This window comes from Bufo bufo, chromosome 1 (genome assembly GCF_905171765.1).
Source record: "Bufo bufo chromosome 1, aBufBuf1.1, whole genome shotgun sequence".
NCBI lineage: Eukaryota > Metazoa > Chordata > Amphibia > Anura > Bufonidae > Bufo > Bufo bufo.
In genome coordinates this window covers 679,892,436-679,964,524 of record NC_053389.1, presented here as the reverse complement: position 1 = coordinate 679,964,524, position 72,089 = coordinate 679,892,436, and the positions used below count along the sequence as shown (strand labels likewise).

At 44.2% G+C, this 72,089-nt stretch overlaps 2 protein-coding genes across 2 annotated transcripts; both read left to right on the top strand.

The window, feature by feature from the left end:
- The first annotated feature begins 22,577 nt into the window (after window positions 1-22,577).
- Window positions 22,578-50,989, top strand: TTLL6 (tubulin tyrosine ligase like 6). Its single transcript, XM_040414127.1, has 16 exons — window positions 22,578-22,656; window positions 26,006-26,285; window positions 30,603-30,643; window positions 31,879-31,997; window positions 32,094-32,224; window positions 33,963-34,119; window positions 34,203-34,346; window positions 34,442-34,527; window positions 36,165-36,390; window positions 36,969-37,150; window positions 42,494-42,682; window positions 44,192-44,375; window positions 46,496-46,708; window positions 47,404-47,758; window positions 49,468-49,681; window positions 50,699-50,989. The coding sequence occupies exons 2-16, from the start codon at window positions 26,026-26,028 to the stop codon at window positions 50,709-50,711; spliced, it is 2,514 nt and encodes an 837-aa protein (XP_040270061.1). The 5' UTR covers window positions 22,578-22,656; window positions 26,006-26,025; the 3' UTR covers window positions 50,712-50,989.
- Window positions 50,990-65,068: 14,079 nt separating this feature from the next.
- On the top strand, window positions 65,069-71,745 carry NGRN (neugrin, neurite outgrowth associated). The gene is made up of 3 exons (XM_040414126.1): window positions 65,069-65,246; window positions 68,745-68,855; window positions 71,000-71,745. Exons 1-3 carry the CDS (start codon window positions 65,074-65,076, stop codon window positions 71,628-71,630), a joined length of 915 nt encoding a protein of 304 aa, XP_040270060.1. The 5' UTR covers window positions 65,069-65,073; the 3' UTR covers window positions 71,631-71,745.
- The last annotated feature ends 344 nt before the right edge of the window (window positions 71,746-72,089 follow it).

Sequence of the window (72,089 nt, the reverse complement as noted above, 5' to 3'; positions counted from 1 at the left end):
TTTCCATCAACCAGAACAGGGGGAGGAGGCAATGGCGATGGTTCCACCGGTTTCACATATTTCTTCAGTAAAGACTTGTGGAACACATCATGGATCCTCCAAGTCTGCGGAAGATCCAGACGAAACGCTACTGGATTGACCACCGCAGATATTTTGTAAGGTCCAATAAATCTTGGACCCAGTTTCCAAGATGGTACTCTCAGTTTAATATTTTTAGTAGATAACCACACCAGATCACCCATCTTCTCCAAAATCACTTGGATCCTCCGCCAGATAGAAGACAAGGCAGAAGAAAATATCTCGTCCTCTGGCATCCCAAAGGAACTAGTCCCAGAAAAGGTACCAAATTGAGGATGAAAGCCGTATGCGCCAAAAAAAGGCGACTTACCCGTGGACTCCTGCCTACTGTTATTCAAAGCAAACTCTGCTAGGGACAAGAATGAGGACCAGTCCTCCTGATTCTCAGCCACAAAGCACCTCAAGTAGGTCTCCAGGTTTTGATTAGTACGCTCTGTCTGCCCATTCGACTGCGGATGAAAAGCCGAAGAGAACGAAAATTGAATGCCAAGCCGAGAGCAGAACGCCCTCCAAAACCTGGAGACAAACTGCGTGCCCCTATCATAAACCACATCCGAAGAAATGCCATGCAATTTCACGATATTATCAACAAAAATCTGAGCAAGAGTCTTGGCATTGGGCAGACTGGCTAACGATACAAAGTGAGCCATTTTACTAAAACGGTCAACAACCACCAAAATTACTGTTTTCCCAGAGGAACTCAGCAGATCAGTAATAAAGTCCATAGACAAGTGCGTCCAAGGACGAGACGGAATAGACAAAGAAAGAAGTGAACCAGCAGGTTGAGTATGAGCAACCTTTGACCGTGCACAGGTTTCACAAGCTGCTACGTAATCCTCAACACTCTTACGTAACCCGGGCCACCAGGACCTCCGGGACACAAGATCAAAGGTGGACTTACCACCAGGATGTCCAGCAAAGACAGTATCGTGATGTTCCTTGAATACCTTGTATCGCAGTCCATCAGGAACAAACAACCTCCCTGGGGGACAAGAACCAGGAGCCCCCTCCTGGGCTCCCAACACCTCCATCTCCAATTCGGGGTACAGAGCGGAGACCACCACCCCATCAGCCAAAATCGGAGCAGGATCCTCTGAATCACATCCCCCAGGAAAACTGAGAGACAACGCATCTGCCTTGACGTTTTTAACCCCCGGGCGAAAAGTAACCACAAAATTGAACCTGGTAAAGAACAGTGACCATCTGGCCTGTCTAGGATTCAGACGCTTTGCAGATTGCAGGTATGCCAAATTCTTATGATCCGTATATACTGTAACGGGATGAGACGCCCCCTCCAACCAGTGACGCCATTCCTCAAAGGCCAATTTGATGGTCAGCAATTCCTTATCTCCTACATCATAATTCCTCTAGGCGACCGAGAGCTTCTTGGGAAAAAAAGCACACGGAACCCATTTGCCAGGAGATGAACCCTGCGACAGCACTGCTCCAACCCCCACTTCTGATGCATCAACCTCCACCACGAATGGCTGAGACACATCGGGCTGCACCAGAATGGGAGCAGACGCAAAACATTCCTTAATAGTCAAAAAGGCCTGCAATGCCTCATCTGACCAGACAGAGACGTCGGTGCCCTTCTTACTCATATCGGTCAGAGGTTTTACAATGGTAGAATAGTTCAAGATAAATTTTCTATAATAATTAGTAAACCCCAAAAACCGCATCAAAGCTTTCTGATTCTCCGGTCAGTCCCATTCCAGAACCGCCCGGACCTTTTCGGGGTCCATACGAAAACCAGAGTCAGAAAGCAGATATCCCAGAAACGGAAGCTCCTGCACAGAAAACACACATTTCTCCAATTTGGCATATAATTTATTCTCCCGAAGGATCATCAAGACCTGTCTCACGTGATCCCGATGGGTCTTCAGATCAGGAGAGTAAATTAGAATGTCATCCAAGTAAACTACCACGAACCTCCCCACAAAATGATGGAAAATGTCATTGACGAATCGCTGAAATACCGCTGGCACCTCCCTCCTCCTGTGTAAACCCCACTCCTTTGGCACAGTGTAGCGGTATACTGTATATTGTGTGACAGTGTAGAGGTATACTGTATATTGTGTGGCACAGTGGATGCTATATGTGTATAACATAAACATATTTCATATGAAAACTTACAGTTACTTGACCCTTGGGGATCTCGGACACCACTTCAACACTTGGCCGGGGGCTCGGCGGAGCTGATGTTGTGCTTTATCCTAATGAGAAAGATTTCATAATAAGGATTTGGAGAAGGGGCAGAGGAATAGCAGAGCAGGGAGAGGCTGGTGCTGCTACTAGGGGGGTCATACCATGGGGGAGTAATAAAGCCCACTATAATGCCCCCCCCCAGTAGTAATAATTCTCCTTATAATGTGACAGTGCAAAAATACCCTCTTGTAATGCCCCCAGTTGAGCTAATGTCCCCATAGTGCCCCATAATGTCCCAGTATAAAATACCCCTATATAGTGCCCCCAGTAAATTCCCCCATAGTGCTCCTCTCCCCCTTCCTGCTAGTGTCCCCCATAATGTACCAGTATAAAATGCCCCATATATAGTGCCCCAGTAGATGCCCCTCAGTGTCCGGCCTCTGATAGGCTGCCGGCCTAGTGTCCCCATAATGCCCCCCAATAATGTGCCAGTAAGTGTCCCCATAGATACCCCCCCATCATGTGCCAGTATCAAGTGCCTCTCTCCCCCCCCACATGTCCCAGTGCCACCCCCCCAATGTGCCAGTATCAAGTGCCTCTCTCCTTCCCACCCCCCATGTGCCAGTATCATAGTGCCAAACCCCCCCATGTGCCAGTATCAAGTGCCTCTCTCTTCCCCCCATGTCCCAGTATCATAGTGCCATCTCCCCCCCCACAAAAAAAAGTGGCAGTATCAAGTGCCTCTCCCCCCATGTGCCAGTATCATAGTGCCAAACCCACCCATGTGCCAGTATCAAGTGCCAAACCCCCCCCCCCACATGCCAGTATCAAGTGCCTCTCTCCTCCCCCTCATGTCCCAGTATCATAGTGCCATCTCCCCCCCCATGTGCCAGTATCAGGTGCCAACCCCCCTCCCCCCCTGGTGCCAGTATCAGGTGCCTCTCTACCCCCCCATGTGCCAGTATCAGGTGCCAACCCCCCTTCTCCCAGGAGTCAGTATCAAGTGCCTCTCTCCTCCCCCCCATGTCCCAGTATCATAGTGCCATCTCCCCCCCACAAAAAAAAGTGCCAGTATCAAGTGCCTCTCTCCCTCCCCCCCCATGTGCCAGTATCAGGTGCCTCTCTCCCCCCCATGTGCCAGTATCAGGTGCCAACCCCCCCTCCCCCCCAGGTGCCAGTATCAGATGCCAACCCCTCTCCCCCCCATGTGCCAGTATCAGGTGCCTCTCCCCCCCCCCCATGTGCCAGTATCAGGTGCCAACCCCCCTCCCCCCCCAGGTGCCAGTATCAGGTGCCAACCCCCCTCCCCCCATGTGCCAGTATCAAGTGCCTCCCGCTCCCCCCATGGCAGTAACAGTCGGGTATTAAAATAATAAAATAAACACTTCTACTTACCTCCATGTCAGCGATGCGATGCAGCCTCTTCCTGTGTCCCGCCCTGTATGTCCATATATGAAGTCAGTGCTTGTATTTCAGAAAAGTTTCTGCTGGGATTCGAACCCATGACCTTCTGTATCAGAGGCAAAGCACCTAACCACAAGACCATAAGAGCTGCCTTGCTGCTGACTGAAAAAATATGAGACTTCTACTGTTATAGCTACATCTATACACATGCTCATATATAGAGATATAGCAGAGCTGAGTGTGCTGGGACAGCTGTCATATAGAGATATAGCAGTGCTGGGTGTGTTGGGGCAGCTGTCATGTGTATAGATGTACACTTAGCCAGCTATAACAGTAGAAGTCTCATATTTTTTCAATCAGTTGCAATGCAGCCTTTATGGCTGTGAGGGTAAATGCGAGACTTTAGGAGACAAGATTAGATCACATTAGCGAGGGGGCCTGGTCAGCCGCTGACAAGAATTGATATTTAACTAACTTGAAAATAAACTGTCACACACGCTGCCGGGCCCCGAAGCAGCTGCTTCCCCGGTAGTTACGCCACTGGTAATACGGTTCAATTCCCGGAAATCCAAACAAGGTCTCAGCGACCCATCCTTTTTCTTTACAAAGAATAAACCCACTGCCACCGGAGACTTAGATGGCCTAATATGACCTTTTGCCAAACTCTCGGCAATATACTTCCGCATGACCTCTCTTTCAAGCTGGCGAAAGATTGTAAAGCCGAGACTTTGGCAACTTAGCCCCTGGGATGAGATTAACTGGACAATCATAGTCACGATGAGGGAGCAATTCCTGTGCCCCACCCTCCGAAAAGACATCAGCAAAATCTCAGAGATACTGAGGTAAAGGCGTAGTAGACACACTAGAGATAGATGTGCCAAGACAATTGTCCGAACAAAATTCACTCCAACCACCTGTCTTGCTTACCAATCTATAATTGGGTTATGTTTTGTCAACCATGGTAACCCTAAGACTATAGGAGCGGGAAAGTCCTTCATGACAAAACAAGACATGATCTCAACATGTGAATCACCTACCCTTAACAGAATACCATGAGCAATATGAGTGAGACTCCTTTGAGAAAGAGGGGAAAAATCAATTGCAAAAACCGGAATCTCTCTTTCTAAAGTGCAAGTACTTAGACCCAGATTTTGAAGAAAAAGAAAATCAATAAGGTTTACCCCAGCACCACAGTCAATGAGTCTAGCGCCACCATAGCTGGAAGGAGAAAACGAGTATTACAGGGAGCTTGCATACCTGCTGGCTCCACCACCCCATTCACACTACCAAGAGTCAGGGATGTTTTTTTTTTTTTCTTTAAGTAAACCTCTTTGTGATTCTTTCTCATCAACATGCGGTTTAACAAAAGGACAAGCAAAAATAAAATGACCACTTTTTCCACAGTAATAACATAGTTTATGCAACCTCCTAAAGTTCCTACTACCAGAACGGAAAGATACCTGACCCAGCTGCATGGGTTCCTCCCCTACCCCAGAGTTACATGTCATATCACCCTGGGGAGCAGGTGAGACGAAACCACTCACAGAAGGGATCCCTTGCGCGGAGGGAACCTTACACCTCTCTCTAATACGTCTATCTAACCGTACTGCCAAAGACATAGCATTCTCCAATGTATCCGGGTACTCATGAAAAGCAAGGGCATCTTTCAATCTCTCAGATAACCCCTGACAAAACTGACTACGTAACGCGGGGTCATTCCACTCTGACTCGGTAGTCCATCTCCTAAACTCAACACAGTAAGCCTCTGCAGTATCTTCACCTTGTAATAAATTATGCAATTTAGATTCCACCATTGAGACCCGATCTGGATCATCATAAATTAATCCCAAGGCTTTAAAAAATTCTTCCACCGACCGGAGGGCCAGAGAACCGGACGGCAGAGAAAAGGCCCAGGATTGCGCGTCCCCTTTAAGCAGGGAAATGATTATCCCTACCCTCTGACTCTCATCACCAGACGAAGATGGACGCAGCCGAAAATACAACTTGCATGACTCTTTAAAGCGGATAAAGTCATCCACACCCCCTGCAAATCTATCAGGGAGAGAGACTTTAGGCTCCCCATAAATTTGACTTCCTCCTATTGCACCTGATGCCAGAGCATTCTGACACCGTGTGACCGAATTACGCAGATCCGCAACCTCTAGGGATAATCCCTGCATGCGATCAACTAGCGCGTCAATTGACTCCATCTCAAAACAGCTGAGAAATGGCAGTCAAAGTATTGGCGGGTTATAATGTCACGGCGGACAGGATACAAGATACACAGAATATAGACAAACAAGTGTCTAGGCAAGAAGCTGGGGATAAAGGTCACCTCCTGACAATCCCTACCAGCTCTCCCTAGACATCTATGCCCACGTTCAGACCCTGAAGGTGGGAATAAACGTGTCCCCGTGCCTAGGCTGAAGATTCCCTAAAATCTCTAAGATGGTGAAAGGGGGAAAGAGGCAGCCTGCTCCCTCAGGACCTGGAGGGGGCAGGCGTCTCTCTAACAGCCAAGACAGACAACCACAAGAAAACAAAACCAACTTATCTTTTACTGAGCAGGAACAGCAAATCCTTCCTTCCTTCCTCTGAGCCAGACAAAAGCTATAACCCAAACAGGACACTGGAAGTGGGAGTAATTTAAACTCAAACCAACGACCCCACCCAGTGCACCTGAAGGGAGGCGGATATAGCTCAACTCCAAAACAAAAGGCTACACATGTGCTGCTAACCTGGCAGACCTCCGCACATAGCCTGAGCAGGGCATGACAAAGTGTAATATAGAGCAACCAAAAATTATCTTTACCCTACATAGTACCAAAAAACTGCCACCTTATCCCGTAGTTTCCAAAATGGGGTCACTTTTTTGTAGTTTCTACTCTAGGGGTGCATCAGGGGTTCTTTAAATGTGACATGGCAAGTTAAAATTATCCCAGTGAAATCTGCCCTTCAAAAACTATATGGCATTCCTTTCCTTCTGCACCTTGCCGTGTGCCCGTACAACAGTTTATGACCACATATGGGGTGTTTCTGTAAACGACAGAATCAGGGCAATAAATATTGCGTTTAGTCTGGCTGTTAATCCTGGCTTTGTTAGCGGAAAAAAATGATTAAAATGAAAAATCTGCCCAAAAAAGTGAAATTCTGAAATTTCATCTCCATTTTCAATTAATTCTTGTGGAACACCTAAAGGGTTAACAAAGTTTGTAAAATCAGTTTTGAATACCTTGAGGGGTGTAGTTTCTAAAATGGGGTCACTTTTGTAGAGTTTCTACTCTAGGGGTGCATCAGGGTGGCTTCAAATGGGACATGGTGTCAAAAAACCAGTCCATCAAAATCTGCCTTCCAAAAACCATATGGCATTCCTTTTCTTCTGCACCCTGCCATGTGGCCATACAGCAGTTTACGACCACATATGGGGTGTTTCTGTAAACTACAGAATCAGGGCAATAAATATTGAGTTTTGATTGGCTGTTAACCTTTGCTTTGTTAGCGGAAAAAAAAATATTAAAATGGAAAATCTGCCAAAAAAATGAAATTCTGAAATTTCATCTCCATTTTCCATTAATTCTTGTGGAACACCTAAAGGGTTAACAACGTTTGTAAAATCAGTTTTTAATACCTTGAGGGGTGTAGTTTCTAAAATGGGGTTATTTTTGGGTGGTTTCTATTATGTAAGCCTCACAAAGTGACTTCAGACCTGAACTGGTCCTTAAAAAGTGGGTTTTGGAAATTTTCTGAAAAATTTAAAGATTTGCTTCTAAACTTATAAGCCTTCTAACGTCCCCAAAAAATAAAATGGCATTCACAAAATGATCCAAACATGAAGTAGACATATGGGAAATGTAAAATAATAACTATTATATGAGGTATTACTATCTGTTTTAAAAGCAGAGAAATTGAAATTTTTCTAAATTTTTGGTAAATTTGGTATTTTTTATAAATAAAAATGAAATATTTTGATTCAAATTTACCACTGTCATGAACTAAAATATGTGACGAGAAAACAATCTCAGATGCAATTGTAAAAAACCGCAGCACTCTCCAGTCTTGATTTCCTCAAAGGTTTATTCACCAACACTTTGCAACGTTTCACCCTGTGTGGTCTTGATAAAGACCACACAGGTCGAAACGTCGCAAAGTGTTGGTGAATAAACCTTTGAGGAAATCAAGACTGGAGAGTGCTGCGGTTTTTTACAATTGCATCTAAAGTTAGGGGAGTACGAGACTGACTTCCGACACGGCAGGCACCACCACAATAAGGAACGGTATTTACCCCTGTTTTCCGTTGTGCTGCTACATCTTGTTTTTTTTTCGAGAAAACAATCTCAGAATGGCTTGGATAAGTAAAAGCGTTTTAAAGTTATCACCACATGCACTAAAATAATTTTGCCCTGGAATAAATAGACTTTACTGTATCAGCAATTAAAACACGCATTTGAAGCTACACAAAATAGGGAACATTTTACTACAATAAATCATGAATTCATTGATTTCTGTCACAAACACACGTCAACAAGGGTGACCATCTCTCAGGTGTATAGGATAATAAGGAAGGGATTGGGAAAAACACTAAAGTTTAATAGTGAGGAAAATTGGGGTAACATATATAAAAATATAAAAAAGACAACGATATCTAGCAATTTCAGGATCATTTATTTTATCCATAGAATATACCTGACTCCAATGTTGCTTAGTAAGATCTACAAAGAATGAGAATCAAAATGTTGGAAATGTCATAAGGACTCCGCCGACTATATTCATATGATATGGACTTGCCCAAGTATGCAAATCTACTGGCGAGAGGTCTTTGATTTTTTAAGTGCAGAGTCCTTAATATCCCTTCCATATAAACCGGAAGTGGCCGTCCTGGAGTGTTTTCTGCCATCAATTAGGGAAAAAGAGAAAAAAAAGATCTGGATAAGAGGCCTTATGGCGGCAAGAATGGAAAAGTCTTCTGGCAAAGATTGAGAGATACGAGGCATATACGGCGGGCGCGATCATTGGCGACGTCCACCGAGAGGACCTCATGTGGAGAGGGGGGGGGGGGTGGTACAGTTGATAAGTCCGGACAGACAGTGTGAGATCCGAGTCCAATGCAATACGGAAATGAACAGGGAGTGAGTTCACCTTTTTATAATAGTACAGACTATGTATTATGTATTGGATTTGTCTTTCTCTTTCTGTTCAAAGTGATATATAATTTATTATATCTGCTATGTTAGCAGAATATGTATGGATGGTTGCATTCGGATCTGGTATTGTATTTGATATCAACTTGGGGTTGCAAAGGATAAAATTGAATAAATAAACTTAACCACTTCCCATCTGGGCCCTTTGCCCCCTTCCTGACCAGGCCAAATTTTGCAAAACTGACATATCTCACTTTATGTGGTAATAACTTTGGAACGCCTTTATTTATCCTAATCATTCAGAGATTGTTTTCTCGTGACACATTGTACTTCATGATAGTCATAAATTTGAGTCAAAATATTTCACCTTTATTTATGAAAAAATCCCAAATTTACCCAAAAATTTGAAAAATTCGCAATTTTCTAAATTTCAATTTCTCTGCTTTTAAAACAGAAAGTGATACCTCATAAAATATTTATTACTTAACATTCCCCATATGTCTACTTTATGTTGGCATCATTTTGGAAATGTCATTTTATTTTTTTAGGACGTTAGAAGGCTTAGAAGTTTAGAAGCAATTCTTCAAATTTTTAAGAAAATTGCCAAAACCCACTTTTTAAGGACCAGTTCAGGTATGAAGTCACTTTGTGGGGCCTACATAGTGGATACCCCCATAAATGACCCCATTGTAGAAACTACACCCCTCAAGGTATTCAAAACCGATTTTACAAACTTTGTTAACCCTTTAGGCGTTCCACAAGAATTAAAGGAAAATGGAGATCAAATTTTAAAATTTCACTTTTTTGGCAGATTTTCCATTTTAATAAATTTTTTTCTTTAACACATCGATGGTTAACAGCCAAACAAAACTCAATATTTATTACCCAGATTCTTCGGTTTACAGAAACACCCCACATGTGGTCATAAACTGCTGTATGGGCACACGGCAGGGCGCAGAAGAAAACTCCACATGGTTTTTAGATGCCATGTCCCATTTGAAGCCCCCTGATGCACCCTTACAGTAGAAACTCCCAAGAAGTGACCCTATTTTGGAAACTAGGGGATAAGGTGCCAGTTTTATTAGTACTATTTTTGGGTACATATGATTTTTTGATCATTCATTATAACACTTTATGGGGCAAGGTGACCAAAAAATTGGTTGTTTTTGCACAGTTTCTATTTATTTATTTTTACAGCGTTCACCTGAGGGGTTCAGTCAAGTGACATTTTTATAGAGCAGATTGTTACGGACGTGGCGATACCTAATATGTATACTTTTTCTCATTTATTAAAGTTTTACACAATAATAGCATTTTTGAAACCAAAAAATTATGTTTTAATGTGTCCATGTTCTGAGAGCTATAGTTTTTTTATTTTTTGAGAGATTTTCTTATGTAGGGGCTCATTTTTTGCGGGATGAGGTGACGGTTTTATTGGTACCATTTTGTGGGACATACGCGTTTTTGATCACTTGGTGTTGCACCTTTTGTGATGCAAGGTGACAAAAATTGCTTGTTTTGACACAGTTTTTTTTTTTTTTTTTTACGGTGTTCACCCGAGGGGTTAGGTCATGTGATATTTTTATAGAGCTGGTTTTTACAGACGCGGCAATACCTAATATGTATACTTTTTTTTATTTGTTTCACTTTAACACAATAATAGCATTTTTGAAACCAAAAAAATGATGTTTTAGTGTCTCCATGTTCTAAGAGCTATAGTTTTTTTATTTTTTGAGAGATTTTCTTATGTAGGGGCTCATTTTTTGCGGGATGAGGTGACGGTTTTATTGGTACTATTTTGTGGGACATACGCGTTTTTGATCACTTGGTGTTGCACCTTTTGTGATGCAAGGTGACAAAAATTGCTTGTTTTGACACTGTTTTTTTTTTTTTTTTTTTTACGGTGTTCACCCGAGGGGTTAGGTCATGTGATATTTTTATAGAGCTGGTTTTTACAGACGCGGCAATACAAAATATGTCTATTTTATTTTATTTTTTTCTATTTTTAATTTTTTTTTTTATTCCTTACTTGCGATTTTTTTTTTTTTTTACATGTGAAACTTTTTTTATTTTATTTTTTCAACCCTTTATTTTATTTTTATTTTATTTTACACTTTTCGTCCCCCATAAGGTCATACAAGACCTCTGGGGGACATTTGCTTCACTTTTTCATTTTTTTTTCACTGTTGATTTCTCCTGTAACTGGGGCTGACATAGTAGCCCCAGTTACAGGACAAATGCACCCCTATAGAGGCTGTACAGCAGCAATCCTGCGCTGTACAGCCTCACAGCAGGGCTGATCGAGGTCTCTGAGAGACCTCACACAGCCCCTGCACTCTCCGGTCCCGGCGGTCACGTGACCGCCGGGCCGGAACAGGAAGCGCACAGCGCTTCCTGCTCTGCAGACACAGCGCTCGGTGAGCGCTGTGTCTGCAGCGATCGTGAAGGCAGGGACACCTGGGAACTGTCCCTGCCTTGTGTTAGGGTTGCCCTGCTGTCACTGACAGCGGGCAACCCGATCAGCAGCTGCACGATTAGCGTGCAGCTGCTGTTTTTGAAAAGACGTTTTAAAACGTGCATTAGGAGATAGACGTCCACCCATAGGACGTTTATATCCTATGGGCGGACGTGAAGTGGTTAATAAAAAAAATAAATCACCACATAAAGTGACACATGTCAGATTTGCAAAAAATGGCCTGGTCCTTAAGGTGAAAAATGGCCCGGTCCTTAAAGGGTTAAAGGCTATGTACACCTTCCGGGACATTTTTTTTTATGAGTGCATTTTACTCATTTTGGGCTAAAAATAATTTTTTTCAATTGGTTTTTATTAAAAATATTAAGCTATTCTGTCACAAAGGGTTAACAATTTATCTAGCTGTGTGCATCCTACTTTTTACTTTCACTTTGTTCCGGTCACCTAATAGGCCTTATCTGTAAATCACTCAAATTTCATAAACACCTATTTAACAGAAAATGACCTTTTGTTTTAATCACATTTTTATGTTTTTGACATATTTTTCAAGAATTTTTGATGTTATTTTTAACTTTCATTGTCAATAACTATATTTAAACAAAAACAATAAAATCCTGCAGTTTTCGCACTGGTGATAAAGAAGTTTTCAGCTTTCCTCTGGCAGCCATTTTAGGCTACTTTCACACTAGCGTTCAGAACGGATCCGTCTGCATTATATTGTAGAAAAAATTCTAAGTCTGGAAGTAGCTTCAGACGGATCCGTCCAGACTTTACATTGAAAGTCAATGGGGGACGGATCCGTTTGAAAATTGCACCATATTGTGTCAACTTCAAACGGATCCGTCCCCATTGACTTACATTGTAAGTCTGGACGGATCCGTTTGCCTCCGCACGGCCAGGCGGACACCCGAACGCTGCAAGCAGTGTTCAGGTGTCCGCTTGCTGAGCGGAGCGGAGGCTGAACGCTGGCAGACTGATGCATTCTGAGCGGATCCGCATCTACTCAGACTGCATTAGGGCAGTACGGATGCGTTCGGGGCCGCTTGTGAGACCCTTCAAACGGAGCTCACAAGCGGAGCCCCGAACGCTAGTGTGAAAGTAGCCTTAGAGACTCTGGTTCAGTTTTGTGTTCTATACCTGCCTGCTGAACTCCCTTATTCCTACACTTGGCTCGATCCCCTATGTGACTGACCGCTGTGTTAGCCATGACACTGGGCACTAAGAGTAATAATAGGTGCCTCTTCTTGGTCCGTATAGATCACTTTATGAAGTTATATATTGTTATAATCCTGCCTGTAATGATATCACCTCTGTGTACAGATAAGACAGGATCCACCACTCACAATAAGTCATTGTCACAGCTTATCTATTCTTTCCTAGTACAATGACCACTGCACAGGTCACACTGCATGTCCAGAGAACTCTCCCATAGATGTCAATGCGCTCCCCTCCTGACCATTGTGTTTATGGCCAATGGGGCTGCCGTAAAGCAATTTTTTTTAATGCTTTCTAAATGCTGTTTAGGCACGATGGCCGCCCCACATAATCATGTTTAGAAAATAGAATAAAAAAAATCTGTAATCAGAAAATAAAAACAGATTAGATGAAAAGGATATGCGTCACTATCTGGTTTTAATTGGCAGATACAATTTTTGGGGACACATTTCCTTAAGCCACATCCTGATCAGTAAGATAAGAACTGAGCTATAAAGAACTGAGCTTGGTCTTTCCAAATGCAACATCTTTCAAGTGCAACTCTTTAAGTGCACTGACTGAATTATACCAGAATGTAATATTATGGATATGGAATCCACTTTGTCATCACTGCCTACTGACCATCACCCAATTCTCTCCTCTCCAGGTATGTCTACATTGAAGCTAACTACTGCACCCAGCTTTTCCACAGTCTGATATTGTCCACACCCCTCATCTTTCCTTCTCATTCACTGGTATGTCTACATTGAACTTTAATATTTCACCCTGCATCTGGTCCTCCCTTGATTAGGCCATATGTAGCCCCCTCCCCCCGTGGTCACACCTGATTGAACACTGAGTGGTATAAATCAAAACTCCTAGGTCTTCCAGACCTTGGTCTTCCAGATGCTACATGTTTTAAGTGTAACTCTTTAAGTGTGCAGACTGAATTATACCAGAATTGGGACAACAGGTAATTACAGAAATAGTTAATGCAAACAATGTTTCACTTTTTCATCTTACTCTTCCCACTTTTCCAAAACCTCCTGAAATACCCCCACATCCATTCACCCAGCAAGGAACTATTCATCTCTCCCTCCATCTTACCTTCTCATCTGACCGCTTGCAGAAACCTGTTTGACAACGTAAAACACATCCTATCCAAACACACAGAGACACCTCCTGCCCTCTCTTATTCTAACCTACTAACAATTTCTCTGCTTCTCCTTATTGCTGGTGATATCTCTCCAAATCCAGGCCCCCCTCAGAAAATCCCCACTATCACCTCTGCGTCCCAGTACAAATCTCCTTCTACAAATTTCTGCAACCCCTTAAACCTAATTACCATTCCTCTGACCCCTGCTCCTTTGGTTCCTCTTGCAGGAGCATTATGGAATGCACGCTCTGTCTGAAACAAACTGTCCTACATTCTTGATCTTTCTCACAGAAACATGGCTGACACCTCCTCCCCTGCTGCACTCTCATATAGTGGATTTCATTTCACTCACCCCCCCTGCCCCGGCAGCAAACATGGTGGAGGAGTTGGTCTTCTCCTATCAGACACCTGCTCCTACAGCCCAACTCCACTGCCACCCTCCATTACGCTCGCTTCATTTGAAGTACACTCTGTTCGCATCTACTGTCCCTCCAACCTTCAAGTAGCCGTCATTTACCGCCCCCCAGGCCCAGCCACCATCTTTCTTGACCACTTTAACCCCTGGCTACTACACTTTCTTTCTGCCGACATCCCCACTATCATCATGGGTGACTTCAACATCCCTATTGACACCTGCCACTCGGCCGCCTCTAAACTCCTATCACTCTCTTCCTCCTTCGGCCTATCACAGTGGTCTTCCGTTCCCACCCACAGAGATGGTCACACTCTGGATCTTATCTTTACCCGCCTCTGCTCCCTATCTAACCTTTCTAATACGCTCTCCCCCTATCCGACCACAACCTATCCTCTGGATAGATCATCAGCTTCTGATCGGCGGGGGTCCGACACCCGGGACGCCCGCCGATCAGCTGTTTGAGAAGGCAGCGGCACTCCAGCAACGCCGCAGCCTTCTCACTGTTTACCGCAGGCCCAGTGATGTCACGACTAGTATCACTGGCCTGGGCGCGGCTAAGCTCCGTTCCCTTAAATGGAGCTTAGCCCCGCCCAGGCCAGTTGATACAAGTCGTGACGTCACTCGGCCAGCGGTAAACAGTGAGAAGGCCGCGGCGTTGCTGGAGCGCCGCTGCATTCTCAAACAGCTGATCGGCGGGCATCCCGGGTGTCGGACCCCCGCCGATCAGAAGCTGATGATCTATCCAGAGGATAGATCATCAGTTTAAACAAAGTGCAGAACCCCTTTAACATGGATAAAACAGAATTCATCATCTTTCCCCCATCTTGCTCAACCTCCCCAACAAACCTATCTGTCACGATCAAAGGCTGCATTCTCTCCCCGCTGCCTTGAAGTGACCTTGGATTCTGCCCTCTCATTCCGACCGCACATCCAAGCCTTTTCCACCACCTGCCGCCTCCAACTCAAAAACATCTCCCGCATCCGCGCTTTCCTCAACTTTGAATCAGTGAAAATGCTTGTACATGCCCTCATCATCTCCCGCCTAGACTACTGCAACATTCTCCTCTGTGGCCTTCCATCTAGCACTCTCGCACCCCTCTAATCTATCCTCAACTCTGCTGCCCGACTAATCCACCTCCCACCCTGTTACTCCTCTGCCAATCCCTTCAATGGCTCCCCATTGCCAAGCGAATTTAGTTCAAAATACTAACAAATACTTACAAGGCCGTCCACAATCTGTCCCCTCCCTACATCTCTGAGCTACTTTCCTGATACACCCCCACACGCACTCTCCGATCCTCACAAGACCTCCTTCTCTCCTCTCCTCTTATCACCTCTTCCCACAATCGCCTCCAAGATTTCTCCCGTGCATCCCCCACACTCTGGAACTCGCTACCCCAACATATCAGACTTTCACCAGTGGAATCCTTCAAAAGAAACCTAAAAACCCACCTCTTTATACAAGCCTACAACCAGTGACCCTGCTGCCTCTATACCGTCATGACCAACTTCACCCTCACCTACTGTGTCCTTCTCCCATACCATGTAGATTGTAAGCCCTCACGGGCAGGGCCCTCTCTCCTTCTGTACCAGTCTGTAACTCGTCTTGTTTATGCTTAGTGCAATTGTCTGTATTATGTATGTGCACCGCTTATCATATGTACAGCGCTATGCAATGTCGTACACACAATCCATGGGGCCCCGGTGCAAAACTGATCCATGGGGCCCCCTCCCCTTGGCCCCCCAACCTAATGGTAATGCCAGATTATGTGCCCCCTCACAGTAGTAATGCCAGATTATGTGCCCCTCACAGTAGTAATGCCAGATTATGTGCCCCTTCACAGTAGTTATGGCAGATTATGTGCCCCTTCACAGTATTTATGCCCAGTTATGTGCCCCCTCACTCTAGTTGTGCCCATCAACCCCCCTTCCCCGCCCCCTGCCCCCAGTCTGCAGCGTTAGGGAAAAAAACAACAACACATACTTACCTTCTTCCCTGATGACAGGAGGCAGATTCCCGGGCTTTCAGCTCTCCTCCCACAGCCAGCAGCGTGATGTGGGGCCAGCAGGGGGAGCTCCTGAGCTCTGAAGATCAGTGAAGCAGGGAGCAGAGAAGTTTCCCTGCTTCACTATGGAAACGGAACTGCCTGGCCGTGTGAGTGAGTGCGCGCTTCCCCCCCTCCCTATATTATACATGTAATGGAGGCATGGAGCGCTCTGATTGGGCCCGAAATTGCCACTGTACTTCATGCTGGGCCCCAACAGAGTGCTCCATTACATGCGAGTACAGCGGGGCCCCTGCCAGCGGCCTGGGGGGGGGGGGGGTGTACACAGGCGGCCGGGCCCCCTGGAGTGCCGGGCCTGGTCGCAACTGGAAAAGCGGTCCTTGACACCAGCCTATATTAGTTACCACTTGTCAGATAATAAGCCAGTGTGCTTGTATCCTTAGAGCTGATATTCATGTCATGCTCCAAACACAGTGATCCACATATTGCCCAGTCAGCAGCGTAGCGCCTACTTTCTGTATGTAGTGTAGTAAGTAGCGGCCTCTGCTGTAGGGTATTTAATTACTCACCACTAGCGTTGAGCGAACTTGTGTTTTCAAGTTTGGCGTACAGGTTCGGGTTATCTAAGAATTCTGTTATGGATTCCACTACCACGGAATTATTTTTTTTACCCAATTAAGTAATTTAAAAAAAATGTTAAAAAAAGAAAAAAGTAAAATAAAATAGACATATTTGGTATTTCTGCATCCGTGACAGTCAGCTCTATCAATATATCACATGATCCACCCTGTCTGATAAACACCATAAAAAAAAAACTGTTTAAAAACAAAAGCCATTTTTGTCACGTTAAATCACAAAAAGTGCAACACCAAGTGATTAAAAAGGTGTATGTCCCACAAAATGGTACCAATAAAACCGTCACCTCATCCTGCAAAAAATGAACCCCTACATAAGAAAATTGCTTAAAAAATAAAAAGAACTATAGCTCTCAGAACATGGAGACATTAAAACATAAGTTTTTTGTTTCAAAAATGCTATTATTGTGTTAAAGTGAAATAAATAAAAAAGTAGACATATTGGGTATTTCCGCATCCATAACAACCTGCTCTATAAAAATATCACATGACCTAAACCCTCAGGTGAACACCGTAAAAAATAAAAGCAGTGCCAAAAAAGCAATTTTTTGTCACCTAACATCACATAAAGTGCAACACCAAGCGATCAAAAAGGCAAATGCCACCCAAAATAGTACCAATCAAACCGTGACATCATCCCGCAAATAATGAGATCCTAACTAAAACAATTGGTCAAAAAGTAAAAAAGCTATGGCTCTCAGACTATGGAGACACTAAAACATCATTTTTTGGGTTTAAAAAATGCTATAATTGTGTAAAACTTAAATAAATGAGAAAAAGTATACATATTAGGTATTGCCACGTCCGTAACGATCTGCTCTATGAAAATGTCACATGACCTAACCCCTCAGGTGAACGCTCTAAAAATAAATAAAAACTGTGCTAACACAACCAATTTTGGTCACCTTGCTCCATAAAGTGTTATAATGAATGTGAATGATCAAAAAATCATATGTACCCAAAAATGGTACCAATAAAAACGTCAACTCTTCCTGCAAAAAACAAGCCCCTGCACAAGACGATCAGCAGAAAAATAAAAAAATATCCCCTAGTTTCCAAAATGGGGTCACTTTTTGGCGGGAGTTTCTACTGTGAGGGTGCATCAGGGGGTCTTCAAATGGGACATGGCATCTAAAAACCAGTTCAGCAAAATCTGCCTTCCATAAACCATTTGGCGCTACTTTTCTTCTGTGCCCTGCCGTGTGCCCTTACATCAGTTTATGACCACATGTTGGGTGTTTATGTAAACCACAGAACCAGGGTAATAAATATTACGTTTTGTTTGGCTGTGAACCCTCGATGTGTTAAAGAACAAAATGGATTAAAATGGAAATTATGCCAAAAAAGAGAAATTTAGAAATGTAATCTCCATTTTCCTTTAATTCTTGTGGAACACCTAAAGGGTTAACAAAGTTAGTAAAATCAGTTTTGAGTAACTTGAGGGGTGTAGTTTCTACAATGGGGTCATTTATGGGGGGTTTCCACTATGTAAGCCCCACAAAGTGACTTCAGACCTGAACTGGGTTTTGGAAATTTTCTTAAAATATTTAAGAATTGCTTCTAAAATAAAAGTCTTGTGACGTCCTAAAAAAATAAAATGATGTTACATAAAGTAGACATATAGGTAATGTTAAGTAATAAATATTTTATGAGGTATCACTTTCTGTTTTAAAAGCAGTGAAATAGAAATTTCTACAATTGCAAATTTTTCAAATTTTGGTAATTTGGGGATTTTTTCATAAATAAAGGTGAAATATAGTGAAGTACAATGTGTCACGAGAAAACAATCTCAGAATGGCTTGGATAAGTAAGAGCGTTCCAAAGTTATTACCACATAAAGTGACAAATGGCTCGATCAGGAAGGGGGTAAATGGCCCGGATGGGAAGTGGTTAAAAAAAGTGCACGAAAAATGGGCACCAAAATTCCATCCACAGCGGTGTGGTGTCTGCCTTCCATTGATTCCTGCTGGAGGCAGCGCAGCAGTTTTTGTGGTGGTGGTTTAATGCTGTGACAGCGCCATAAACAGTGGCGGATTATAAGTGGGGCGTTTGGGTCTGTAGCCCCGGGCCCGGCATCATTGTGGGGCCCAACACCAAACCAAACGCCCACATACTACGGCAGGGCACGGGAGGGCATAGTTCCCTGCCCTGCTGCCTGTCACTGCCATAGGCTTCAAGCCTAGTAGGCCTGAGCCCTATGTGGTGGTAAAAGCCCGGTGCGGCGTGCGTGGTGACGTCATTGTGTGCCTATATTGGGGGGAGGGGGGGCGCGCACAGGGCTTTGACCTACGCACGCCTGCCTCACCATTCCGGGCACAGGTAAGTATTAGCCTTTTATTTTTTATTTTTTTATGTGTGTGTGCCAACTTCGGGGGGCAGAGGAGGACATATTACTACAGGGACAGTGGGGGCAAATGTTTCCATGGGGGAAAATTACTTAATTAGGGGCAGTGTGTAGGGGCAAATTACTTAATGAAGGGCAGTGTGGGAGCAAATTACTTCATTTGGAGCAGTGTGGGGGCAAATTACTTAATGGGGGCAGTGTGGGGGGTTATTCCTTGTGGAGGGAAGCGTGGGGGGGCAAATTACTTTGTGGGGGTAGTGTGGAAAAAATTACAAAAATAACTGTATGGAGCAGTGGGGGGGGGGGAATTACTATATGGGGGTATTGTGGAAGAAATTATTATATAGGGCAGTGTGGGGGAAATTACTATATGGGGGCAGTGTGGGGGAAATTAATATATGGGGGCAGTGTGGGGGAAATTAATATATAGGGGCAGTGTGGGGGAAATTACTATATGGAGCAGTGTGGGGGGAAATTACTATATGGAGCAGTGTGGGGGGAAATTACTATATGGAGCAGTGTGGGGGAAATTACTATATGGGGCAGTGTGGAGGAAATTACTATATGGGGGCAGTGTGGGGGAAATTACTATATGGAGCAGTGTGGGGGAAATTACTATATGGAGCAGTGTGGGGGAAATTACTATATGGGGCAGGGTGTGGGAAATTACTATATGGGGGCAGTGTGGGGAAATTACTATATGGGGCAGTGTGGGGGAAGTTACTATATGGGGGCAGTGTGGGGGAAATTACTATATGGGGCAGTGTGGGGGAAATTACTATATGGGGGCAGTGTGGGGAAAATTACTGTATGGGGCAGTGTGGGGGGAATTACTGTATGGGGCAGTGTGGGGGGAATTACTGTATGGAGCAGTGTGGGGTAAATTACTGTATGGAGCAGTGTGGGGGAAATTACTGTATGGAGCAGTGTGGGGGAAATTACTGTATGGAGCAGTGTGGGGGAAATTACTATATGGGGCAGTGTGGAGGAAATTACTATATGGGGGCAGTGTGGGGGAAATTACTATATGGAGCAGTGTGGGGGAAATTACTATATGGGGCAGGGTGTGGGAAATTACTATATGGTGCAGTGTGGGGGAAATTACTATATGGGGCAGTGTGGGGAAAATTACTGTATGGGGCAGTGTGGGGGGAATTACTGTATGGAGCAGTGTGGGGGAAATTACTGTATGGAGCAGTGTGGGGGAAATTACTGTATGGAGCAGTGTGAGGGAAATTACTGTATGGAGCAGTGTGGGGTAAATTACTGTATGGAGCAGTGTGGGGGAAATTACTGTATGGAGCAGTGTGGGGGAAATTACTATATGGAGAAGTGTGGGGGAAATTACTATATGGAGAAGTGTGGGGGAAATTACTATATGGAGAACTGTGGGGGAAATTACTATATGGAGCAGTGTGGGGGAAATTACTATATGGAGCAGTGTAGGGGAAACTACTATATGGAGCAGTGTGGGGGAAATTACTATATGGAGCAGTGGGAGAAATTACTATTTGGGGGCAGTATGGGGGAAATTACTATATGGGGGTAGTGTGGGGGCGTTGCTATCAGGGGACATTATTTTTGGGGACACTATACAGGCATTATTACCTGGCGCACAATATTACTACTGGGGGTACTCTAGGGGACATTATAATTGCTGTAGACACTATAGGGACCTTTGGGGTAATTTATCAAACTGGTGTAAAGTAGAACTGGGTTAGTTACCAATAGCAACAGATTCCACCTTTCATTTTTGACAGCTCTTTTGGAAAATGAAAGGTGGAATCTGATTGATTGCTATGGGCACTGTAGGAAGGAACAAGGGGCCATCATTGATGGTCGGTACGTGTCGCCGAGGTTCCTGGCCTCGGTGAGGTAAGAGCTGTTTTTTTCCCCCTGAAGTGTCAGTATTGCAGATTGCAGTCTGACACTTCAGCTGGTTAGTATGGCTGTAAAGCTGATCCGGGACGGCTCTTACTGGGAGTAGCCAAAGTGCTGGGCGGGTGGCTACTCCCCACGTTTTTTAGGCCGGGTCTTGGGAGGCTTAGAAAAAGCAGTCAGCACTGTCAGGTGTGTGGATTATCCTCCATCTCATAGTGAAGCTGTGGAGTCTCTGTGGTTTGGGATCTGAAGATGTGTGCCGTGCAAAAGGGCTGAAAGCCACATGCTGGAAATCAGGCCCCTAAAACCTGCTTGGTCCCGCTGATGAAAAACTGCTAACAAGGTGAATGTTTGTGTTCTGTGGACTTTCCATGGTGTGAACAAACACCAAGACTGTGAATGGTCATTTAGTGTTTCCTTATGTGTGAATAAACACTGAACTATTAAAGTTAAAGACTTTGTGATTGCCTCTATACTGCGTCCGCTAACATGCCTACCAGAACGAATCCCCACAGCACCTAAGGAGAAGAGGAAAGAGAAGGTCTACATGACAGGAGAAGTCACTGGATGTAACAGGTATGTGGTGCTGTATTCTCCTATATGTAGAGCTGGCTCACTACTGTGACCTGCGTCTCATCTTCTCCTCTTTTTTTTTTTAATCATAATCGTATGTATTTTAAATTTAGCAACTAACATTTTAATTTGTCACCTGCAGTCCTATGTAACAGCCCAGATAACAGTGATAACTTTCTGTGTACAGATAATGTAGTAGATGTTCTATGCAGTCCTATGTAACACCCCACATAACACAATAGTTCACTGTGTTATGTGGGGTGTTACATAGGACTGCAAGTATATCTATGACATCTGTACTCAGAGTTATGAGATGGTGGGGGTCCGACTCCTGGCACCCCCGCCAATCAGCTGTTTGAGACTGCGATGTTCCAGAGAGCGCCGCAGCCTCTTTGCTCCTTACCAAGCACAGCTCTGTCCAGATGGGACAGAGCTGCACCTAGACCATGTGAACAATGTCATATGGCCTAGGAAGAGACTTTGGCGCTTACGAAGCACCGCAGCCTCTTCATACAGAAAAATAAATAAAACTAAAATGGAGGGGGGGGGGGGGGGGGGGTTGGGTAGACAGCCCCGGGCCTATCATGCACTTAATCCGCCCATGGCCATGAAGCTGCGGTGGGTGTCCACTTGCGGTTTAGATCTATTCAATGCCAGGTCCGTGGCTTTCAAGAGTGAACAACCGCAGAAGAAACCGCGCACACAGCGATTTACACAGCATTAAAAACCGCCGCCTGACTGGTCCCTATGGGGAATACAATGTGATCCCAGCAACAAAGAGTAGGACAAGAAGGGGGGGGGGGGGGGCTGCCCAAATATGTGACAAACCAACTGTCAGCAACATCAACACCCCGGAAATGTCCGACAGGACGCCCCAAAACATTCATGATGGCAGAGGACCCCAGCCCCTCATGATATCAATATATGTCTATGTAAGTATTTCGAAAATATGGATACAAGCAGATGTAAGTGTGGTCTTTAGTTCTGCAATCAGTGTGCATTAAATGTAAATGGGAAAACGCAAGTGTAAACCGTGCCTGTATACTCCGTGACCAGGAGGCGTGCTGTCAGTCAGCGTTCACACCGGCCCGCCCCCAGCGGTTTCCATGGTTACCGGTAAGTTGTAGTCCCTGGGAGGCCCGGGAGGCCGGTCTGCGGTACATAACAGAATGAAGAGGTAGTCACCGCGGGAGATCGCGGCCATTTGCACGGTAGGAACCGTCTGTGAGGAGAGAAGCAAAGCGTCCATAGCAACGGCGCCTGGTTACCGCAGCCCTGTGTGTATGTGGATGAAAGTTTTATAAGTGATCTGCGGTTACAGCAGCGCTGAGTAACGCTGCTTCATGCTGTAGTGCTATTAGCCCTGCAAGTAAGTGTATTGTGATGTATTCTCTCTCCACTGGGAAAGCAATTTTTGCTTGTATGGATTAGGAAAATATTGCAGCTTTCGTCCAAGTACATGGTCACAACTGACCACAGGTTGTGTGCTGGGTGCAGGTCTCCCCCATTCAATTCAATGGAGCCTAGCTGCAATACCAGACACAACCTATAGATAGCAGGGGCGCTCTTTCTGCTACTAGGGGATTTCCCTATGCCTCCGATTTATTAAGGATTAAAAAGTCCTGCATAGATTGTCGGCCTGTATGTGTGGAGAAACTTTATCCATCAATTGCACCAAACAGAGCCTGTATCACCCGGCTCCATACTAAGGAACTGTCCTACAGGCCCGTGACCACATGGATGAGCCTTAATATAAAATATTGTTACATTTCAGATGATTTCCTATGCAGAAACATAATGATGGTAATCTTGACGTGAGATATTCTGCCTTATGGTCATGAGATGCTATAAAATAGGAATATTTCACATCATTTACTGGACATCGGCTGGGTCACATCTGCAAGACAAATGACAGCAATGCCCGCTCTGTCACATGATGGGCAGAGATGGCGCCAGATGAACCCCGCTGACTCTAATCGGTTAGTGGGATTTCCGTAATGGTGTCCGTTTGGGCAATTTTGCCCAAAAAAAATAATAATTCTCAATTATTTTCAATTTAAGGACGATTGTGTTTTTTTTTTTCTGGCAATAACTTTTTTTTTTGTCTAATTGTAGTTTTTAAGGACATCATTTTGGTGTACATATAAGGGCTCATGCACACGACCATATTATTACCGATCGTATTATTTGCAGGTCAGATGTGGACCCATTCTTTTCAATGGATCCGTATGTCCATTTCACAGCCCTACAAAAAAGTTAGAACATGTCCTATTCTTGTCCGTTTTGCTGCCTTGTATAGGACATTTCTACAGAAGTCCAAAAATACATGATGACATGTACTCGGCCGGATTCCATGTTTTTGGTGTGCAGTAATGGAAAAAAAAAGCTATTCCACTATAGTTTTTTGCACTTAAAAATTACGACGTTCACCATGTGACATAATTAGCCTGTTACTGTTATTCTATTGGTCAGTACGGTTATGGTGATACCAAATACAGTATGTGGTATGTGCAGTTTTATTTGTTTTTTAGTCTACTTTTGCACATCTCAAGCAAAGAAATAGTTTATGTCGTCGCATTCCAAGGGTCAGAATTTATTCATTTTGCCGCCCATGTAGCCGTATAAAGGCTTATTTTCTGCAGGATGAGATTGGGGTTTTATTGGTACCATTTTGGGGTACATAGGACTTACTGATTAACATTTTTTTGGGTGGGGGGATAGGAACAATTCCATTATTTTTTGTGGTTTTTAATATTGTTCACAGAGCAGTGTAAATAACATAACTCTTTATTATACGGGTTGTGGTGAACACAGCACGATACCACAGGTGTGTGCCAGAGGTTTTTTGTTTACCACTTTTATAATCTAAAACCATTTTTTTATTCAATTTATTTTTTCTTTTTGATAATATAATTTTATTTTTATTTATTTTTTACTCTCACTAGCAAATATGTCTTTTATAATACAGCGGTATACAGTACCTTGTATACCACTACATTAAAGCCTGTGTGACAGAGTCTAATCCCCAAACAGCATTGGCAGGCCTATTGCCATGTCAATGCACAAGCGCCCGTTTGCAGGGGCTGATGGTGATGGAGAGCCTCTGTTTAACTGCCTAGATGCCAAGGTCGCTATTGACTGCAGCATCTAGGGAGTTAAGCAGCTGGCATTGGGGTTAATTGCAATGCTGGCAGTCACAGCGGGATGCCTGCTACAGTCATTGCTGGACTCCCGCTGTGATCTGGAGCACTGTATCAGCGCAGCATGTGCGGGTCTCTTCATTCCCTGCAACCCACACCAGGATTAATGGCGTGAGCATACCCGCACATGCTGCCCTGATACAGCGCTCCACAGGAGAATAAAATCGATATGACAATTTAAAAAAACAATCAATATCGTCTGGCTGTAAAAGGGCAAATTAATCCAGTTAGTTCAATGGATCACACAGCCCTAGAGTCCATTATTTTACTATCCTATAACGTAACTTATTCTGCACTTACTAGAGTGCTTACATGGAGCTGTAGAGAGGAAGCCACCATGCTGCGAGAACTGTACATGCAAGCTGCGGCGGTATTAAATTAAAGGGGTTTTCCAGCAGTACAATATTGACGACCTATTCTCAGGATAGGTCATATCTCATCAGTGGGGGTCTGACACCCAGCACCACTGCCGATGTGACGTCATGTTTACCAGTCATGGCCTATGTGCAGCTTAAGTGAATGACCCTGAACTGCAATACCAAACACAGACACTATCCAATGTATGGCGCTGTGCTTAGTAAGCTGCAAGGAGGCCACAGCACTCACTGCAGCTTCGCAGCCTTCTGAAGTAGCTGATCGGCGGGGATATCGGGAATCAGACCCCTACCAATGAGATATTGATGAGCAATACTGAGGATAGCTCATCGGTATTCAAACCCCAGGAGAACCCTTTGACTTATTAGAAACGGATTGTCTGTTCAGCATTCATTGTTAATGGCAGTACAGTGTTGTAGGTTACCGTGCAACCATTAACAATGAATGCTGAAGAAACAATCAACTTCTAACAAGTTAATTGAATACTGCCATGTGGTTTTCGAGTCAGTCATGCCGTGTGGCCCTTAATCATCCAGGACAGGCAGATATACGGTTTACCTGAATTACCACAATTGGCATGGGGTATGTATTACAAAGCTGTCCTCCAGACTTACCAGCCTTCACCAGGGTTGTGGGGGAAACAATAACATCACGTGTCCACCCGCCACTTTTCAGACCCTGGAACTTTTTAATTTGGACCCCATGTACACTGCATTTTATTTTCTTCTCCACAGTGCTCGCGAGGTGTCCTTCAGAATCATTTTTTAAGCTGTTTTATAAGGCAGTGGTACAGGATGACTATAGTAGGCGACCCCAAGAAGACAATTGTAGCCACACACTATCTTCTGGAACAGTGGCACCTATGGATGTCCACTACATCTAGTTTTTTTTTCTGGAAATTTGGTTGTCCTTATAGTTTTGGTATTGATTGCAGGAAGAATTGTGGGAAGTTTCACTCTTTCTTTATAATATCTCTTCTTTTCAGCCTAAGTGTTGCCTGACAAAATGAAACTTCAGACCATGGCATGCAGTGAATCAGAGGAGGATTCTGGGGATGATGAAGAAGACGAGGAAGAGTCAGAAGCAGAGAGTTTAAGCAGAACGTCCCCAGTAGATGAGGAAATCACCATCGAAAATGTAGACCCCAAGCCAAGAGAGGAAAGCCAAAGTCAAGACAAACGGGACCTTGAACTTGAAAAGCCAAAGACAGACATAACCCTGGACACAACGGACCAGTCTAAAAAGAAAAAGAAGAAGAAACGCAGGTGATTAGCTTATGCTGTATAGAAATGGGGCCTACTCTTGACTAGGATCAAATAAAGGAGTCTGGCTATAGACATTAGTGCTCATTCAGCCATCTCATAGAGGTCCGGCTGTTAGGACAACTGCTTATTGAGCCGTCACCATCAACAACATACCAGACAGGAAGATAAAGTATTAGCTGATATAGATTTTCTTTCTGCAGCATTAGGATAGGATTGGGTAAAATCTCTTCCACTTTGCTGGTACTGTAATACAGTTCATTTGGAAAGTGTTCATACCTTTTCACTTTTCACATTTTGTTACATTGCAGCCTTGTGCTCAAAATCTAAAAAAGTTTATGGCCATCAATCTGCACTCAATACCCCATAATGAGAAAGTGATAGAATTTAAAAATTTGTTGCAAATTTATTAAAAAGAAAAAAATTCAATTTAGAATGGACATAAGTATTCCGACCCCTTATTATGACACTTGAATTTTAGCTCTGGGGGCCTCCCATTTCTTTTGATAATCTTTGAGGTGTTTCTACACCTTGATTGGCGTCCACCAGTGGTAAATTCAGTTGATTGGACATGATTTGGAAAGACACAGCCCTGTCTATATAAGGTCTCGCAGCTGATAATTTATATCAGAGCAAAAACCAAGCAATGAGGAGGAAAGAACTGCCTGTAGAGCTCAGAGATAGGATTATGTGGAGGCTAAGATCTGGAGAAGGGTACAAAAAGTGTCTGCTGAACTGAAAGTTCCCAGGAGCAGTGGCGGACATAGAGAGGTAAGGGCCCCATAGCAAGGATCAAACCAGGCCCCCCACACAGTACAGAAGGGTTTCCGCCTAAACCCCTTTCAATGACCCTTGGGCCATTTTTTCCGCTGCCTCATTTGCTATACCTTTAGAGGGTAGAGTCCTGATCAAGTTTTCACTTCCAGTAGAAGAGGAGATAATCCCAACTAGGCCCCTTCTTGCCCTGGGCCCCATAGCAGTCGCATGGTCTGCCTCTATGGTAGTTACGCCCCTGCCCAGGAGCAAAGTGGCCTTCACAATTCTTAAATGAAAGAAGTTTGGAACAACCATGTCTTTTCCTAGAGCTGGCTGACCCACCAAACTAAGTAATTAGGGGATAAGAATCTTGGTAAGAGAAGCGACCAATGGTCACTCTGGCTCAGAATCAAAGATCCTGTGTGCAGATAGGAGAAACTTCCAGAAGGTAAACAATTACTGCAGCACTCCACCAATCTGGGCTTTATGGCAGAGTGGCCAGAAAGAAGCCTCTCCTCAGTGAAAGACACATGAAAATCCACCTGGATTTTGCAAAAATAAAACACATAAAGGATTCTCAGATTGTGAGAAACAAGACTTTCTGGTCTAATGAAACCAAGACACATGAAAATCCACCCGGATTTTGCAACAAAAAAAAAACACCTAAAGGATTCTCAGATTGTGAGAAACAAGACTTTCTGGTCTAATGAAACCAAGATTAAACTTTCTACCCTCAATTCTAAGTGTCATGTCTGGAGGAAACCAGGCACTGCTCAGCATTTGCCCAATACCATCCCTACAGTGAAGCTTTGTGGTGGCAGCATCATGCTGTGGGGAGGTTTTTTAGCGGTTAGGAGAGGGAGAAGGGTCAGAGTTGAAGGAAGGCTGAGTGGAGCAAAAAACTGATATATTCTTGATGAAAACTTGGTTCAGAGAACTCTGGACCTCTGACTGGGCTGAAAGTTCGCCTTCCAACAAGACAATAGCCCTAGACACACAGTCAAGACAATAAAGTAGTGGCTTAGGGACAACTCTGTGAATGTCCTTGAGTGGCCCAGCCAGAGCCCAGACTTGAACCTAATCGATCATCTCTGGAAATGGCTGTCCACCAACAGTCTTCATCAAACCTGACAGAGCTTCAGAGAATCTGCAGAGAAGAATGGCAGAAAATCTCCAAATCCAAGTGAGCAAAGTGAACCTTTTGTCATCATACACAAGAAGACTGGAGGCTGTAATCGCTGCCAAAGGTGCTTCAAATAAGTCTTGAGTTAAGGGTCTGAATAATTATGTCAATGCAATATTTCAGTTTTCCCTTTTCAATAATTTAGCAAAAATGTAATACATTCTAGGGGGGATTTATCAAACTGATGTAAAGTAGATCTGGCCTAGTTGCCCACAGCAACCAATCAGATTCCCCCTTTTATTTTTCACAGCTTCTTTGGAAAATGAAAGGTAGAATCTGATTGGTTGCTATGGCCAGTTACTAGGCCAGTTCTACTTTACACAGTTTGATAAATACTGTATCCCCCTGTTTTAACTTTGTCATTATGGGGTATTGAGTGCAGAATGATGGGGAAAAACTTGATTTATTTTTATTTTAGCACAAAGCCGCAATATAACAAAATGTGAAAAAAGTGAAACGACTTTCTGAATGCATTGTTTGCTGTAAATTTTCCACCCATAATTGCACAATAGAAAATCTGAGGCATATGTTCCACCACATGTTAACATACCCTTAAAGGGAACCTGTCATCAACTTTATGCTGCCCATACTAACAGCAGTATAAGGTAGAGACAGGTGAGTTAATTTCAGAGGTCTGTCATTTAAAAGTTAAAAGTAAGTGGTTGCCGAGAACCAACCTCACAATCATTGCAGACTGGGCCTGGAAAAGAGTCCCGGCCACCTGAGAAGAGTCCTGGTTATCCATGAATTCCTGCTCTCCTGCCCACCTGCTGATGACTGACCGTCGCCTACCTAGTTTTCCCCCTTTCTCTCTAGGAGAGAACTGCCAATCATCAGCAGACGGGTGAGAGAGCAGGAGATTAGGAATAACCAGGACTCTTCTCAGGGAGATCTGACTCTTTTCAAGGCCTGGGCTGCAATGATTATGACGCTGGTTCTCAGCAACCACTGACCACCTCATCCACTTAAAGGGAACCTGTCATGTGGATATTTGATTATAATCTAACTAATTATATACAATCATTAACTACTAAAAAGTGCCTTAGATGTATTCACTTACTAGTGTGACAGATGGTTACCTCCTAATATACACACAAAGATGCCACATGCCGCATGCTAATGAGCTGATTGGAGTCCAGCGTGATGTCATTGAGTCCAGCGTTTTTTTTTATTCAGAGCTATAGCCACCCCCCTGCCCACCTGCTGCTGGTTCATATGGAAAAGAACTGTCAATCAGCAGCAAGTAGGCGGGGAGAGTCAGGAGTTCATGAATATTCAGGACTCATCATTATGAGCTGGAGCTTTTCAATGCAAGATGTTGGCAGATTGACTGGGTCAATTAAAGAAAGTGACCCAGCATTGTGCTAAGAGAATCAGTCACTTATTTATGTTGCCCTTAGTTAGGACACCATTAATTGGTTAGGTTCCCTTTAACACTGGCTCGTCTTCTTTCTTCTTCTTTGAGGACCTGGGAGGAAAAGGACCTTTGGTGACGTCACTGCGCTCATCACATGGTCCATCACCATGGTGATGGACCATGTGATGAGCGCATGTAAAGATCTGGTCCGCATCCCGATCGTCACCTAGCAACCATGCATGAAAATCGCACCGCATCCACACTTGCTTGCGATTTTCATGCGGCCCCATTCACTTCTATGGGGCCTACGTTGCGTGAAAAACGCACAACATAGAGCATGCTGCGATTTTCACGCAACGCACAAGTGATGCGTGAAAATCACCGCTTATGTACACAGCCCCATTGATGTGAACTCTCGCCCGTGTGAAAGGGGCCTTAAAGTAGAGCAGTCTGCTCTTCTTACATGTCTGAGATAACAAGTGTGGAGCATCTTTTGTTAGGACTCTACATTGAGCTGTTATTTCTCCCAGAAATGTATGACTATATTGAAAACTGGGTGTTACCATTCTTCTCTTCAAAGGCACATGTCCTTACACACAACACTGATTGGACATTGTCACAGTGTGTAGAAGTACAGCCCTTTGGGGGCTAATGGAACACCCAGGTGGCAGTGACACCTAGTTGCCAATTTAACCATAAAGCCTTGTGTCATTTCAGGGAAAACTATAAAATATCACACTACAATTCTATCCTCATTGTTACGTAGTTATCCCACTTCCCGCTACATTACTGATTATCATGGTAGATCACTGCCGTATGGGTGTATGGGATGCACTCCTGTGATGGAGGCCAATCCTGAAGTTCCATTGCTTCTATCACAGAAGTCATTTATAAAAAAAAATTTTTTACTACATCTGCCTTCAAATCAGTTAAAAAATATACCATTTTGCTATGTTCATTCTCAATATATGACGGGATCTACTACATAAAAGTTTTTTTTTTATTCATTTTTATTTTATTTTAGGGTAATTGGTATCAATTTAACAAACTGCAAGTATGAGAGTGGTAAGTCGATCACATCCGGTTCATAAAACATTATAATGCTAATTTTCTGAGTTGTTAGACCTAAAATCAGTCATTCAAAAGTGATTTATACTGAATAGACCTGCTTAAGGGCTATGGACACCTTTTGGGGTATTTTGTATTATTACATTTTACTCGTTTTGGGCTACAATTAATTTTTCTATTGGTATTTATTAAAAAATTTCAATACTCTTCCTTTACAGCTTTCACTTTAACTGCATTTGCGGGCCTTCTGTTCTGCACTGAATCCGTCAGGGGACTGCTTTGATGACTCAATCTGTAGCCCCTATCCCTGAAGTCATTTAGTCCATATTCTTATCAGTTTGCTAAGAACTTGTAAGGGCCACACATCCAGCCATCAGGACAGCTCCCTGACAGATTCAGGGTGACACAGAAAAGATGCTAGTGTGCAAGTCCACTTAGAGTGAAAGCTGTAGAAGAAAAACTGTTCAAACTATTAAAGGGGTTCTCTCACTTCAGAAAATGGCATTTATCATGTAGAGAAAGTTAATACAAGCCACTTACTTTTTCCATTACATTATACACTGCTCATTTCCATGGTTACGACCACAGTGCAATCCATTAGCGGTGGCCGTGCTTGTACACTATAGAAAAAAGCACCAGCCTATGTGCACTTGATAAATGTCACTTGCTGAAGTGTCACAACCCTTTTAATAAAGTTCAACCAAAAAAATAAATTTTAGCCCAAAATGAGTAAAACGCAATAATAAAAAAATGTTCCCAAAAAGTGTGCATCGCCTTTACAGTGAATTTGTCACCTAAATATGCTGCCCATGTAAGCATTTTACTAGTAGTAGTCCATACATAACCATTTGGCTAATCGAGTCTAATGAAGAATACAGCAGACTCAGAGTTTTATATTCGAGGGGAATGCTAACTGCCCCCTAAACAATTTGCTCCCGATCCAGTCAGTGTCTAGATACAGTATTTTCCACCATATGCATGCAGGTCCACAGTGGCCTACAATGCAAAGCAATGAGAACTGCAAAATTTTAAAAAGTTAAAAAAATTCCCTCTATTTCAAATATCATCTTATATGTTTTCCCATATACTGTAATAGCTGAGGCTCTGGTAATACTGGCTTCTGTTTTTGCGCGAGTCATGACATCAATATGGTGGATCCCTTACGATTCCCACTGACTTTGTGTAAAGTGAAGAAGATGTTTCTACAGTTACCGCGTCTGCTTGGGTTTCAGTGCGTCGTGCTGCCTCCGCGAGTGGATTGAAGGAGGTTGGAGATGAAGAGGAGTGGACAGTCTACTGGACGGACTGCTCTGTCTCACTGGAGCGTGTAATGGACATGAAAAGATTCCAGGCAGGTTCTCAGGCAAAGAATAGGTTCCGAAATAAAAATATTCAAATTGTATTTCTTTCTTATCAATATATATCTGTTGTTATGTTTTCCTAATAGAAAATCAACCACTTCCCAGGAATGAGCGAGATATGTAGAAAGGACTTGTTGGCAAGAAATATGAATCGTTTGCTAAAACTTTTTCCTAAAGACTACAACATCTTTCCAAGAACATGGTGCCTGCCTGCTGAGTGAGTCATTTTTAGGCTTTACTCACACTTATAAGGCATCAGTTGCCAGCACCTTTGAAAGGGTTTCCTGGGATTATAACATTGATGGCTTATCTTTAGGCCATCAATGTTTGATGTGTGGGGGAGACCTCCAGAACCCCCACCAATCAGTAGAATGAAGGGACTCTAGCACTTTGGCACGCACTTTATCCCCTTTGTTGTTTAAAGTGGTTGGCCCATCTTGCACTTTGGTGGCACATTCCTCGGATATGCCACCATTGTCCCCCTCTGGGACCCACATAACTCTAGAACAGGGCCCCCTAAGTGAACAAGGGTGCCCCGTTCAAGTGCAGCCACCAGTCATTCACTTCTATTGGAGTGCCAAAGATTGCCAGGCACTGGCTCTGCTATTTCAAGACCTCCCATAGAGGTGAATGGAGAGGTGGCAGTGCTTGAATGGAGGGGTTCTGCACTTCGTGATCTATCCTCTGGATAGATCATCAGCTTCTGATCGGCGGGGGTCCGACACCCGGGTCCCCTGCCGATTAGCTGTTTGAGAAGGCAGCGGCGCTATAGCAGCGTCGTGGCCTTTTCACTGTTTACCGCTGGCCCAGTGACGTCACGACTAGTATGGCCTGGGCGCGGCTAAGCTCTGTTCACTTGAATGGAGCTTAGCCGCTCCCAGGCCAGTTGATACTAGTCGTGACATCACTGGGCCTGCGGTAAACAGTGAGAAGGCTGCGGCGCTGCTGGAGCGCCGATGCCTTCTCAAACAGCTGATCGGCGGGGGTCCTGGGTGTCGGACCCCCGCCGATCAGAAGCTGATGATCTATCCAGAGGATAGATCATCAGTTTAAACAAACTGCAGAACCCCTTTGAGCACGGTGAGCCCCTATGATAAATCTGGTGCAGGTCTAGACAACCTGTCTAACCTTATGCCATCCTTTGGATTAGTAAATCTGGACCTTTGTCTCCATACTACCAAGCCATTGGCACACTATGTACTGCTACACCGTGCCTATGTATGGTAATGTATTATGAAGGCATTCTTCCAGCCAAAAAATAACCCAGAAATACAGGGTGTGCTGGAGCATGACACTGCACTTTGATTCATAGGGTATTTCACAATGAAAAAAATATATTCATACTACGTAGTCGAATATATGGCCAAATGTTTTTTTTGGGTGCAGTGTCATGCACTGTGTTTTAGTGCACTTGTGCGCATGCACTGAAAAAAGCAATACGTTTACCTGCACTCCGTTGGGAAAACAAATCATAAAAGTCTCCTGTTACATCTGGACTGTCCCTAAAACAATCTTTCTGTTGGAGGATTGGTGTGGAGTTGGAGTGAGGCTCTGAATCAGTTTGTAGGTGGAGCACCATTGTTGATTGAGTTGGCTTAAGTCCCATCGCAGGGAATGGAGAGGTAGTCGCGTATGCATGGCATCCTCTGCATTTACTGCTATGAGCGTGGCAAGCAGGCTGGAAAAATTATATATGGTCAACTTGAATAATCCGAATGTAGACAGACGAGTCAGGAGCACTCTAAGTATGATACATACGTATTGGTTGCATAGTAGACAGTTATATGGTGCATAACCATGGGCTCATTTATGTCTGCCGAAGATAATATTCCATCATCCTGTCGCTTTATGTCTTTATTCCATGAGTTGAGTGCGGTTTATTCCTGTACTGCTGTTATGAATGTTATTATTGCTTATTAATAGCACTTTTAAACTTTTCTGTACTTCTACTACAGTTATGGTGATTTACAGGCCTACTGCCGCACAAAGAAGAACAAGACTTACATCTGCAAGCCTGATAGTGGCTGCCAAGGCAGGGGCATTTTTCTTTCCAAAAACATGAGGGACATCAAACATGGCGAGCACATGATCTGTCAGCAGTATATCTCCAAGGTAGCATTTACTGTGTTATGTGCCGGTAATACACCTCCAAGAAAACAAAATATGATGGCATTAATATCAGTATATTTCCACAGCCATTCCTGATTGATGGGTATAAATTTGATCTACGTATATACGTCCTTGTGACATCTTGTGAACCTCTGCGCATTTTTATCTACAAGGAAGGCCTTGCGCGTTTTGCAACCATGAGTTACACAGAACCTAGTCACAGCAATCTGGTAAGTAGAGGAGCCTTTGGAAATGGATTTTAGATGAGTGGTTATTGACATGGACCACCAAGACCCATATAGTAACGTAAAATTCCTTGTGACAGGACGATGTCTGTATGCATCTGACAAACTACGCTATCAACAAACACAGCGAAAACTTTATCAGAGATGACATGACAGGAAGTAAGAGGTGAGTTGTGTGTTGCATCATGAATTAGTGAAGATTATATTGTTAGAAAAGGGTTTTCCGAGATTTTAATACTGATGACCTAACCTCAAGATAGGTCATCAGTATCTGATTAGTGGGGGTCCGACACCTGGGACCCCCGCCGATCAGCTGTTTGAGAAGGCCGCTGCCTTCTGGCAGCTTACCAAGCACAGCACCGTACATGGTATAATGGCTATGCTTGGTATCGCGCTCAGCCCCATTCAATTAAATGGGGTGGAACTACTTCTAGGCCACGTGACACATGAACTTGTCATCACTCAGCTTAGTGAAAGCTGCAAGAAGGCCTCGGCGCTCACAGGAGTGCCGGTGCCTTCTCAAACAGCTGATCAGCGAGGGTCCTGGGTGCTGATCAGATACTGAGGACCTATTCAGAGGATAGGTCATCAGTAGAAAAATATATCGGAAAACCCCTTTAATGGCATATATTGTGAATGGGAAAGGGGGAAAAGCTGCTATCAGATACCTCTGAGAGAGGCTTTTCCCCTCAAAAACAAAAGGATCAGGCATGTTGAAACCTAACTGCCCAATCCTTATCTTCCCTGATTTGTGTCATCAAAGGAGATTTGGGAGCCCCCATACACATTAGTTTGATAGTCGTGCCAAAATCCACTGGTTCAGTCAATATTAGTCTAATTCAGCACAGATATATTCATATGATAGAGCATGCTCAACATAGACAGCAAACTGTGCGCTATATCTAAAAGTGGCTGGCTATTGGACAGCTATTCCGATCCCCTTCCATACACCCAAGGTGGTCACTTTCCGATTTGTTCTCCCATTTAAATGGGGCAGTGGTCATGCATGTGCACTGCTACTCTATTCAACTCTATGGGACTGCTGGAGATGGCTGAGCAGGGGAACACAGGTTCCCCGATCTCATGATCCATTGGAGTTCCAGAGGTCGGACATTCAACGATCAGTTATTCCCTACCCTGGACAGATGTTAAGTCTTTGTTATGGGACAGCCCCTTTAAATGAGTATTCTCATCTCAGACATTGATGACATTTCACTAAGATATGCCATCAGTGTCCAATGTCTGGGACTATCTCCACAACGGGACCGCTGAAGTGAATGGACAGAAGCTTCGCATGCGTAACCACCCTCCATTTACCACTCTGGGAGTCCCAAAAATAGCCAAGCACTGGTTCAGCTGTTTCCGGCAGTCCTATGGCAGTGAATAGAGAGGTGGCCATGCATGCATGGTGTGTTCTTCATTCTCCGCTATGGGACTTCTGAAAATAGTCAAGCACCACTCATTCAGCTACTTTCAGAACTCTCATAGCAGTGAATAGAGAGCACGCCGCTCATGTGTTGCTTCTCTCTTTTCACTTTGGGGGCCTCATTCTGGAGAGAGGAGTGGGACCAGCACCTATATGACATTGGTATATCTTAGCGATAGGCCATCAGTGTCTGAGATGGGACTACACCCTTACCTCTCTAGCAGACAGTTTTTAGCTCTGTCACCTATAACTACAAATTATTAAATGATTCTCGCAGAAATTGAAGCCGCCTTAGACTTTTCACTCTAATTACGTTTTGTGTTTCAGCTTTAGATTCTCCTTTGGCCTCTTGTGACGTTTTTTTCTTCCAATTATAGAAAATTATCAACTCTGTGGACCTGGCTGGAGAACAATCACTACAACAAAGCGCAGCTCTGGGAGGATATTGAAGATGTAATTATCAAGACTCTGATCTCTGCACACCCGATCCTCAAACACAACTATCGAACTTGTTTCCCAAATCACATCGCAGGCAGCGCTTGTTTTGAGATTCTAGGATTTGACATCCTAGTGGACAAAAAATTAAAACCTTGGCTGCTGGAGGTAAAATCTCATCTGAAAAAAAAAAATGGCGAGGAAAAATGATTACTGACCTGTTCTAGTTTCTGGGGGGTTATCTAGGCTTTTACGGCATGCAGACGAGGATCCATGGGCAAAAACCACCCATGGTGATCTAAGCTAGATAAACTACGCCAATAATCCAAAAGAATAAAGAAAAATCAGCAAGTGATTAACAATATATAAATGTTTATTGAAATCCACATCACATAGATATTAAAATACATAGCACAGCCAAAAACCCTAGGGCAAGATGGAGAATGCCCAACATTACTGCTAAAGACATAGAACCGCTACTGTGTGGGAACAACATATAGTATTATTGGTCTGTGCCGCTGCAATCATGCCCTATAATTCAATTGAAAAAATAATAATAAAGATACAAATGTGTACAGTCACAAAAGACGGTTTCACCCCTTTTGAATTAAATCCATATTTATAGGTTGTAAATGAAATGAATAGAATTCTTCTGTGGTGACCTGTACTGATAGGTTTATATATCATATGGGGTTTTCTGTTGTTTTCTGTATATCCCGGATGATAGATTTATCTTGTATAAATAGGTGAATCATTCCCCAAGCTTTACCACAGACTCCCGCTTGGACAGGGAAGTGAAGGATTCTCTACTCTGTGATACCCTTCACTTGATCAATCTCCGGGCTTGTGACAAAAGAAAAGTTCTTGAGGAAGATAAACGCAGAGTTAAGGAGCGATTACTGCAAAGGAATGTTCCTAAGGAAAACAGGTGACAACACATTCCTCTTTGGAAACCATTTAGTCCACAGGATACAACTATTGTGAATATTACTGTTCCGCATTCTACATTTTTACATCATGTCATATAAATGACATCATATCATCATTTTGATTGGGTTCATTACTTGACAATGTATACTGCACAGTAAGCAGGGTCAGACTGGCCCACCAGAGTACCAGAGGACCCTCCGGTGGGCACAAGCTCTGATAATAATGGACCCCCTAATAAAACAGGGCCCTTAAGATCCTATATACACAGATGGTGGGCCCTCAGAATAATTTCCTCTGACACTGACAGTAAGGCCTCATGCACACGACAGTTGTTTTTTGCGTCCGCCAAAAAAAACAGATGCGGCATCCATTTTTTGGGAGGATCCGTTTTTTCCAACGGATCCCTTGTAATAAATACCTATCCTTGTCCGCAAATGTGAAAAAAGTAGGACATGCACTATTTTTTTTGCTGAAGGGAAACACGGACAACGGACGCGGAACACAAAAGGATGAACTGTCAGCATTTTTTTGCTGACCCATTGAAATGAATGGGTACCCATGCTACCCGCAAAAAAAACAGTATGGAGGCCGAGAAAAACAACTGTCGTGTGCATGAGGCCTAAACCTCCACTAAACAGATCTTTACATGACTGGGGCTACATGGCGACATGAACGTAGTGCGACATTGGTCATTGATGTTGCTGCGATGCTACAGTCACAGACAATCCAGACCTGATGGATTTTTTGTTGCAGATCGCCAATTGCATGTCTCAATGCGAATTGCGCCCTGCGAAACAAAACCTATCAGGTCTGGATGTTCCGTGAATGTTGCGTGGCAGTCTCGGCATGTCGTGTGTCACTCAGCAACATCACTGACAATCATTAGATCCATTGTTGCACTGTGCTTAAGTCACCTGCAACTGATTTGTGCCTTGGCTGTGTTTTTACAGTCAAATCGCAGCTTTGAAAAAGCTGTGTTACCTATACAGAGGTGATATCTATCATTGTAATCCTGCCTGTGACGATAATGTGATGGCTACTGAAAAGTTAACTGTACAGAAAAAGTCTCAACATATTATAAGGTCTAGTGGCCAGTGTGTAAACTTCACGATTTTAGGTACCGTACTTTTTGCTTTATAAGACACTTTTTTCCCCCCTAAAAGTGGGGGGGAAATGGCCGTGCATCTTATAAAGCGAATACTAGTGAGCGCTTCCATTACGGAAGCACTCACTAGTATGAATTAGGTGCCTGGGAGTTGGGAGCAAAGCGCCGCAAGCGCTTGTAGTACTCACCCTCCCCTGTCTTCCTTGCTGGGGCCGGCGCACTATGACCTGACACTGCACGCAGTCAGGTGACAGAGCAGCGCAGGCCGGGAAGACAGGGGAGTGCAACTTCTGCCAGAGGTGAAGAGGAGCTGCGGCGCAGGACAGGAAAGAGGAGGTTTTTATTTTAATGTGATCTGAAGTCTGATGGGGTCTGACAATGTGGGCTTATCTGACGTCTGATAGGGGTCTAACATTGAAGTCTGATCTGAGGTCTAACGGGGGTCTGAAATTGGGGGCTGATCTGAGGTCTGACATTGTGGGCTGATCTGAGGTCTGATGGGGTTCTGACATGGAGCGCTGATGTGATGTCATGATAAGGGGGTCAGATGTGATGTCCTGATATTTATGGGGGCCTGATCTGATGTCCTGATATGTATGGGGGTCTGATCTAAGGATCTGAAATGAGGTCTGATGAACAATATTTATTTCTTATTTTCCTCCTCTTAAACCGGGAGTGCGTCTTAGGGCTCTTTCACACTTGCGTTCTTGTCTTCCGGCATAGAGTTCCGTCGTCGGGGCTCTATGCCGGAAGAATCCTGATCAGGATTATCCCAATGCATTCTGAATGGAGTGAAATCCGTTCAGGATGCATCAGGATGTCTTCAGTTCCGGAACGGAACGTTTTTTGGCCGGAGAAAATACCGCAGCATGCTGCGCTTTTTGCTCCGGCCAAAAATCCGGAACACTTGCCGCAAGGCCGGATCCGGAATTAATGCCCATTGAAAGGCATTGATCCGGATCCGGCCTTAAGCTAAACGTCGTTTCGGCGCATTGCCGGAGCCGACATTTAGCTTTTTCAGAGTGGTTACCATGGCTGCCGGGACGCTAAAGTCCTGGCAGCCATGGTAAAGTGTAGTGGGGAGCGGGGGAGCAGTATACTTACCGTCTGTGCGGCTCCCGGGGCGCTTCAGAGTGACGTCAGGGCGCCCCAAGCGCATGGATCATGTGATCACATGGACACGTCATCCATGCGCATGGGGCGCTCTGACGTCATTCTGGAGCGCCCCGGGAGCCGCACGGACTGTAAGTATACCGCTCCCCCGCTCCCCGCTCCTACTATGGCAACCAGGACTTTAATAGCGTCCTGGGTGCCATAGTAACACTGAAAGCATTTGGAAGACGGTTCCGTCTTCAAATGCTTTCAGTACACTTGCGTTTTTCCGGATCCGGCGTGTAATTCCGGCAAGTGGAGTACACGCCGGATCCGGACAACGCAAGTGTGAAAGAGGCCTTATCAAGTGAAAAATACGGTACTTTTTAAAAATAGATGGTGACATGGCATTCTAAAGAAAAAAATAAAATAAATAAATGTTGAACATAAAAACGTGATTTAAACAATATGTCCTATTTTGATGACACACTCCCTTTAGTAACATAGTTTATAAGGCTGAAAAAAGACATCTGTCCATCCAGTCCAGCCTGTTATCCTGCAAGTTGATCCAGAGGAAACATAAAAAACCCTGTGAGGTAGAAGTCAATTTTCCCCGACTCCAATCAGACAGTCAGAATAACTTCCTGGATCAACGACCCCTCTCTAGTAGCTAAAGCCTGTAATATTATTACACTCCAGAAATACATCCAGGCCCCTCTTGAATTCCTTTATTGTACTCACCATCACCACCTCCTCAGGCAGAGAGTTCCATAGTCTCACTGCTCTTACCGTAAAGAATCCTCTTCTATGTTTGTGTACAAACCTTCTTTTCTCCAGACGCAGAGGGTGTCCCCTCGTCACAGTCACGGGGATCAATAGGTGATGGGATAGATCTCTGTACTGACCCCTGATATACACTCACCTAAAGAATTATTAGGAACACCTGTTCTATTTCTCATTAATGCAATTATCTAGTCAACCAATCACATGGCAGTTGCTTCAATGCATTTAGTGGTGTGGTCCTGGTCAAGACAATCTCCTGAACTCCAAACTGAATGTCAGAATGGGAAAGAAAGGTGATTTAAGCAATTTTGAGTGTGGCATGGTTGTTGGTGCCAGACGGGCCGGTCTGAGTATTTCACAATCTGCTCAGTTACTGGGATTTTGACGCACAACCATTTCTAGGGTTTACAAAGAATGGTGTGAAAAGGGAAAAACATCCAGTATGCGGCAGTCCTGTGGGCAAAAATGCCTTGTGGATGCTAGAGGTCAGAGGAGAATGGGCCGACTGATTCAAGCTGATAGAAGAGCAACGTTGACTGAAATAACCACTCGTTACAACCGAGGTATGCAGCAAAGCATTTGTGAAGCCACAACACACACAACCTTGAGGCGGATGGGCTACAACAGCAGAAGACCCCACCGGGTACCACTCATCTCCACTACAAATAGGAAAAAGAGGTTACAATTTGCACGAGCTCACCAAAATTGGATTGTTGAAGACTGGAAAAATGTTGCCTGGTCTGATGAGTCTCAATTTCTGTTGAGACATTCAAAGTCCGAATTTGGCGTAAACAGAATGAGAACATGTATCCATCCTCTGATGGCTACTTCCAGCAGGATAATGCACCATGTCACAAAGCTCGAATCATTTCAAATTGGTTTCTTGAACATGACAATGAGTTCACTGTACTAAAATGGCCCCCACAGTCACCAGATCTCAACCCAATAGAGCATCTTTGGGATGTGGTGGAACGGAAGCTTCGTGCCCTGGATGTGCATCCCTCAAATCTCCATCAACTGCAAGATGCTATCCTATCAATATGGGCCAACATTTCTAAAGAATGCTATCAGCAACTTGTTGAATCAATGCCACGTAGAATTAAGGAAGTTCTGAAGGCAAAAGGGGGTCCAACACCGTATTAGTATGGTGTTACTTATAATTCTTTAGGTGAGTGTATTTATACATAGTTATTAGATCTCCCCTGAGTTGCCTTTTTTCTAAAGTGAATAATCCTAATTTTGATAACCTTTCAGGGCACTGTAGTCCCCGCATTCCAGTTATTACTGTAGTTGCCCTCCTCTGAACCCTCTCCAGCTATGTCTGCCTTGTTCACAGGAGCCCAGAACTATACACAGTACTCCATGTGTGGTCTGACTAGAGATTTGTAAAGTGATAGGACTATGTTCTCATCACGGGCATCTATGCCCCTTTTGATGCAACCCATTATCTTATTGGCCTTGGCAGCAGCTGCCTGACACTGGTTTTTACTGCTTAGTTTGCTGTTTATTAAAATTCCTAGGTCCTTTTCCATGTCAGTGTTACCCAGTGTTTTACCATTTAGTATGTACTGGTGACTTGCATTATTCCTTCCCATGTGCATAACCTTACATTTGTCAGTGTTGAACCTCATCTGCCACTTCTCTGCCCAGGCCTCCAATATATCCAGACCCATCTGTGATATATATTTTTTTATAGTGGTTGGGGCTTGTTTTTACTGTTACAAAATCCAAATCTTTCCTTCACACTGTCAAATGATTCTGCTTGGCTCCACAATTAAAGCTTAGGAGCTTATTTAAAGGGGTTATTTATCATGTGAACAGGGGTCCTGTAGCCCGGGGGAACCCCTGAAATGAATGGAGTGGCAGCAGTGGCGCTCCACTCTTCTCTATGGGGCTGCAGGAGATAAATGAGGACATGCAGGAAAAAACAGGAATATCCAATAAAGACAGATTTATCATTATGAATCTGCAGAGAGCCGGAATTGTATACTCTAATTCTGTGGTGTTGTGTAGGGGATTTGGAGCACAAGAAGGATTTGAGACTTATTTAGATAAAAATAAAATAAAAATACATAATTATAGGTAGTTTAATAGTAAAGGAAAAGCACATCATTTTCATCAGTTGCACAAGTAACGGAACTAAACTGATAAGGATGCTAGCTATAGAGAAGCCTATGAAATGCCAGAGTATTTAGTAATTTTCACGTGTACTTTAAAGCGCTGTTATGTTTTAATATACATTTGTGGCTATGGAGTATACAAGTAAAACATTGCAAGTATTTGATCCACCCCACTGACTTTGTTGAGTGCCTCCATGTTTGCTTGTCTGCTCTTACATTTACTTAATATTTCTGACCACAGACGGGAACAATTGGAAAGCACTCAGGCGGCTTGGCTGGAACAAGTCGAAAAATATGAAGACAGCCACCTGGGAGGGTATCAGCGTATTTACCCACAAGCCACAGCAGACAAATACGAGAAGTTCTTCAAACACAGCGGCTCATTGTTCCAGGAGACTGCCGCTTCAAGGGCCAGAGAGGAGTGTGCAAGGTAACGGCTTACTTTAGGTGTCGACTTTGATACCTGATCCTAGCTAGTAAACTCTAGTAAGATTAAACTCTTGATTGACCTGGAAATTGGCACCTTATTGGTTGATTTTAGTGCTGGATGTTAGGATTGACAGCTAATTGGATTATAGGACTATAGATTACCCAGTTATAGCTTTGTCTCATATACCTGTGTCTTAGATGAAGGGATAGCAATCACAACCTGGGGGGCATAAACCCAACTGGCACTTTGGGCCCTGTGTATACTGAATGAAATAAATTTAGGGGTCACTTATTAACCTTAAATCCGCCTATATTAGGCGTATTTCAGGCGCAGATTGCAGCACAACGCTTAGTTGTAGTTGACTTTTCCCTGCTCACACCAGGTCTAAAAAAGTGAGTGTGGCGTGAGCGGGGAAGGACTCATTCATCATTTTCTACGCCTGGTTTAGAAAATTGTCTAAATGTAAGCCAGCTAGGAAGCTGTCTTACATTTAGAATCGTTGGTGGATGCGCCAAAGTTATGTAGAGGCTACCACCTCTTCATAACTTCGGCGATCCACCGCCAGAGCATGGGGCTTTATTAAGACCAGCGTCTAAAATGCCGGTCTTAATAAATGACCCCTCCTTAGTGCATACACGGCTTGTAGTGAAATAAATTATATAACATAGTGCCACAGTGATGGTCATGATTGTGATACCAATCCTTGAGGTCAACTGTTGAGCAAGGTATAGTCATGGAATTATAAAGTATAGGTGATCACAGTACATAATGCACAAGCCAGAATCACCCTTTATGATATCTGTCAAAGTAAATCTGGTTTAAAGGGAACTTGTCACCTCTACTATGCAGCCCTCGAGAACTGAGAAAAAAGTCGTCCCAAAATGATGTCTGTAACAATATTGCATCTGGAAAGTACTGTACAAAACCTGTGGTCATAAGTGAACAATGCACTCTACAGTAACGGTTGTCTATATGAAGTCAAGTCCTAGCAGATTTAAAGACAACCTGCAAGCAGATTTGACCATGATTAACTGCTGACAGCACTAGGTAGGGACTGGGGAGAGGAAGACAAACATACTTTTTTAGAAGGTCCTATTATCAGAAGTAGTGTGAAAATGAAGTTTTATTCTGCTACTACAAGTACTCAGGAGGCAGAACTTCACCATGAAATATTCTCTGTTCTCTGAATTGAGCTCCTTCACCGGCCCTTCCCTCTGATTTGAATGACAGATGCCGCATCCAACCAGCAGACTACTACAGCTGTCACTCAGAACAAAGAGTAGGGACTATAAAGCAGCTCAATGCAGAGAGCAATTCACAGTAATGCTCCACCTCCTGTATGTTTGTTCTGCTCGCCCCAGCGCCTACCTACTGCTGGCATTAGTTTAGCATGGTCAGAACTGCTGACAGGCTCCCTTTGACCACATAGCGTGTTGTACCATACGGTCTATCACCCTTTATTGCATGCACTGATACATTGTTTAATACCAGTAAAATTATTCCTGACAGACAGCAGCTGGAAGAACTGCGGCTGAAACAAGAGCAAAAGGAAATACCTACTGCAAAGAAGAAGAAAGAACAAAAAGATGCCTTGCAAGGAGAGTCAGCAGGTGAAAAGGCAGTAAAATACAAGGTGACAAGAAGACCATCTACCCGCACTCTGACCAGTGGCTGTAGAACCGCGGAGAGAAAGGTAAAGTAGACATGAAATTCTAACATGATTATCGGAGACTCTAAACATAAAGTCTGTTATATCTACACTACCTGAAAATAAATAAAGAACACCCAGAAAACTTCAGCAGAGATTGACAAAGTATAAATTGCTAGTGGTGCTTGGTCAATGCCACACAACCAAGATGGTGAACCCTTTATTTTGGGTTCTGCAGTAGAGTATATTTTGAGGCAGGATCACACTAATACTGGTTGGCAACTTCCCTAGCTCTAATACAGGCTGCTTTCTGGCATGGCAGCGGTCATACAGATGCTAGATATCCTCCTGTGGTCATTCTAAGCTCTTTCAACTTGGAGCTGTAGTTCAGCCAAGATGGTTGTTGGCTGCATGGGAAATCCGTTGCTCCATCTCGTCCCAGACATTCTCGATGGGGGAGAAATCTGGTGATCGATCTGCCCAGGGAAGATGCCAGATACCCTGAAGAGCATGTTGTGTAGCACTGGTAGTGTGTGGACGGCTGTTATCCTGTTGGAATGCCATGTCTCTAAACTGAGTCAAAAACGTCAGTAGGCAGGTTCCACAATGTTGTAGAGATACTGAAGACAGGTCGGTATTCCCTCCACTAATACTAGATGGGAACGGGCATAGTAGCTAATGGCAATCCACACCATGACATTTGATGTAGTGGGTCTTGTGTGTCTCCAAAACTGGCTTGATGTGAAGTGCAAAGTAAGCTGATGCATATGCTATGGGAATGCACCTCTCTGGGTCCATATTGGATGGGTATTCTCGACATTATCCAAAGCAGATCCTCCAGTAGATCCTACAGTTTTCATACTGGCCTTGCTTAAGGAAGGGGCGATGGACAGCTCAGTGGAGGTAAGCATTTTGTGCGTGATATATCATACTAGGAAGCTATTGTATTTCATTGGATACAGGCTACTCTACTAACTATCCAGGAAGTAAACTAAACAGGGTGATATGGTTAGGACTGCTGGGACTGACATCAGACATTCTCAATAACAGGCATTTGGTAGGAAGGTAAAGCCTCCTGCTCTTATTTCTTCTATTCATTAGGTGTATAGCTTTAATCTGGCCTGTAATGTATAGAAGGATCGTTATAGATTATTTTCTGTGCTTTGTCCTATTTCTGTGTGTAACTAATATATTGTCAAATTTTATCAGTTTTGATGATTGCACAAAATATTGATTTGCTCTGGGAGGAAGGGGGTCAGGGAGCATTGTTTAATATGTTAGGCATATCATTAATGTCTACAGAAAATTGAGTCAGTACTGAGTTAGTAAACCTGCAGCAGACCTAAGGTCAGTGAATGGTGGAAGCATTCGTCCTCCGGGTACGCCGGTTTCTACCCACACTCCAAAGACATAATGATAGGGAACTTAGATTGTGAGTCCCACTGGGGACAGCCTGATGCTAATATCTCATAATAGCACTGCACACTGAAAATATATCATCAGGTTTAGTCGATGGAAAGAAGAAGCAACCCATTTTGTTATAGACTAAGTTTTGGGTACAGAGAGGATTGACGGTGGAGACAGCTTTCATACATTTGCTGGTGTCCAGTACAGAACGTGGAGGAATCTCAGCAAAGGAAGAAGGTGGTATCTGCAAGCTGATAGAAGATAGAAGGAAAACCTGGAAAGGCCACAGTAAAGAACTGTGTTTAGAAGTACAGACTACAGCTTATAAATCCATAAAAAGCAATGGTTGTAATGTACACTACAGAAAAGTGAGAATTCCAGAAGTTTAGTGGCAGTTTAAGACATGGAGTCAAGGCAGGATGGATCAAGTATAGCTGAGGTAAACAGCACATGCTGGAAAGGTGTAGGAACCATTTGAGATGAAAGAGAGAGGGCAAAGACTTTGTTCTCCAGAACCTCTTCCTTCACATCTATATGACTTACTTCACTGTGATTGCTTATTAGACCAGATAGGGAAGAGACCAGTGGAGAGATTCCTCTTGCCCAGAGAAGTACTTCTGTTTTGCATGGTTTAGAGAGAGATTATTTGATTTGAAGTGAATTTTGACATTTCATCTACATGTGTAAGATTTAATTTACATGTGGAGACTTTTTCCTTTCTCTTCTAACAGCCAGTTGTTTTCACCATAACTTTCTAGAAAGAAGAAGCGACAGTAGACTCAATGAAGCCAATAGAAATAAACGAAAAAGAGGAAATGGAGCGACTGCAAGGTCTTCAGCAGAGAGAGAAGCTCATTCGAGCCATGGGCATAGTGGATCATGTCTACAGACTGTTGAGCATTCAGGAGCCCAGGACTCCTGAATTCAAGGCACCTGACTACAGTCTTCTAGATGTTCAAACTAGAAATCAAGTATGAAATAAGTACCTATGATGTAAGAATTCTTTGGGCTCCTAGTAGACTTAGCCATGTGTCTCAATCCATCACAGATCTGTATGGCCCAAACTGTACCTCACCTTGACAACTCAGAGACAGCCATTGCTACTTCATAAGACCATATGATGACTGAAATGTTCCAGCCTGGCCACCAAACTCAAACCAGATATTTATTCTGAAATATTATGTTCATATACTGTAAATTGAAGGGGTTCACCAGGAATGATTTAAAATGGTTGCCAGCAACCTGTCTTAGAATATGAGTAGAACTTGTTGCACCACTTGTAGATCTGCCTAGGAGGGTGAAGGGTTGAGGCCTCACTACACTGCTCTACAATAGATGGTAATTATGTGGTCCTGCCTATAATATGCCATCCTGGCTGAGCAGCCTGACAGGAACACTCACTAATATGTAGTATATGCAAGTGCCAGAGCGTAGTGTGTAGTGAGGTTTCACCCCCTCAGGCAGCTCTACAAGTGGTGCAACCAGTCCTGCTCACATTCTACAACAGGTTGCTGGCAGCCATTTGAAATAATTCCCAGAGAACCTCTTTAATCTCATGAAATAACAAAATAACTAAAAAATATAACTTATTATTGGGATTTTAGGTTCTGTCAAGGGTAACTGAGTGGTGGATGGTATGTTTAATTCTGCTTATATTTTATTTCAGACCCGGTTTCATCAAGCACTAGTGATGTGCCAGGACACAGATGGAAGCATGACCCATGTTCCGGTGTCCTACCTAGGAGGCTCAGCCATGGACACAGTAGTGCAGACCGTTGCTACAGTCAACCAGTTTCACTTTGGCTATTCAGCAGGCTTATCCAGCTTCCTAGGTGCTGTTGGAGCACCACCTCCCACACATTATGCAGCCAGAAGATACACAAACCAAAAACCCTTAACCTGGAATGGAGCCCAAAACATGCGAGCAATAACTACTGTCAATGACAACAGCTCTCTGAACAAGCAAATGAAAAGTGGAACCCACATAAGACTCTCAAGTGCCAAAACCAAGGTGGATCAGAGTAAGTTTACCATACAGTAACGCATGGTGCTCAAATAGCTAGCGAGACATCAAAGGCTGGTTTGTGATGTCCTGTTATTGCACCTCACTAAGTAGATTAGAGTCTGCATTATGCAGAGGATGTACAGATCTAGGAGATGTTAAAGTAATTCCTGGTGCATTACAACATGAGCTTATTGTGCTGGCTTAGTTTAACAACGTGCAAAGCTTCTAAAGCTTAAAAGGGTTGGGCAGAGCTTTCAGGATAGGTCATCAATATCAGTTCGGCAGAGATCCGACACCGGGGAGCTCCGCCAATCAGCTGTCTTTTCACTATGCGTCGTCTGCTGTGGAGCGGTAGGTAGCCTAGTGTAATTACATGTACTTTCTCCATTCAAGTCACAAAGTGCAATGTAATGAACGGGAAGCGGCGCTCGCATGTAGTTCCGCCTCCTCTTCAAACAGCTAATTTGCGGGGATGCTTGGTGTCGGACCCCGCCAACCAGATATTGATTACCCACCCTGAAGATAGGTCAATATACAGTATATCACTTCACAGACCCTTTAAAGGGATTATCCAAGTTCTCAAACAGCCCCCCCATGTGCCGGGCCCCTCACAGGTAATATACTTATCCCCCCCCCCCCACACCGGATGTTTTCATCTGTGTACAGGGAGAAGCAGCAGCGGCGGTGCGGGGAGCAGGGTAAGGATATTACTAGGGATGAGCGAATCGACTTCGGATGAAACATCCGAAGTCGATTCGTATAAAATCTCGTTTTGATACTGTACGGAGCGAGCATAATAACTTCTCGCGAGACTTCGCAAAGTAATAACTTCGGCTCATCTAAGCCAATACATTCTAATACTGTACTGAGCGCTCGCTCCGTACAGTATTGAAACAAAGTTTTATGCAAATCGACTTCGGATATTTCTTCCTAAGTCGATTCGCTCATCCCTATTTATTACCTGTGAGGGGCCCGGCACATGGGGGGGCTGTTTGAGAACTTAGATAACCTCTTTAAAGTTGGACTACAGTTACCATGTCAGTATAGCATGTTAATCCACTGATTTTGGTGCTGGCTGCATCTGGGGCTCTTCAGTGTAACTCATAAAAGGAGGATTTGAAGTAATGGACCCCATATCTGTTGTGTCCATATGCTGTATTAGGGCATAAGGACAAGGATTGTCATAAGTAATTAATTATAATTTTTTAGGTTAATGGCTTGATATGCTATGTTTTTTCAAGAATGCAATGGCAGTATCACACTTACACTGTGAAGATCATAAAATGTGAACGAAAATGGTTGCATGATCTGTAAAAAACCTTACAAATAGTGTATATTGATTATGTTCCTGAATAGGTTTCTCTCCATGCTTAAAAATAACTTTTGGACTGTAACCATCTAGACCAGGCATGGCCAACCTGCGGCTTTCTATCTGTTGTAAAACTAGAACTCCCACCATGCCCTGCTGAGGGCTGATAGCTGTGGGCATGCTGGGAGTTGTAGTTTTGCAACAGCTGGAGGGCCTCAGGTTGGCCATCCCTGATCTAGACAACTGCTGGCTATCCTTATAGGCCTCATGCAACAACCTCTTTCCAAGATTAAAAAAAGAAAACATAAAAAAATTTAAAAAACAAACAGAAAATAAATGGCCCTTTGACTATGAGATCTACAATATTTTGTATTTGCTGTGATGTAATGACCTTTTTATTTTTTTCCCCCCTGCAGAAAGCCCATCTAATAAAAAGCCAAATCGCTTTAATGGAACTTATGCTGGGTCTCTGAGTACCTTGCCTCCTAATGGTAAAGGGTCATCTGCAGCTTCAGGTTGCACTCTGCCTGCTGTTGGGGGATTGTCTTCTGCTGATGGACTATTAGCCATTTCATCATGCTCAGCTACTCTTGCTCAGCGCCCCGATCATTCAAGGCAGTATATAAATTGGTAATGTATCATTTTGTGCCCTTTCTTCTATATACACTATGTCAGAAGAGGTTACAGGTCTTCTTAAACGCATTGGGTAGCTAGAAGTCTTAGTTTACTGAGTTAGAAGGAAATATCCTAGCATCACCAAAGAGGATAATATAACTGTGTAAGGGGCTGTCCGGCCAGGATTTTCTTTAGAGGATAACTGTCATATTTTCATTAAAAAAAAATCAATTCTAGCATATGTTACTGCAGCAGCAGCATTATGCATAAAGCAATCTTTAGTTTCTTCACTTACCACTGTTTTCCTTGAGTTTTCCCCTTTAGTTACGGCTGTTTTGAATCCTACATTATGAGGATCTTCTCATGATGGCTCCTCTGCCAGTTCTCTGAGGCCAAAACTGCATTCCCTCAGGTCACATACAAACTTGCTGAAGCCAGCAGCTTCCTGCCAGCCAATCAGATTGGATTACTGAGAGACACGCCTCCTCACTCTGAAGCCTAATGCAGGCATGCAGTATGAGGGACCGCCCCTCTGTCTTCCTAGCCGGAGACAGATGAGCCATAGCAACGGTCTTTTAAGGGAGCAGTGGAAAGTGATAGGAGATATTAATAAAATTATTTTATCCTTTAAAGGGTCAGAATTGCTAAAAAAAATAGGTCATACTCGACCGATCCTTTACTCCTGTTCCACTGCTCCTTGGGTCTTTCGTCGCTCTCTTCCTGGCCTTTCTTGACACAGAAATGTGACCATGCAATCACTGTCTGTGGTAAGGGAAGAGAATAGGACATAGAGGCTGACAGGGGAAGCATTGGAACGGGAGCAGTGGAGGATCAGCTCTATTCTACCCTTTAAAACAAAATACCAGCCAGACAACTCCTTTAATAAATTGGCCCAAATTTAGTTTTAATGCTAACCAAGTGCTAATCGACTACTGAAGAAACCAGTAGATACTCTACACTACTTCTATATAAGTGATCTAGAATGGTATGTATGAAATATATGCTAATGTGGCATTTGTGTTCTTTCTCTAGGAAATGGAGTTAGAAAGTGCCAAATGACAGAGCCCTCCAACAATTCTGACCTCAGCCGTCTTCTTTTTTTCTCATTTTTTTTTTTTATCTTCACGACAGAATTCCACTTCAATCCAATGAACGATTTTGTTTGCTAGCAAATAGACTAGGAATAATTGTACTGTCACCATTACAATCAGTAAAGACGTCAGGTATTATCACTTTGTCTAGTATTAGAGGAAGGACTGCAAGGTCGTAGCCAATGCTCAAACACTGTGAATCCCAAGATTGTAAATGAAGAGTATTAAATAAATCTACACTGATCTACAGCTAAACCCAGTTGGATCTGTGTAATGTAATAATTGCCGTGACCTTACATATGTCTGCTCCATGTTTACTGGACTATGCAGCGGCGGACACTGACACCAGAGGGCCCCTGTGCAAGGAGTGTGCCTGGGCCCTCTCTTGTTACAAAAAGCTATGATTATATATCGGCACATACTGCACATATGCTACTAACACACTAGACTCCATATATATATATATATATATATATATATAAAAAAAGAAGGACGTATGTATGTTCCGCGATCACTCAAAAACGCAACCATCGATTTCAATGAAACTTGGTATACACATCCCTTGCTACCTGGAAAGAAATCTTGTGGGGTCACAGCTCACTAGATCGGTCGAGATCGGTCGAGATATCGGTCGAGATATTCCCCAAAAATGACCTGCATTGGCCAATACAAGCCTGCAAGTCACATGTCCCTTATAAGCCAATAGAAGCTCGCAGGCCCTTAGTCTCCACATACACACACTTTTACTCCAGGTTTCCATAACAACCCAGCCATTTTTATTCACTGCTGTAGGTCAGCTTTAGGCTAGGGCTACACGACACATAGGGCACAGCTACACTGCTACATGTGTCCCTCGACATTGATGTCGCACCAATGTCATGTGGCAATTTTTATAATGATAGTCTATTGTGTTGCACTGCGACATGTGACATACTGCGACAGTCGCAGAAAAATCCTTCTTCCATCGCGTCGCAGCATGTCACATGTCGCAGTGCGACACCATAGACTATCATTATAAAAATTGTTGAGACAAAATGTTGCGCGACACATGTCGTCATGTAGCCCTAGCATTAAAGGGGCAGGGCACTGTGGATGTTACTGTTAAGGGGGCAGGCCGCTGTGGAGGTCACTGTTAAGGTGGCAGGGGCCTCTAACAAAGGGGCAACTGCTGTGGAGGTCACTGTTAAGGCAGCAGGGTACTGTGAGGTCACTGTTAAGGCAGCAGGGTACTGTGGAGGTCACTGTTAAGGCAGCAGGGTACTGTGAGGTCACTGTTAAGGCAGCAGGGTACTGTGAGGTCACTGTTAAGGCAGCAGGGTACTGTGAGGTCACTGTTAAGGCAGCAGGGAACTGTGGAGGTCACTGTTAAGGCAGCAGGGTACTGTGGAGGTCACTGTTAAGGCAGCAGGGTACTGTGAGGTCACTGTTAAGGCAGCAGGGTACTGTGAGGTCACTGTTAAGGCAGCAGGGTACTGTGAGGTCACTGTTAAGGCAGCAGGGAACTGTGAGGTCACTGTTAAGGCAGCAGGGTACTGTGGACGTCACTGTTAAGGCAGCAGGGTACTGTGAGGTCACTGTTAAGGCAGCAGGGTACTGCAGAGGTCACTGTTAAGGAAGCAGGGTACTGCGGAGGTCACTGTTAAGGAAGCAGGGTACTGTGAGGTCACTGTTAAGGCAGCAGGGTACTGTGAGGTCACTGTTAAGGCAGCAGGGTACTGTGAGGTCACTGTTAAGGCAGCAGGGTACTGTGAGGTCACTGTTAAGGCAGCAGGGTACTGTGAGGTCACTGTTAAGGCAGCAGGGTACTGTGAGGTCACTGTTAAGGCAGCAGGGTACTGTGAGGTCACTGTTAAGGCAGCAGGGTACTGTGAGGTCACTGTTAAGGCAGCAGGGTACTGTGAGGTCACTGTTAAGGCAGCAGGGTACTGTGAGGTCACTGTTAAGGCAGCAGGGTACTGTGAGGTCACTGTTAAGGCAGCAGGGTACTGTGAGGTCATTGTTAAGGCAGCAGGGTACTGTGAGGTCACTGTTAAGGCAGCAGGGTACTGTGAGGTCACTGTTAAGGCAGCAGGGTACTGTGAGGTCACTGTTAAGGCAGCAGGGTACTGTGAGGTCACTGTTAAGGCAGCAGGGTACTGTGAGGTCACTGTTAAGGCAGCAGGGTACTGTGAGGTCATTGTTAAGGCAGCAGGGTACTGTGAGGTCACTGTTAAGGCAGCAGGGTACTGTGAGGTCACTGTTAAGGCAGCAGGGTACTGTGAGGTCACTGTTAAGGCAGCAGGGTACTGTGAGGTCACTGTTAAGGCAGCAGGGTACTGTGAGGTCACTGTTAAGGCAGCAGGGTACTGTGAGGTCACTGTTAAGTCAGCAGGGTACTGTGAGGTCACTGTTAAGGCAGCAGGGTACTGTGAGGTCACTGTTAAGGCAGCAGGGTACTGCGGAGGTCAGTGTTAAGGCAGCAGGGTACTGTGAGGTCACTATTAAGGCAGCAGGGTACTGTGAGGTCACTATTAAGGCAGCAGGGTACTGCGGAGGTCACTGTTAAGGCAGCAGGGTACTGTGAGGTCACTATTAAGGCAGCAGGGTACTGTGAGGTCACTGTTAAGGCAGCAGGGTACTGCGGAAGTCACTGTTAAGGCAGCAGGGTACTGTGAGGTCACTGTTAAGGCAGCAGGGTACTGTGAGGTCACTGTTAAGGCAGCAGGGTACTGTGAGGTCACTGTTAAGGCAGCAGGGTACTGTGAGGTCACTGTTAAGGCAGCAGGGTACTGTGAGGTCACTGTTAAGGCAGCAGGGTACTGTGAGGTCACTGTTAAGGCAGCAGGGTACTGTGAGGTCACTGTTAAGGCAGCAGGGTACTGTGAGGTCACTGTTAAGGCAGCAGGGTACTGTGAGGTCACTGTTAAGGCAGCAGGGTACTGTGAGGTCACTGTTAAGGCAGCAGGGTACTGTGAGGTCACTGTTAAGGCAGCAGGGTACTGTGAGGTCACTGTTAAGGCAGCAGGGTACTGTGAGGTCACTGTTAAGGCAGCAGGGTACTGTGAGGTCACTGTTAAGGCAGCAGGGTACTGTGAGGTCACTGTTAAGGCAGCAGGGTACTGTGAGGTCACTGTTAAGGCAGCAGGGTACTGTGAGGTCACTGTTAAGGCAGCAGGGTACTGTGAGGTCACTGTTAAGTCAGCAGGGTACTGTGAGGTCACTGTTAAGGGGGGGGGGGGCCTGAGGAGGTCACTGTCAAGGGAGTGGGGTGCTGTGAAACTCACTGTTAAAGGGGCGGGCTGCTGTGAAAGTCAAAGTTAAGGGAATGGGCTGCTGTGGAGGTCCCATTTTAAAGTGGCGGAGCACTGTGGGGGGGGGTCAGTGTTAAAGGGGCGGGGTGCTGTAGAGGTCACTGTTATGGGGGATACTATCTCTATCTTTTAACGACACGCACAAACATTAAATGAAATAGATGAAATATACCCGTGCAAAGCCGTGTCCTTCTGCTAGTACAAGTATAAAATCTGGTAATGGGATATGATGGGAAAAAATACACAAAGGACATTCATATACGGTACTTTGAGTACAATCATCGTATAGAACAATGTAAACACTGAAGAACCTGCATGAGCGCCGTGGACCCTTTAATTAAACAGCCAAGTCCTGTGTGTGTGTGGAGTCACCCCCCCCCCCCCATGATCTAATATTTATGGCCTCTTCCGAGGATAGACCAACATCACTGTAGTGTACACACTAACATGTTGCTCTTCTAAGACTTTTATTAACCCTTTGCCATCGAGACCTATTTTCATTTTTGCTTTTTGGATTTTTCCTCCCCATGTTACAATAACCATAACTTTTTTATTTTTCCGTTCACATAGCTATATGACAGCTTATTTTTTTGTGAGACAAGATGTATTTTTTAAAGCCAGCATTTAATTTACCATATTTTGTATTGGAAAACGGGAAAAAAAATTCTTGAAAAAAAAAACAACTTTTTTGGACATCACAGCGTTCACTGTGGGCTAAAAAATTACCTGATGTCCTTATTCTGCGCTCAATATGAATGCGGCGATACCAAATGTGTATAGTTTTTTTTTTGTTTTACTACTTAAAAAAAAATTAAAACCTTTAGATTTTTTTTTTCAAATTTTCTTTGCATTTCCATATTCTGATAGCCATAACTTTTTTATATTTTGGTCTACAGAGCTGTATGAGGACTTGTTTTTTTGCGCAACGAACTGTATTTTTATTGGTATCATTTTTGTGTACTGTTATTTAATTTTTTTGGGGGGACAAGAAATGGCAATTTGCTGATATAAAAATTTTTTTTTCCGTTACGGCATTCACTGTACAGCAAATAAAAAAAAATATTTCAATAGTTCAGACATTTTCAGGCGCGGGTTTCTGCAGTTTTTTTCAACTGATGATCTTAAAATATCGCATCGAATATCGTTATCGCAATTTTTAGGGGCCTAATCGCAATCACACAAAATTCCCACATCGTTCAGCCCTAATAAAGTATGTTTCGCCCTATAAGACGCACCGGCCCATAAGACGCACCTAGGTTTTAGAGGAGTACAATAAGAAAAAAATATTTTTCATTAGACGTCCGATCAGACCATCAATCAGACCCCCAATGTTAATCAGACCTCAGCTCACAGCCCCAATCAGACCCCCAATGTTAATAAGACCCTCAATCAGACCCCAATGTTAATAAGACCCGAATAAGACCTCAGCTCAGGCCCCAATGAGACCTCATATCAGCCCCCCCATGCCACAGATCAGCCCCCCCATGCCTCAGATCAGCCCCCAATGCCTCAGATCTACCCCAGCCTCAAATCAGCCCCAGCATATGAGCCCCCTGCCTCAGATCAGCAACCCGGTCTCACAGCAATAAAAAAATTAAAAAAACACTTACCTCTCCTGCTCCAGACGCCGCCACTCCTCATCTCCAGAGCTCCTCTTGCCGTCGGCTGTACTGTGACCGGACGTACACAGAGTGAGGTCACAGAGCACCCTCACGCTGAGCACAGCAACAGCACAGCCAACAGCAGAGGACCAGGAAGCGGTGAGTACTGACCCTTCACAGCTTCTTGGTCCTCCGGTACTAACGAGCGCTTCCATGATAGAAGCACTCATTAGTATTCACCCATAAGACACAGGGACGTTTTCCCCTCACTTTTGGGGGGGAAAATGCGTCTTATGGGGCGATAAATATGGTATCAATCTGCTCAGCTCCTCCTGCTCTATAATATACCGTCTGCAGCTCAGACACCATATTCAATGTGTCAGGTATCCTTTAACACACAACTTGGGGAGTAGTCTGAACTCATCCACTATAGGACTCCCTCTGTGGTCTGGAGTGCCAGGTGGTTTGCAGGTACACAAGTCTGAATGTACTTTTGGTATCGCCAGGGGTCTTAGAAAGGCTGACCTCAACAGCACAGCCCTCTTGGCCAAAGTGGGACATAAGACATATGGAAGAAAGTAAAGAAAGGGCAGCAGACAAAATGAGTGGAACACAGAGAGCCAGATAACAGGGGGAGCACAGAGACACAAACAGAACATACGGGGGCAGAGGAAAGCCAGAGACTGTCCCTCTTCCTTTCTTCACTAACCTGCCACTGACTCGGTACTGCTGATCCAGCTAGAGTCCTCAATAGTTCTCCACTCCTAAACATTGAAATTGCAACGTCAATTGATGTCATTCCAGTTTGTTGTTGTTCTCCTAACTATTGGGACGCACAACGTTGAACTGCGCTGACATTTCGGCCTAGGTGTGTAACGAGCTGCTGGAGTCATAAACCAAAGTCTCTCAAGCATTCTGTCCCTCTCAGTTTGTGACAAGTGGTAATAACTGGCATATCTACTAACAGGAGATATCACACAATCATCCCACATATCTTGATCTGGTGGGTGGCTAAAAAACCTTTGCTTTCAATCTGGCTTTTATGTTCCTCCCACACGCCACAGATTGGAGCTAGGTGCTACAAAATCTGCAGATTTTATTGATATCTGCTACTTCTTCAATTTGCCTAACCTTACAGCTGTTAAAAGGGTTTTCATCAATATCAGATCGGTGGGGAGGCCTGGAAGTTAGAATTAGCTGTTAGAAGAGGCCAGGCTCTCACGTGAACGCCACAGCCTCTACCTGGGTCAAGTGACATCACGTTGATTGGTCACATGGCCTAGTTGCAGCTCAGCCCCAAACAAGTCAATGGGGCTGAGCTGCAATACCAAGCACAGCCACTATACGATGTATTGTGCTGTGCTTGGAAAGCTGCCAGGAGCATGCAGCAATCACCAGAGATCTGGTGAGCGCAGCAGCTCCTGAAACAACTGAACTGAAAGGTCATCATTATCTTTTCCTGGTTAACAGCTTTAGAGTCCATTCACATGTCCGCATTCCTTCCGCAATTTTGCGGAACGGGTCTGGACCCATTCATTTTAATGGAGCCTCAAAAAATGCGGACAGCACACCATGTGCTGTCCGCATCCGTAGTTCCGTTACGCGGCCCCGCAAAAAAGATAGAGCATGTCCTATTCTTGTCCGCAGCCACGGACAAAAATAGGCATTTCTATGAATGCTGCAAAATGCATAATGCACATGGCCGGTGGCCATGTTTTGTGGATCTGCAATTTTGCGGACGCGTTAATGGACCCTTAAGGAGTATGATATCATTAGAAAGCAACATCACAGTGTGCTGCTGACATCTGCTGCCAACAATACAGGTGGACACAACAGTGTAATATCACAAAAGGTCACAAAAATGTGTGACTTTTAAATGCCAGTTTCCCTAGCGGGTTGATGAATATTCCCATTGACTGTTACTTAATATACACTGAGCAAAAATATAAACGCAACACTTTCGGTTCTGCTCCCATTTTGCATGAGCTGAACTCAAAGATCTGAAACATTTTCTACATACAGAAAAGACCCATTACTCTCAAATATTGTTCACAAATCTGTCTAAATCTGTGTTAGTGAGCACTTCTCCTTTGCCGAGATAATCCATCCCACCTCACAGGTGTGGCATATCAAGGTGCTAATTAGACAGCATGAATATTGCACAAGTGTGCCTTAGACTGCCCACAATAAAAGGCCACTCTGAAATGTGCAGTTTGATCACACAGCACAATGCCACAGATGTCGCAACATTTGAGGGAGTGTGCAATTGGCATGCTGACTGCAGGAATGTCTACCAGAGCTGTTGCCCGTGCAATGAATGTTCATTTCTCTACCATAAGCCGTCTCCAAAGGCGTTTCAGAGAATTTGACAGTACATCCAACCGGCCTCACAACCGCAGACCACGTGTAACCACACCAGCCCAGGACCTCCACATCCAGCTGTCACGGATGATGTTGCAGATAGCTGGAAGTTATGAATAAACGTCCGACTGGCTTGATCCAAAACTAAGGAGCATATAGGTGACCCCTATAAAACCCTAAGAGCTCACCCTGACTGCTAAGCACATACAAGGGTCTCAGAGGTAGATGATTGTATGCCCACGTACCTTAAGACTGTGTGACACCTGAAAACCCTATAATAGTGAGGGGACACGACCACCGGCCCCCTGCACTTCATACGGAGGGAGTCAGGGTCATCTAGAATCAAGCCAGCAAGGAAACACAATACATGAAAGGACTTATCTGAACAAGCAGCAGCAGAAGCCTCCAGCAGTGAACACTTCAATCCAGGAAGTAGTATAAACCGCAAAGTGAGGCAGTATGGGAGGGAATATAAAGGAAAGAGGATTAGTCTAAATAGGTGACACCTGGGAGAAGGAAATGAGATGGGAAAGTGAAACCAAAACAAAGAACATCATGCAAGAGGTAGAGAAGAACGTCTGTCAGACCTTCTCACAGAACTGGCGGTGACACCAGCATGTTCACCTCCATGATCGTTTTCACTGTTCAGGGCAGATGGCAGACAGCGTGTGGGGCGTCGTGTGGGTGAGCGGTTTGCTGACGTCAACCTTATGGTAGACATTCCTGCAGTCAGCATGCCAATTGCACGCTCCCTCAAATGTTGTGACATCTGTGGCAATGTGCTGTGTGATCAAACTGCACATTTCAGAGGGGCCTTTTATTGTGGGCAGTCTAAGCAATGTATACGGTACATTTATACATTGTAGATTGATACACTCGTATTTACAAAGTTACCAAGCTTTTTATGTAAATTATATCTATACAGTGCAGTGGTGGCGAACCTATGGCACGGGTGCCAGAGGTGGCACCTAGAGCCCTCTCTGTTGGCACCCGCACCCTGGAAAAAGGTGATCAGTTTTAAAAGCCCGGACAACCCTTTTAAGGCTGAGTTCACACTTATTTGGTCAGTTATTTCCATCAGTTATTCTGAGGAGTGCAGCCTTCTCAGAGATAGGGTATAATGGAAATATCTGCACATGTTCTGTGTTTTTGACCTGCACCTGGTTTTAGCTCACCATAACGGAAGGAAATAACTGACCAAATAACTGAAGTATGAACTCAGCCTAAGGCTACTTTCACACTCGCGTTTTGGCCGGATCCGTCATGAAAGGATCCATTTGTATTATCTGTAACACAGCCAAGACGGATCCATCATGAACTCCATTGAAAGTCAATGGAGGACAGATCCGTTTTCTATTGTACCATATTGTGTCAGAGAAAACTGATCCGTCCCCATTGACTTACATTGTGTGCTAGGACGAATCCGTTTGGCTCAGTTTCGTCAAGCGGACAGTAAAACGCTGTAGGCAGCGTTTTGGTGTCCGTCTCCAGAGCGGAATGGTGACTGATCGGAGGCAAACTGATGCATTCTGAGCGGATCCTTTTCCATTCAGAATGCATTAGGGCAAAACAGATCCGTTTTGGACCGCTTGTGAGAACCCTGAACGGATCTCACAAATGGAAGGCCAAAACGCCAGTGTGAGAGTAGCCTAATTTGTAATGTGTCAATGACTGCACTTATTGCAGGTTTTAAAGTCCAGAAGCTCATCTCCACTGCTTACACCATTCAGAATTCTGTGGTATGGTTTCTGGATTGATCAGTGCAGAATGCAATGGAGAAAGCCACTCAACCGATTCCTTGACTTCGTTGGATCTCGCATTACAGCATGTGACGTCATGTCCTTACAGACCTCCGTCTCGTTCCAGGAGACTCACAGACTCTGCTGACGTCATTAGTGGTTCTCCTCTCTGCCAGCATAGCAGTGTGTGCATCTACAATGCAGACTCTGTTACAGGGCACCATGGCTGGCACTATTATGTGGGGGGTCTGGACAGTATTTTTAAGGCTGCCTATTTCTGAAAATCTTGTGCCCTCGCTCCTTGAGACACCTATGGTCATATGCAGAGTGAGGTGGGCTCTGTAAGAATCGCCGTGCAATGTATTTACGTGTATAATTTTTGTGATGGGGTAGTGTGCACCGAGATCATGTAAACCAGCTGCATAGCGGAGCAGAAAGTTATTGATTGTTCTTCGTGAATACGGCTAATTCATTGTATAGAAAGGTTCAGGAGAGTTCTGGAAAAAAGGGGAGCTCTGCTGGACTCCAGGGACAGATAGGGGCTGTAATAATTTAACCACCTCAGCTCCCCTAGCTTAAACCCCCTTAATGACCAGACCACTTTTTACAATTCTGCACTACACTACTTTCACCGTTTATATTGCTCGGTCATACAACTTACCACCCAAATGAATTTTACCTCCTTTTCTTCTCACTAATAGAGCTTTCATTTGGTGGTATTTCATTGCTGCTGACATTTTTACTTTTTTTGATATTAATCGAAATTTTTGCAAAAAAAAAACATTTTTCACTTTCTGTTGTAAATTTTTTCAAATAAAACTACATTTCTATATAAATTTTTCTCAAAATGTATTGTTCTACATGTCATGATAAAAAAAAATGCAACAAGTGTATATTTATTGGTTTGGGTAAAAGTTATAGCGTTTACAAACTATGGTGCAAAAAAATTTATTTACACACTTTGACTTTCTGAGCACCTGTCATGTTTCCTGAGGTTCTACAATGCCCAGACAGTAGAAACACCCCACAAATGACCCCATTTCGGAAAGTACACACCCTAAGGTATTCGCTGATGGGCATAGTGAGTTCATGGAAGTTTTTATTTTTTGTCACAAGTTAGCGGAAATTGAATTGAATTTTTTTTTTCTTACAAAGTCTCATATTCCACTAACTTGTGACAGAAATTTTTTTTTTACATGAACTCGCCATGCCCCTCACGAAATACCTTGGGGTGTCTTCTTTCCAAAATGGGGTCACTTGTGGGGTATTTATACTGGCCTGGCATTTTAAGGGGCCCTAAAGCGTGAGAAGTAGTTTGGAATCCAAATGCGTAAAAATGCCCTGTGAAATCCTAAAAGTACTCATTGGAATTTGGGCCCCTTTGCGCACCTAGGCTGCAACAAAGTGTCACACATGTGGTATCGCCGTACTCAGGAGAAGTAGGACAATGTGTTTTGGGGTGTATTTTTACATATACCCATACTGTGTGTGAGAAATATCTCTGTAAATGACAACTTTTTCCATTTTTTTTATACAAAGTTGTCAATTTACAGAGATATTTCTCACACACAGTATGGGTATATGTAAAAATACACCCCAAAACACATTTCCCTACTTCTCCTGAGTACGGCGATACCACATGTGTGACACTTTTTAGCAGCCAAGATGCGCAAAGGGGCCCAAATTCCAATGAGTACCTTTATGATTTCACAGGGCATTTTTACGCATTTGGATTCCGTGAGGGGTATGGCGAGTTCATGTAAGATTTTATTTTTTGTCACAAGTTAGTGGAATATGAGACTTTGTAAGAAAAAACAAGAAAAAAAACTATTTCCGCTAACTTGTGCCAAAAAAAAAAAAATCTTCTATAAACTCGCCATGCCCCTCAAAAGTGATCTTTATAGCGCCGCAGCGATTTTACGGTGTTTTTGCAGTGATCAGAAAAAATAATATTCTGTCACTGCGGTGGGGCAAACTGAACGCAAGTGTGCGCACAAGATCAGGCCTGATCGGGCGAACACTGCGTTTTTTTGTAGAGCCTATAGAACATGTCCTATTCTTGTCCGCAATTGCGGACAAGAAAAGGCGTTTTCTATATAGTTCTGGCAATGTGCGGATCCGCAAAATGCGAAAAGCACATTGCCGGTGTCCGTGTTTTGCGGATCCGCAAAACATATACGGACGTCTGAATGGAGCCTTACAGGGGGGTGATCAGGGAGTCTATATGGAGTGATCAGGGGTTAATAAGTGACGGGGGAGGGGGTGTAGTGTAGTGTGGTGATTGGTGCTACTTACAGAGCTGCCTGTGTCCTCTGGTGGTCGATCCAAGCAAAAGGGACCACCAGAGGACCAGGTAGCAGGTATATCAGACGCTGTTAACAAAACAGCGTCTAATATACCTTTCTGGGGTTAAAAAAAAAAAATCGCATCTACAGCCTGCCAGCGAATGATCGCTGCTGGCAGGCTGGAGATCCACTCGTTTACCTTGCGATCCTGTGAGCACGCGTTCACAGGAAATCTCGGCTCATGCGAGATGACGCGTATATGCGTCCAGGAGGAATAACCCGGCCGCCCGCAGGACGCATCCCTGCGTTAGGCGGTCGGGAGGTGGTTAAGGGGCCCTGCATTTATTTAGAGGAGTCTATTAGATTAGTGACTCCAGGGATTCAGTATCTAGTCAGAGGGTCGAAGTTAATATGTATTTATTTAGGGGGTCTGGGTCTCTTTAAGGCCTCTTTCACACGAGCGTGACGGATTAGGTCCGGATGCGTTCAGGGTGCGTTCAGTGAAACTCGCACCATTTTGCAAGCAAGTTCAGTCAGTTGTGTCTACGATTGCGTTCAGTTTTTTCCGCGCCGGTGCAATGCGTTTTGATGCGTTTTTCACGCGTGTGATAAAAAACTGAAGGTTTACAAACAACATCTCTTAGTAACCATCTTTGAAAACCGCATCGCACCCGCACTTGCTTGCGGATGCAATGCGTTTTTCACTGAAGCCCCATTCACTTCTATGGGACCAGGGCTGCGTGAAAAAAAGGCAGATTATAGAACATAAAAGAGATGACTGGGCACACCTAAGATATTGGTAGCTAATATTAAAGTGCTTAAAATAGTTTAAAACACAAATCTGGTATAGGGATGTACAGTACAAAAGTATAGCTTGTGTTTTAAACTATTTTAAGCACTTTAATAAATATTAGCTACCAATATCTTAGGTGTGCCCAGTCATCTCTTTTATATTTCTGTTCTTTTCAGCAGCGGGGTGACGCTGCAAGACTGAGAGCACCCTGTTTGGTGCATCAACCATCCTGTGCATCTAACTAATATACTATTACTGAAGATTATAGAACATGCTGTGTTTTTCACGCAACGCAGAACTGATGCATGAAAAAAATTCTCATGTACACAGACCCATTGAAATGAATGGGTCAGCATTCAGTGCGGGTGCTATGCGTTCACGTCATGCATTGCACCCGTGCGGAAAACTCGCTCGTGTGAAAGGGGCCTTAGATTCCAGCGTGGGGAGGGGGGTCTGGATTTATTTGTCTAGGGAATCTGGTCTGCAAATAGGGGGTCTGATGTGTGGTCTGTATTAGTTTAGGGCACTGGATGAGAGGGGTCATGTTGTGTACTATTTGAGATTCAAACGCCACGGATTGGAGATATTTCCGGATAAATCAGCAGGACACAAGCCCGACATTTTGATCGTCATGCACAGCAACCGCTTTTCAGAATCTGTTGTCCTTGCTCAAAAGTTGGCAATTATGAATAAGGTTAGTTTCACAGCTGAAACACTGCTTTCTGGCAGAGAACAGCCTGCTGGAGGTCTGCGAATTCAGCATTACTGAATAGTGCCGCCTGCCCACTGGACCCCTTTGGCTATAATGAGATCCGGCTGCTCCTCAGCAAATATGCCAGGATTTGGCCGGACAAGAACCGCTGCACACAATGTTTTTTTTTCCGGATTATTCCCAGCATTCTCTGCCGGAACAGCCTGCCAGAGAGCTGTGCCGCACATGTAAAAGTAGCCTGAAACAGAAGACATCACTTAAAAGAGTTTTCCGAGATCTTAGGGACAAAGGCAAAAATAAGAACAGTAGCTTTACTTCCCTGTGGAATCCCCGTCTGCTCCAGGGCTCACCAGTGCCTTTTCTTACTGGTCTGCGACAATCACATCACGTCGACAACCACTGGCTATGTCCGCCAGTCCCGTGGAGATGAATGGAGCAGCAATGTGCATGCTTGACCACCACTACATTCATGCGGGGGACGGAAGTTACTCCATGTGCATTCCGTTTCTGTATATCCGTTTTTCCATTCCTTGCATTGGGGGCCGCAAATTGCAGTCCCCAGTGCACGGGCACCATCGGTGTGGCTGGTGCAGACGCATGCAGACCCATTCAACTTGAGGTTCTATTTTTTTGCGATGTGGGGGCACTGACAGAAGACCCACGGAAGCACTCCGTAGTGCTCCTGTGCCTCCGTACCGCACCTTCCGGATTGCAGACCCATTCAAGTGAATGGGTCTGCATTCGTGGTGCGGTACACAAACGACCAATGTCTGTATATTGCGGACCCGCTGTTTGTGGGCCGCAAAAAGAAATAGAACATGTCCTATTATTGTCCGCATTACGGACAAGGATAGGGCTGTTCTATTAGGGGCCATCTGTTCCATTCCGCAAAATACAGAATGCACACGGACGTCATCCATATTTTTTGCGGATCTGTGTTTGGCGAACCGCAAAATACACACAGTCGTGTGAATGAGCCCTTATCCTGTGGAATTCAATCTTGGGACAAGCCCTAAAATGCAAATACCATAGCAGTGTCATATAACAAGACTAGGAACAAAGCTGTAAAATGTCTGTGCTTCTCCTAAACAAGAAAACATTCCCCTATTCTAAGAGAAGCCCCCCACACTGGTCCAACATCCCCTATTCTAAGAGAAGCCCCCCACACTGGTCCAAAATCCCCTGTTCTAAGAGAAGCCCCCCACACTGGTCCAACATCCCCTGTTCTAAGAGAAGCCCCCCACACTGGTCCAACATCCCCTATTCTAAGAGAAGCCCCCCACACTGGTCCAACATCCCCTATTCTAAGAGAAGCCCCCCACACTGCTCCAACATCCCCTATTCTAAGAGAAGCCCCCCACACTGCTCCAACATCCCCTATTCTAAGAGAAGCCCCCCCCCACACTGCTCCAACATCCCCATACTCAGCAGTCTACAGCACAAGTCCACGCCTGCTGCTTATGGCCAGGCAGCGTAATGGATCACCGACTACATCGATGAACTCAGTCTCAGACTAAAGTAATCAATGTGCAGTAATGGCGGCTTCCTTGCAGACAGCAATGTGGAGGCTCCGCTTGTCGTGTGCCCCCCATTCCTCCCTTCTGGGTTGCCGCGGCCTGATAACCCGTCCTCCGGTAGATCTGATCCCCAGAGATTACTATGAGCAGGAAAGTGACGTGGAGGAGAACTTGGAGCAGGAGATAAAGAGGTTGGTAGCCGGCAGCCGCATCTCTAACGTGGATCCTCCGTCAGTCATTGTGCACACTGATGAATGATGACGATACAATGTGACAGTATAAACTGGGGTCTGCCACTGCCGGGATGAAAAGCGGAATCCTGGAAAGGGACCATAGGTGACAGATCAGATGCAGTTCTCATGCCAGCCACTAGATGGCGCAGGTGCTATTAGCATGCCCCTATATAGGTGGCTGCAGGGCCTTTGAATAGTCAGTTTATTTTCCATATTAGGGCTCTTTCACACTTGTGTTGTTCTGTTCCGGCATAGAGTTCCGTCGTCGGGGCTCTATGCCGGAAGAATCCTGATCAGGATTATCCTAATGCATTCTGAATGGAGAGAAATCCGTTCAGGATGTCTTCAGTTCCGGAACGGAACGTTTTTTGGCCGGAGAAAATACCGCAGCATGCTGCGCTTTTTGCTCCGGCCAAAAATCCGGAACACTTGCCGCAAGGCCGGATCCGGAATTAATGCCCATTGAAAGGCATTGATCCGGATCCGGCCTTAAGCTAAACGTCGTTTCGGCGCATTGCCGGAGCCGACATTTAGCTTTTTCTGAATGGTTACCATGGCTGCCAAGATGCTAAAGTCCTGTTTGCCATGGTAAAGTGTAGTGGGGAGCGGGGGAGCAGCATACTTACCGTCCGTGCGGCTCCCGGGGCGCTTCAGAGTGACGTCAGGGCGCCCCAAGCGCATGGATCACGTGATCGCATGGATCACGTCATCCATGCGCATGGGGCGCCCTGACGTCATTCTGGAGCGCCCCGGGAGCCGCACGGACTGTAAGTATACCGCTCCCCCGCTCCCCGCTCCTACTATGGCAACCAGGACTTTAATAGCATCCTGGCTGCCATAGTAACACTGAACGCAATTTGAAGACGGTTCCGTCTTCAAATGCTTTCAGTACACTTGCGTTTTTCCGGATCCGGAGTGTAATTCCGGCAAGTGGAGTACACGACGGATCAGGACAACGCAAGTGTGAAAGAGGCCTTACTAATAATATTGCTCAGCATAATACAGCCTTTTCCACTGATAAAAATGCGGTTCTGGGTTCATACAGAATTGCATAATTTGGGACAATCTGAGGGGACCTACTAAAAGGAATGACAGAGTGGAATGCCCATAGACTTTAACAGGAAAGTGGAATGCCCATAGAGAATAATGGACCAGAGTGGAATTCCCATAGAGAATAATGAACCAGAGTGGAATGCCCATAGAGAATAATGGAAATGTAATATTTGAATTAGAGACAAAACTATTTGACATATCTAATAATTATTTAGCAGGCTTACTCTCCAAGTTCAGTGGGATTATTTAATGTTCAGATTACGTGGAATTATGACTGTTTTCTGCAGAATGACGAGGGTGAATGACACAAAGGAATGCCCATAGACTATAATGGGAAATACACTATGAGCTCATTTGCAGGTAAATTGAGATTAAGTGGGATTATCATGTTAATGTCCTACATAACACATATTTACCTGCAAATGAGCTCAGAGTTTACTTCCCATTATAGTCAATGGGCATTCCTTTGTGTCATTCTACAGAAAAAGGTGATAATTCCACTTAATCTGAACATTAAATAATCCCACTGAATTTGGAGAGTAAGCCTGCTAAATAATTATTAGAGACAAAACCATTTGACATATCTAATTCAAATATTACATTTCCATTATTCTCTATGGGCATTCCACTCTCCTGTTAAAGTCTATGGGCATTCCACTCTGTCATTCCTTTTAGTAGGTCCCCAATCTGAGCACTACTTCTGCAGGTGACTCCATTTTGTAGATTATAATTTATTATCATGGGCCGTGTTGCTTACGTTGCTATTCGGAGAAAGTCAGTTACATGGCAGCATTTTCGGTCAGTGCTCAACACTGTATCAGCGGAATACAGGCTTTGTGCATTGGAGCCTGTACTCTGAGAATGGGCCCTACACATGGGTGCACAGCCCCTGTGAGATCTGTGTGGCCACATACATACTGGGGTAAAGGAGACCAGCAAGAAAGCTGATTGTTCTGAAGCAATGCAGGTTAAGGGTATGGCTACAGGGCGACACTGGATGGCAGGGGCATCGCAATGTAGCAGTGATCCCACAGAAATGAATGGGGTTGGTGCCGCGACTTCTACCCCTGAATAGCAAAAACTGGATTATTTGTGATTCAGGGGTTGTAGCCAAGGCACACATTCCTGCCCCTGCGATCCTGACTAAGATAGCTGTCGCACAGCCTTAGGGCGCCTTCACACGGGGTAGGTTTTTTGGCAGAAAATTCCGGTACTGACAATCAGTTCCATTCACCTGTACGGGGCTTGCAGAAATCCATGTGCTTGCCGCCCCGTTCAAATGAATGGAACTGATTTTCAGTCGTGGAATTTTCTTATACAAAATCTGCGCCTCTCATTCCGTACGTTGGGGGCCGCAAATTGCGGTCCCCAATGTATGGGCACATCGTTGTGGCTGGTACAGACAGAACTTGAATGGGTACGTGATCCGCACGCACTGCAAAAAAAAATAAAAATAGAACACTGACACGGAAATGTGGACGAGGCCTTAGTGTTCGGTCAGTGATTTCCATCAGTGATTTTGAGCCAAAACCAGGTGTGGCTCTAAACACGGAACAGGAGCAGATCTTTCCCTTATACCTTATGTCTGTGGAGGCTCCAGTCTGGGTTTTCATGAGTGTCATAAGTAAGGACCTAAAGACAAGGGTCTGAAACGTGTAGACGAGACTGCCCTGTACAGGAAGTTTTTATCGCTATAATAAAGTATATCTCTCTTTGCTACAAGACTGAGCTGGAGTTTACGTTTTTGTTTCTGAATCTTGGTTTTGGCCCATAATTTGGGATATTAGCAAATTGACTTTGGATGAAACATGTAAAAAAAAAACATTTCCCAAACTCGAGTTCAGTTCCAAGTGTTTTTTTTTTTTTCAGTAGAAATTGATTTCTGAAGTAATAACTTCGGCTCATAGGAGCCAATACATTCTAATACTGTACGGGGGACACTCATTCCGTACAGTATTCAAACAAAGTATTATGCGAATCGACTTCGGACGTATTATCTGAAGTCGATTCGCTCATCCCTACTCCTAATCACTGACCAAAGCACTGACATGTGAATGCGGCTTTCTCCTGCGTGGCGAGAACTTGTATCACATATTCACAAGATATTTAATCATAGGTTTCTCGAGCAGTCATGATGTGGCGCACAAATGGCTGGTGTCCGTATATTGCGGACCTGCTGTTTGTGGGCTGAAATACGGGTGTGCGCGCATGAGCCCTTAACACGTCAGTGTTTGGTCAGTAATTTCCATCCCTGACTTGTGAGCCAAACCCCCATTCAAACTGTGAATGCCTCTGACTGGGACAGGGGACATTTATCACCACTTCTGAGGACAAGTAAGAATTGTCAATTCTGGAAAACCCCAGAATGAGTTGAGTAATTCTTTTGCTGCTTTATTTTCTCAGTGCACTGAAGAGACAGAAGAAGGCGATCCTGCTGAAACGAATGAAAAGGGAGATGGGGCCCCCTGAACCCACTGAGAGGCATCTAACCTGGAATGCAATTCAGCAGATTAGGTAGGAAAGAGAACTGTGCAGGGTGTGTGCCAGTGCCGACTGACTAAACGGACCCGGCCCCCCCACCAGTCAGCTGCCACTTCACAATTTACCCGGGCACCGTCTCGCTTAGTGTAATTACAACTGCTCGCCCCATTCACTTGAAAGGGGAGCACAGAGGGCCCTAAAAAAGTCCACGAGGAAATCTGTCGTTTCAGAGGCTTCTGTGTTCTATATTGCTATATGAACATTCAATAGAATCACATAAAGTAGAACAATGGGCTCTGGTGGGAAAGAGGTCCATGTCACAAGGAAATTGGGGGGATTTATCAAAATTAGTGTAAGGCTACATGCTCACGAACATTGTTTGTTTCCGTGTCCGTTCTGTTTTTTTTGCGGATAGGATGCGGACCCATTCATTTCAATGGGTCCGCAAAAAATGCGGACAGCACACTGTGTGCTGACCGCATCAGTATGTCCGTTCCGTAGCCCCGCAAAAAAAATAGAACATGTCCTATTCTTGTCCGTTTTATGCATCGTTACAATGGATCCAAAAAAAAAAAAAAAAAAACGGATGGCATACGGATGTGTGTATGTAGCCTAAAGGAAAACTGGCTCAGTTGCCCATAGCAACCAATCAGATTCCACCTTTTATTTTGCAGAGCTCCCGTGGAAAATGAAAGGTGGAATCTGATTGGTTGCTATAGGCAACTGAGGCAGTTTTACTTTACACTGATTTTGATAAAAAAAATCTACCCCATAGTCTCTTCTAAGGAGGTTGTGGCCTTACCTTGGCACATTGGGTGTAGAATTAAGGTGATCTCCGCCAATCGCTAGTATCGCTCACATAGCGCGCTCTGTCTCACAATCAAGACAGGCCCCTAGACATTGTATCGAGCCTGTCTCCTGCCGCAGGCAGAGAAAGTGGGCAATCTGAGTGCTTTTCTCTCTTCTCGTTCTAGTGACTTGTGAGGGTCTCGCCTCTCAGACCTCCATCCATCAAAACCTTAGATATGTCGCTATGACGTGAACAGTTTTTTTAAAAGCTCTGTGACACTTTAACCACTTCCCTTCCACCCTACGACTCTACATGGCAGAAGTAGGCTCTTTAAATAAAGTGGAGCTGAGTGGGCACCCTAGCTGCCAGTTTCCTGCTATTTTACACAGCAGACAAGCTGGAGCAAATGTCTGTGATTGGCGATAAAGCCGATGGCAGAAATGAAACCCCCTAGATGCCATGGTCAATTGTGACTACGGCATCTAAGAGGATTTTCCCTGGGAGCGATGTGCATCTGTTGCCCAAACTGCCTCCCCCGCAGCTACCCCAGCAATAGTTCCTATCGAGCACTGCCTGTAATAGGGATCCAAAGGAACATAGTGTATCTCTCATAGACTGCAATAGTAAATTATTGTAGTCTTTGGGGGAAGCGATCACACGTTCAAGTCCACTATGGGGACTTAAAAAAAAAGTTTTAAAAATGTAAAAACTCAAAACAAAGACATAGTGTGACACCAGCTTATTTGGCATAATTACATAGTAACATATTTGATGAAGCTGAAAAAAACCCACAGGTCCATAAAGTCCAACCTATAATCCTACTGTGTTGATCCAGAGGAAGGCAAAAAAAAATCCTATGAAGCAGTTGTCAATTGCCTAATTTTAGGGGGGAAAAAATTCTCCAAACATGAGAATCAGAATAAATCTCTAGATGAATGTCCCATCTTCAGAAATCTAGTACCCATAACCAGGGGTGCACCTAGGCTTTCTGCTGCCTGAGCCTCGGTGAAAACTGAAACGGCTTCCCAAAAATGCCAATATCTTAACCTAATCCCTTTGCCACAATGAAAGCGCTCATTGCCCTTGGCCCTTCCGCTGCCTGAGGCGATCGCCTCACCTGTCCTCATTGGTGGTGCACCCCTGCCCATAACCTGTAATGCTATATATTTCAAGAAAGGCATCCAGGCGCTTATTGATCTTGTTCCTTCCAGGAAGCATAGGTAGTTTCTGATTTTGTGTTGACCCAGATTTTATTTTTGCCTGACGCCACTTTCATGTAGAATTCAGCATATGGTTTTTTACTGTTTTGGGTCCCCAGTCCAGCATTTTTGTTTTTTACTGTTTTGTCCATTTTACTATGAGAGTCACTTGACTTTATTATTCCCAGGTATCTGAGCCAGGAGTTCCCTGAAGAGTGGCCTGTGTCACGACTGGCTGTAGGATTTAACGTGAGTAATGATGCCATAAAGAAAGTGTTGAAGTCAAAATTTATATCAAGTGAAGCAAGGAAAATGAAACAAGACGCCTCCGTTTTCCGAGTTCTAGGACAAAATGCTCCAGGCACCACGAATGTCCAGCTACAGCTCGGGTCTTCTTCCAAAGAGACAGCACAGCCATTATTACCATTTCAGGGGGGTAATAGACAGCTGCTTGTCAGTCGTTCAAGCCAACTTCTCCCCCCACCAAAAACATCAGACTCTCCCGCATTAGTTTTGAGGACTGCACATCTAATGAAAACTGTTGGCAGAACCCAGGAGTCTCAAGGCTCAGTGCAAGGAGCCTTCGGAGCTGGGTCTAGTCAGAGTGTGAACACAAGTACGCAGGCAGAACCTGAGCAGACCATGAAAGAGGAGGAGGATGATGGAAGAGTCCTTGATGAGAAATGGGACGGAGAAGTATTAAGTGACAAGGACCTGGAAGAATTAGCAGACACTGGCACCCCACCGAATAACATGAAGGTTGTACAAAAAGGAAAAGAGTTTTTTGACGGGGATGGTAACTTTCTGTACAGAATTTGATTTTCATATTGGACAGTGTCACAGGCGCTACTTTTATTATTTTATAATTTTGTGAATTCTTTCTATTTATACCTAAAAATGTCCACAGATTTCAGGTAATAAAATCAGTCTGCACTGCTGTGAGTAAATGTTGACATCTTTAAATTTCGGTGTTACTTTACTAAATGAGTGAAGGTATCGGAGGCGTGTTCACATTATCTGACATTATCATCTCTCTTACATGCAGTTTTTTAAGCAATACATTTAAGATTGAGTCACACATTTTTAGTAGGAATAAAAAAATAGGCCAAAAAGTCAATTTCTAAGAAACGGTGCTTAGTATCTCATGGGGTATGCAAATATTTACTGAAACTGACCTGCAGGAGAGCTGAAAAGTCATCTTTAACCCCTTAAGCTTGTTTGGGGCCTTAGGTCTCATTCACGTTTCCGTGTCCGTTTGAGATCTGTGAAAAAGGCAGT

What these genes read in the sequence shown, in the direction of transcription:
- TTLL6 (XM_040414127.1), top strand. Translation starts at nt 26,026, where the DNA reads ATGAAACTTCAGACCATGGCATGCAGTGAATCAGAGGAGGATTCTGGG. An exon ending in TGGACATGAAAAGATTCCAG is followed by an intron (nt 31,998 to 32,093) that starts GCAGGTTCTCAG and finishes TTTTCCTAATAG; the next exon opens with AAAATCAACCACTTCCCAGG. An exon ending in ATGTTCAAACTAGAAATCAA is followed by an intron (nt 46,709 to 47,403) that starts GTATGAAATAAG and finishes ATTTTATTTCAG; the next exon opens with ACCCGGTTTCATCAAGCACT.
- NGRN (XM_040414126.1), top strand. Translation starts at nt 65,074, where the DNA reads ATGGCGGCTTCCTTGCAGACAGCAATGTGGAGGCTCCGCTTGTCGTGT. An exon ending in TTGGAGCAGGAGATAAAGAG is followed by an intron (nt 65,247 to 68,744) that starts GTTGGTAGCCGG and finishes TTATTTTCTCAG; the next exon opens with TGCACTGAAGAGACAGAAGA. An exon ending in AATGCAATTCAGCAGATTAG is followed by an intron (nt 68,856 to 70,999) that starts GTAGGAAAGAGA and finishes TATTATTCCCAG; the next exon opens with GTATCTGAGCCAGGAGTTCC.